The 58,004-nt window shown below is 35.5% G+C and overlaps 2 protein-coding genes across 6 annotated transcripts; one reads left to right on the top strand and one right to left on the bottom strand.

The window, feature by feature from the left end:
• Window positions 1-9,133: 9,133 nt before the first annotated feature.
• Window positions 9,134-38,198, bottom strand: LOC113699931 (xanthine dehydrogenase 1). 5 transcript variants are annotated; one of them, XR_003450472.2, is made up of 14 exons: window positions 37,836-38,198; window positions 35,968-36,067; window positions 33,058-33,166; window positions 31,222-32,727; window positions 29,525-29,767; window positions 28,523-28,837; window positions 24,990-25,229; window positions 23,864-24,148; window positions 23,483-23,704; window positions 22,651-22,812; window positions 19,711-19,845; window positions 13,483-13,625; window positions 10,664-10,837; window positions 9,134-9,498 (listed from the first exon to the last, which is right to left on the bottom strand). XR_003450472.2 is itself a non-coding variant. In XM_027220278.2 (14 exons), the coding sequence occupies exons 1-14, from the start codon at window positions 37,969-37,971 to the stop codon at window positions 9,256-9,258; spliced, it is 4,107 nt and encodes a 1,368-aa protein (XP_027076079.2). In that variant the 5' UTR covers window positions 37,972-38,198; the 3' UTR covers window positions 9,134-9,255. The 5 variants fall into 5 exon arrangements, 3 of the variants coding, with proteins under 3 accessions (XP_027076079.2, XP_027076080.2, XP_071914464.1); XR_003450473.2 differs by having other exon boundaries at window positions 21,537-22,812; XM_027220278.2 differs by having other exon boundaries at window positions 13,483-13,719.
• Window positions 38,199-42,782: 4,584 nt separating this feature from the next.
• On the top strand, window positions 42,783-43,289 carry LOC113699681 (uncharacterized). Its single transcript, XM_027220043.1, has one exon. The coding sequence runs from the start codon at window positions 42,783-42,785 to the stop codon at window positions 43,287-43,289; it is 507 nt and encodes a 168-aa protein (XP_027075844.1).
• The last annotated feature ends 14,715 nt before the right edge of the window (window positions 43,290-58,004 follow it).

Consider the following 58,004-nt stretch of genomic DNA (forward strand, 5'->3'; position numbering starts at 1 on the left):
ATAAGCCTAATTACCAATTTTTTTCCATTGATACTTTATGTCATAGAATTACATATTATTTAATGATTGAATAATAAGAATATAAAAATTTGAACTAAGTACTATAAAAGTTAATAGAAAAACTTAATCCAAAAATTTTGAACCCCTAATATTTTTTCATATATAAATTTAAAATTTCATTATAGAAAGATAAGAAAAGAGGCTAAAACTTATCATAAATTGGTAATGTTGAAAAATGAGCAAGTTAACAAACTAAGAGAAAATAAAATAATAAGATAAACCAACAAATAATAATAATAATGAAACAAAAGTAGTTAACATCATGACAAAATGAAAAATCTGAAAAAAAAAAAAATTGGTGGGGGAAGAGAATTTTAAATGGGTTAATTGGGTTTGATGAGTTACCCAATAATACCCATTTAATAAATGGGTATTATTGGGTAATCCATTTATACCCATATACAAAAATTTAAGATACCCATACTTGAGGGGTACGAGTAAATTTAGTTAAATGGGTTGATTTGCCACCTATACTTGAGGGTAAGCATAGTTTTAACGCTTTGAATTTAAAAAACATACATACCTTGCTCCTCAACTTGGCAATGTTTGTGCTGTTGACACTAATAAAACATGTAGAAAACTTATATGCCAGAAATGCAGCCATTTATGTGAGAACTTAATTATTGCTGCACCTACAAGATATGGTTAGTTTTTTTTTTTCCCCAAACCAAATTTCTCTTCCATTCTATTAATATGAGGTACTACTCAATTCTCTAATCCTAATTCTTTCTAGTGAAAATAGCAAAAAAAAAAAAAAAAGTTTAGTGACCAAATGATTAAATCTTAAATAATTGAGTAACCTTTTCTACCATTTTCTCTTCTTTCCATATTGTGAGGTATTATACTACTTGAAAATATCATGTGCAAACAATATAGATTTCTTATTATAATTTTTTTGAACACTATTTAACTTCTATTAAATCTTTTAAACATTTGACATATTTGGCTTAATATTGTTTAGATAGAGAAACAAGGCAAGATGCCCTGCATGCATGTTTAAGAGATTTTATATTTTAAAATGCATGGCGGCATGTTATGTCCTATTTTTGAGGCAGATTTGGATGAGATCATTGCCCACCTATGTACGTATTAGGGAATTACTTCATCATATTGGCTTTATCAAATCTTGGACAGCTGACTTATGATGTAAAACGAAAAAAAAATAATAATTCAGCTGGAAAAAAAAGAAGAAAGGAAGAAATTTTCCAGACACAAAGAAAAGGAATTTGGACAAGAAAAGGGGAGATATTCGAAGTAGGAAGTCCCTATGGTTCGTTGACTTGGACGAAGCAAGAACGAAAAAGAAACATAGTCTTAAAGGGATTGGAGTTTAAGCTATTTTTCTTTTTACAAAATTCAGAAAAAATGTGAGAAAATGAGAGAAGGTGACGGCTGAGTCCAAGGAGACTTCGAATTTGGTCTTTATTAGCATTCAAGATCTTCCTCGGCTAGGTAGGAGTAGTGTCGATTTGGTCTTCCTTCGATTAGAAAATTTTCACTATCTTTGTAATAGGTTTATTCATATGTTCTAGTTTATTACCTTATGTTCTTTTTAATTATTCATATACTATTGAAGGTAAAGTATAATTAATGTCCCTCTCCATTTTTGTAATTCTTTTATTATTAATAAAATTTGAGTTGGCATCCCACCCTAATGCGCGGAATTCGCCAAAAAATATGTTTAGATAGAGAAATATGAATATAATAATGAAACATAATCCGAGTTTAAGACGTAAACCATAATAAATAATTATAATACAAGATAGCACTCATCATTTTGAGTTTAGATATTTTCTTATAGGTATAAGCATTGCCTAAGATATGACAATAAATGCAAATAATGAACTTATACAAGACTACAACAGAGAGTTTACAATTTTTAGCTAAAAGATATGCAATTTGCCAGGAAATAGTTGATGTATAGCCACAAAATTTTACATTATCTTCTAACTGTATACACCTATAATATTTGATTTATTGTTTTACTCAAATTTTTGAGTCACTCTTAATCTCATTTTATGAATGTAGTTTGTTTATTTTTTCATAAATTTGACAAAAAATTTTAATTTTAATTTTAATTTTTTTTTGTAAATTCGAAGGGCAAACAAATAAAATGGACTGATAATGAGCTACCTTAAGGAAGTTCTAAAATCAAGCGGCTCTAACAATTCAAAGTCCAAATATTGATGTTACCTTCCAAATTAAAAATGACAAGAAAATAATGGTAAAAAGATACTAGTGATTTACTCAAGTGATGTGAAATGGACTTATTACTTCTCAATAAGGTCTCAAAATTAAGGAAAATTGATCATGTAAAAGAGAAGTACAAATAGATTGAAACCAAGTTGCCAATTAAATGGATGCAACTGAAGAGGACCGGCCATTCAAAGTTGAATCAATAAAGATTTTGGATGATGTGCAAATGTTCAGCTATTTGAACCAAATTAAGAAAATCGTGTCAGTTTATTACTAGTTGTCAAATGCAGTAAATAATAATAATAATAATAAAGCTTGACTGTTTGAATGGCCTAAAAACTAGTTTTTTTTTTTTTTTTTTTGTTGCCTGCCATGGTATCCAGGGCTTTGCTCTGACTAATCCGTTGGTCGATTCAGGTCGCACACCTGGCTGTGATGGGTGAATCTTCCAACAAGGGTAGCTGCGTATGCCAGATTTCGAACCTGAGACCTGCTTCAGCGGAACCAAGCTGCTTACCACTTGGCCCAACCCGGTTGGTTAAAAACTAGTTTTCAATGGCTAGTTTTCTAACAGTTAGATATTTAACTGAATTTTGGAAAAAAAAAATTTCAAACTATGAAGTCACTATTCATCTATTTTGAATAGTAAATTGTGTTGATCATATTGAACATACAAGTATAAAAAAATAGTAAGAGAGGTAGTGTATTTGAATGGTAACATGGTACATTTTAGTGTTAATTTTTTTTTTTTCACATGGATCATTTGTAGATTGAAATTTGTTATACTATAATATGGTTTCTTAAGTGTCAACAAAAATCTAGATTCAATTGAAAAAAAGTATTCATAAGAGTGTGGACGGGCCTATTTATACAAGGTTTATCAATCGTATAAGGGTCGCTATCCTGCCTCTTGAGAGAGACGTTTTGCGAAGAGACACCAAGCATGAAGAAACTTAGGAAGTGAGCATAGTCACTAATTAAGAAAGGTGGTCAAACCACTATAAATTGACACTTTGCACAGTTCTTTTTTTTTTTTTTAATCATATAGTTATCATGGATTATTTAGTTGCTTATTTTGTGAAGTATTCATTTGTGAATTTCTTTAGAATCAATCAACATAGGGTTGCCTTAGAGCCAAGACAACATTTTCCCATATTTTTCTGAATTTCCTTTTTTAGTCACACAAAATACAACTCCAAATCTAATCTTCCATCATTGATCAAATTCCATTTGTCCTAGTAAGCCAACCTAGAGAGGGTTGAATAAGTTGATATGCTTTAAGTAACAGGTTTGGGGATTTTTGGACCTTAGCAAAAATCTAGTAAGATAATGCAATTTAAGAACTCCAACCCAAATTGCTTTCAAAATATATGAGTTATCAAATAAAGTTAGAGTTTGCATAAGGAAAGTAATTGTAGTGCTTAAAATAAATAAGCAATATAAAATTCATTGGTAATAAAAATAAGGGTTAACTGCATTTTGCACCTTCAAACTATTACCTAATTGTAGTGTGCACCTTCAAACTCTTCTTTATACAAGTAGTAGATCTCATAGGATATATGACAGTGAAACTAATATAAGGGCGCATGATATGATGATCAAATTCATTAGATTGGTCCATATAGAGAAATTCTCTTAAATGGCAATGAATTATTCTCTAAGTGAAGGCGGTGTAAGTGATCCTTAGATTTAATATTGTTATAGTATCTTGTCTATAGATTATTATGCTTTGACTCTATTTGATTGCTTCCCATAAATGAGATGCTCAAATCATTAGTGATTAGATATAGTATAGAGCATGGAATGATATTAAATTATCTATAAGAATACACTATCTCTTATGATAGAGGAATTATCTTGTTATTGGCCATTTGTAGAAGTTTAGCTCAAGAAATTTTAGCACTAAGTGGAAAGGTATTAGAAGGGTGTTTCGAAGTAACTCTTTATTAGAGTTATATTTTAAGATTCATACTTGAGTAGACTCGATCTTCAAAGACTCAATGACTCAGATTATACTGCACCTCTCTCCAAGTGGTGTGGCACAATCTGGGCCATTGGGTTTATGAAAATTAGGTCTACCCAAGTTTTGGCCATGTTTTAGTACAAGAAAATATTATTAATCTAATTGGAGTAGGCACATATTTTATCCTCTAAGATTAATATGAAATTAGTATGGTGAGGGATATTAATTATACCAAAAACATTCATTGAAAGCCGAAGTAATCTATTTGATGATGTTCATCACTTGAGAAGTCATGGTGTATTGTTAGATAGCAATCTTAATCTATAAGAATAAGTTGATTGATTAGTTAAATCAATAATAAATTGAAGGAATATTAATTTATCTAATTCAAAACAATCTTAATTGTTATGAGACTTATACTTATTGTCAACGAGTATGAGAATCGAATGAATCACATATATTAAGGGTTTCATTAGCAAGATGAAAAAAATAAGGGCAATGAGAACCCCCCCCCTACCCCACCCCCGTCACCCAATAGTTCTTCTCATCCCATGTCTATTCCCTGGCTGTCCTCAGTCCCTCACCCCATCTCGTCCCTCTCCCTGCCTCATTACCCCTACGGGTATCCTCGTTTTGCCGTACTACTATTTTTATTTTTATATTTGATTATATATATATATATATATATATATATATGTATACACACACACACATACATACATACATATAATACTAATAATGAATTTAATAATCATTCTTTTGAATTTTTAGCAAAAAATTTTACGTGAAATATAGGTTAAAAATTATTTTTATTTTGTGAATCCGTTCTCTAGATTTGATATTACATAAAATCAAAGTCATTTACTATTTTTTTTTAATAAACTACATTTCATAACAAAAGATAAAGTAAACTAATGTAACAAGTTTATCATTAAACCACAAAAAATTAACAAGCAAGATTACATTATTTTATCATAAGAAAATATCACATTATCAATTTCATATTGCATGTATATAATTGTATTATATAATGTATAATATATATAATTGTATGATGCATTAAAAAAATTAAGTAGGAGACGAAGTAGGGGAGCCCACCCTCCGCTTTGTTTAAAAAAAGGGGAGAAAAGCTCTTCCTGTCCCACCTTGCATTTTTCCTCGCCTCGCGGGCTTCAAATAACTTTGAATGATAAGTAATAATTTATATTTTAATTTATGAGACAAATTAAAATTGACGGACCTATGGAATAAATAAGATTAAATCTTTTAAAACGAGAGTTGTATTAGAAGATGAAAACTAAATCTTTTTGGAAAACACTTGCCTTTTTTTTTTTTTTTTTAATAATTAGAGAATTTAATTTGCCTATAAATACTATCATAGATTAAATTAGCAAGAAATAACACCAATTCAAGTTGTGTGAGATTCTAGAGAAAATCTAGAATTTTAATTTGTCTAGATTCTATCAACTTGTGTGGTAAGTTCCTAGTGAAAGCTTGCACTTATCTAGTTTGAGCAATTCTAATCTAAAAGGTATCTTGCTAAGGAGCTCATATGGATCATTATTAAAGGCTAAAAGCATGGATAGTTTCAAGTAAATGCAACGATGCATCACGTAGCAACAAGAAGAAGATCGTTATCTTGTTTGAACGCAATTTTCTTAACTAACTCCTCATCTTGTGGAACCAATCAAAGGAATATCTATTTCTAGGAATCAAAATTTAAATTTTTTTCCTGTGCATGTATGCTTGATTCCTTACACAAAAAACCTTTTGTAAGATCCAAAATATGTAGTGTATTGGCTCTAAATAAATACCCCTAGAATCTTTTGGTATGATTTGGGTGATTTGTAGCTTAAAAAAAAAAAAATAAAGACATGAAATAGACTTCAATAAATTGATCAAGCCAAAGTAATCCATTGTGAATTATTTTGATTGATGAATCCACTTTAAATTAGAGGATATTGTGCTATAAATTTAATTTAAGGCCCCCTAGCATTGGCCTAATTTTTGTAAGTCCAAAAATCTTCTGAATAAGTTTTCCACCTATGCGATTTTCATAATAGAAGAGATATTTTTTCATAAACTTACGCTTGTGCTTGTTTGGTGAGATCGTTGTAAATGACTGAAGTATGCTGTTTACAATAAGTAGAATATTTAGTTAGAACTGCTCCCATATAAGGAATGAGATATTATAATGTAGAAAATTACAACGGTGTATCCTGTTGCTCCATTTTCATGGAAAGTAGTTACAAATCACGCCACAAAAACTGCTTTTTTTTTTATTTTTTTAATAAATAGCTACATAAACACATATTATATTTGACCTGATTGATTGAATAATATATATTTGTCGCTATTACTGTTTTACCGATTTGTCTGTGCCCAATAATTAATTTTCATTGCCCCGCCCCATCGGAATGATTAAATTGGTACCAATACTCATAAAGCCCAATTTGAAGAAGCTCAACCACTGGGCCAACGACTCTGTGGCCACCAGGGAGTAGGCTTGTCAACGGACCAGATTCGAGTCGGAAATCATTATTCTAGACCCGTACACTATATCAGATCCGGATCCGACCCGTTTACCCGACGGGATCTTTACTCTATGTTTTGGATCCGGGTCTACCCGAAAAAAAAAACAAAATTTATAATTCCTAACAAAAATGAGAAAAAAACATATATTTATAAACTAATTTCTAATTAATACAAAAAAAATCAAATAAGAAAAGAAATCAAATTAACCTTACTCAAATATATCACCATAATCAAATTATATTGATTAGGATCCGGGTCCAATTATATTGATTACTCAAATACATCATCCTAATCAAATTATATTAATAAATATATATATATTTTAAATTATTAATCCATTTATATCCGGATTCGGGTCCAATACGAGTCGGAATACTATATTCCGTACCCGACCCTTTTTTTTGGTAAAAACGGATTCGGATCCGGGTCCGGGTAACGGAATTAAATCCCTACTCATACCCGGATAAATTTGACGGATCCGGTTCGGGTCCGGGTCTAGACTCGGACCGTTGACAGCCCTGCCAGGGAGGGATTTAAGTCCCTTCTTGGGCTGTAGGTAAGGGTTCAAACCTTTCCTGCATCAAAAAAAATCTAAGAGTTGTGCCAGAGCACTTCCTTGGTCTAGTTGAATCTGTATACTCACTAGCCCCCTACGACAGCTTCCTTAGGCTTCCCCTCCCCCCTAGATTAGGGTAGAGTAAGTTATACAAATGTATCGTTGCTGACAAAAAAAAAAAAAAAAAAAAGAAGAAGCTCAAAGATATTTCAAAAAAAAAAAAAGAAGAAGCTCATATACGAAATGCCACGAAATAATATTGATTGTTCAAAACTCTGTGGACACGAAGAAGAAACATGCTATCCCCGCTCAGAACAAGATAGATTAATTAACCTAACCTTAATTAAATAAAAGAAATTAAAATTTTATTGTCGACACTTGTACAATAAAAACTGGACTCTCGCTTGTTTTCGACAAAAGAGTCGAGCAGTTGCCTAAAGAACAGTGAGAATCAATTGTAAGAACCAAAGATGCATCAAGTGGACTAGTGGAGCGCGAAAGTGGAACTTTTATCATTTTTTTTAAACCTCAAACTCAATTGTTTTCGTTTTTCAAGAACTCATACGCTAAAATTGACCATTTGGAAAAACTCACACAAGGACTTTAAGTATGGTGAATATGAGTTGTAGGAAGTAGTGATCTCAAAATGATTAATGTGAGTCCCAAATTGAAAATTGTAGTCGTGTTTGAGTGCAAATAAATTGAATCGAGTCGAGATTTGACTTAATTAAGTCGAATCTTAACTTAATTTTATGCAACTCGAACTTGAACTTAAACTCGAACTCGATGACATCTTGATGTAAATTTCGAGCTCGACTCAAATTCGAGTCGAGTTTGAGCTTAAAAAAAATAATAAAATAATTTTATTTTTAAAAAATAAATAAAATAATAAATTTTCTTAACAAATAATAATAAAATATTAAGAATATATATGTAATTGTACTATTAAATATAACATAAAAAAAAAAAAAATATATATATATATATATATAATCGGGACGACTTGCTAGTTAACGAGTAGAGTATTTTTAAACTTGACCCCGAGTTCGAGTTTGACTTGGTTAACTCAAACTCGAGTTGTTTTGGATGACAGCAAAGATGTAACGAGACAAAAAAGAGATAAAAGTTGTAGCAAAGAAGTCAATTTCCCGAAAAACAAAAAGGACTTGCATCAATTTTCAAAAGTCAATTTCCTAAAAATATCGACTTTGACATCAAATTATTAAAAGATAACCCAATTGAATGTGCAGCAATATTCATCGAATTAACCTGGTCTCCATAGCAATTGTACATCTTCTTCCCTGATGCAGATAAACCAAATTTTATTTCTCGGTCAGTTGGGATGTTTCGGAGTGCACCTTTTAGCACCTGTACACAATTATCACAAACAAAATGTACTCCTGTACAATAACCCCAAAGAAGGGAGAAAAATAGAAAAAAAAAAAAAACCAAATCTGCATGAAAAATGACTTCAGAAGAGCTAGCACCACCAATGAGTAAATATTATATATAATAGCCACATTAAACCGTACATCTTTCTTGATGTATCCAAATAATAGGTAGGACCATAAACTCAAACATTCTGGAGCTACAAAGATAGTCAAGAAATCATTAGCACCGCATAAATACATTCCTCCTAGAGCAATTCTCAAATTCAGTGCTCAAAACCATATTTGAGCAGCTGATTCACAACAAAGATTTGACATTATTTTCTTCATTGGAATTTCATAGCACAAATAATGAGTAGGAATAGCACAATTATTGATGCCTCGCAACCTCATTACTTAACCAATACCATGATACAACATTTTAAACCAATACCATAATACAACAAATTTTTTTTTTTTAATTGCTTTCACTTTTCAGAGTTGGAATTACATAGCTACAATAGTCACACAAAGATGTACAAGTATGATTCTTACAATAAATACAGGGTAAGTTTTTATCAAATGCTGAGCTTCGGGCGGAAATCCGAGTCTACAAATGCTTTAGTGAATTCATCAGGACAAGCCATCCGGATGCGTTCAGGTGTCGCTGGATTGTCTAGAGGAAACCAGTCACTACAACCTACTTCTGCTCTTGCTGAAACTATAGCATCTTTTATAGCAAAAAGGACTGCTGAGGCAAGAAAGAATGGAGGTTCCCCCACAGCTTTAGATGAATGGATGGCCTTAGCATTTGGAGCACCCTTATATAGCATACAAGAAAAGAGGTAAGCAAATGAAACAGCATTAAAGAGAGAAATATTTCCCCAAGAAAAACTTTGCGCAAAGATATAATCTCTAGACAGAATTCACCTTGACAAAGAACATAGTTACCTGGAAAATGCACATAATACTGTTTACTTTAGTCTACACTACAGACTGCTTATAAATCAGGGAAATGCAACATTTTAGCTGCTTCACTTTACCAGCTCTTATATTTCCAGGTTCCCAAATTTCCTTTTTAGACTTGCTCCTAGGAAATTAGCTGAACTAAATTCTCTTTCACCAAAATCTAGCAATTTCTGTTTAGAAGCTAAGAATATTGCTTCTGGAACAAGAAGACAGAGAATTGAAAGTTGTATAATAAATATGTTCAAAGTTTTCCATACTTCTGATTAGCATCCGGTGCAGCTATTATTAGAGAAATAGTGCTCACCCATAGCATAGAGCTTCACCTCTCCTTAAGAAAATTGATTTAGTTTGCACAAGAAAATGCATTGCTAATGCTCGATTCTGTTCGGCCAAATTAAGATATATTTTGTTGCAAGCACGAAAGTCAATTAGGTACCAACAGATTGCGTGACAATATGTACCACATTCAACTTGTGAACACTCTTTTTTAAGTAGATTGAAATGTAAAATGGATAACGGAATTTATTGTTTCCACCTTTACCAAAAACAGAATGTAAGAATTAAAATCATCCAAACCAAAACCAAAAAAGCAACCAAAAAGGAAAATAAACCATTTTAGAGCCTATGCACAAGCCAAGAAACAAGTATTGATAAGGTTTACCTAACTTTCTAAGGACCTTATATGCTCTTATTAATGATAAAATATTGCCTTCTATGACCATACCGCTATTCAATGACACATTTTTTAACCATAACCCTGCAAAGACTCTACATAAATTTCAATGTAGGTGTGCATGCTGCTACTACGTAAAAGGATGTTATTCGAATTCCAACTAATTGCTGACATATATCATGATAAAAAATCACATTCATCAACTAAAGTGAGTTCAATAAGTGGTAAATATCAATTACTAAATCAGATTATCATCGAACCGACAATATTAGGAATTTGACATCCATCAAATGCATCTTACAAGCGTACAACAATAGATATCAAAAAGATAGTAGCATGATTACCTTCAAAAGAGAAATGTTGAATTTAAGGGGCACATCATTGACAGAGGGAATTTTGTAATTTCCAGGACCACAAGTGTATAAGAAGCCAGCTGGAATCCACCTGTGTGCAGGATCTCCCCATTTCAACTCTTCCAATGCTGCCCATCCAAGACCTTGTATGAATGCTCCTTCAATCTGCATGCTCATATCCAAAATCAGATATTATTTCTTCATGAACGCAAGGAGAGATAGTTTTAGAGATCTTAAGGGAACTAAGGTCATCAGTTTATTTGTCATATAATATTCAGTTGGATACAGGGAATTATTCAGGGATCTCACATTCACCTCTCTTTCACGGATTTTGTTCTTCTTGTACAATCATTATCACTGCTGTCTCAGATCTATATTACAATATCATTATGCACCAAAACTCTCATGGACAGTTAAAAGTCTCAGGTTCTCAGGTAAAAGCTTAATAGCTAACCCTTCACTGGTGCTAGTCTTATACTAAGCTTCTAAAAAGCAATTAACTACAGAAAATCAACTGTCAACAAATAGATCCCTCTCTGGATGAACATCATAATGAATCAAACACAAGTTTACTTCTCGGATTTCAGTGTGGCCCTGGCAAGAGTATGCTAGGGAAATGTATGTTAAAATGTGGATAAAATCAGAACAATGGGAAAAAGGCAGTTCATAAATGTAACGGCAAGCACTCCAAGGATTGATCACGGGATGCCATCCTCCCTTAGGCCCAAGGAAGAAGGAACTTTACACTATTAACTGGAGATTGCAAATATTTGTGGCCACCTCTCAACCCGAATATAACCATAGGCACATACTCTTCCTATTTGTCAAAATGGCTGACTAGTGAACCTAGCTCATCTAATAAGCACTTTGTGTCAATATGCACCACAAAATTACCAAAACCTTGACCAAATTTCTCAATTGAATATACATCAACTTGAACTGCATCAAGTTGGCCAAAGCATCTGAGGCATCCTGAAAATCATTGAAAATTCCACATAAACACAATAATTTGTTAAAAAGATAATTCCTGTAGAAGTATTTGGGAGAACACTAGTTGATTTAAAGTGGCTGACTGCTCCCCTATCAATTAGTTAGATTTACAATTACAGCGATTCTTATATTCTAGTAGCAATGCACTCTAAGTTGAAGGCTGTGCATCATAAGCTCCTTTATTTTGCCCACTAGCTACAGCACCCAAACTGCAATGGCCATGATGCGGAACCCCCCATATTCGCATCTGCTACTTAACCCATTGATGGATATATAAATGCGTTCCTGATTTCCATAATTGACGTAGGAGTTATATTTTACTCTCAACCCCAACAGCAAATATATATCCAAATTGGTCGACACACTATACATGGGTTGTACTGCTTGAGCAATTTCTCTCAAACAAAATCAAAGCCATATCCACAGGCTATTCTTCGTCATTGACAATTCTTGTCTTCTCTTCCATCTAACATACTTCCAAGTCATGAACTCCAATTAAAGATTAACATACAATATTCAAGAAGTTAACAATGAAACAGGAAGACGAATATATTTGTTTTGTCAACAAGAGAAAAATATCTACAAACAGCCAAGCCTTGAACAAGAGATAATTGCTATTTTGTCACATATTGGACAATGGACATTCAGCTTGAGACAATGAAATGTTGAGGCAGTACTGTGAATATTTTAATGACCAAGCATGTCAAAAGTGTGAATGGCATATAAAAGGCAATGCCAAAAAAGACAACAGCAGACGGAATTTTTCTCTTTTGTATAGAACTGATTCCTCCTAAAATTGGTCTAATCTCTGTCAAAATATGATGATGCATCAATTATGAATGAGCTAAAAGTCACATTATAGTGGAACAGCCAATAAAATTTACTAGAAAAGCTGCATATAACATAAGCAACAGCATGAAGCTCATTCAAACCAAAAGCACAGAAAGCAGGTAGAATTCATTAAACCAAAGTCCAATTGACTTGGGGCCTGATCTCAACTGATTCAGATTTTTGTGAAAGCTGATTTTTAGAAGCCAAAATCAGAAACCAAAAAGCAGTTATCTTTTAGCTTCTGCTTGTCCTTTGTCAGATTATAGAAAGCCAAAATCTTTAAAAAACATGTTAAGAACATTACATTATTGATTTTGTAAAATCAGAAGCCAAAAGCAGGTCCAAAAAATCAGTTGAGAACAGGCCCTCATGAGTGAAATATATGAATTTAAATTTCTATTACAGTTCAAAAACATATTCCATGCACTATAGGAAGAAACATTTAAGCAACAGGTAGTTGCTTTAGACTTCCATTCGAGGTTTGGAAAAATGTGGTTTAGATAGACTGCAAGACATAAAGCTCAAAGAAGCAAAGTCTAAACCATCTTTTTTTTTTTTGGCCATGAACCTTGGCAGAATGGCAATGTTTGCAGCTTAAAATTATCATAGGTTGAAAGCTTTGAATTGATGTTTATTTAATCCCCATAGTTAGATTTTGAGATGTTAAAGGTGTTTGTTTTTATTTGTTTATTTATTTTTTTGTATTCAGATCCAGACAATTATTCAACTTTCATGAATTAACTGTTTCCACTTTAAGCGATTCTGGTGAGCCTATCTACAATATCTCTTTACAAACACCACCAAAAGAATAAGAATTAGTACACATACTGAGACACATCAGTGTGGATTTGACACAAAAACATTGGTACCAAGAACAGAAGCTATGACATACCACCATCTGATCACGATTACTCTCTGCAGTTAAAAGTGCACAAAAATCTAGCATTGGATGCAATAAAATATAATAGAGGGGTTGATGAGGGAATAACCTGCCCAACATCAATTGCAGGATTGAGGGAAAACCCCAAATCCAAGGTAACGTCTGCTTTTGTAGTGTGGAAATCTCCTGTCAACGTGTCAATTTCAACTTCAGCAAAAGCAGCTCCATAGGTGAAGTACCTGAATGGAATCCCTTGACCAGTTTTCCAATCAAAGCCAATATCAGGTGTAATAAAAAACCCATGGGCAGACAAGTCAATTCTCTCCATGTAGCAGGCATTTGCAAGCTGATAAAAATTCAGCCCACATAAAGTCAGTCACATATAATATTAGCTGCTCAGTGAAACAAAAACAGTGTTAAAATTCTCATTTTCCCCTTTTTATCCAGCTCCAAAAAGCAGGCAGAAAAGCTAAAGTCACAACCCGAGGAGAAAACCCAAAATCCTCTTAAAGATGGAACTAAAATTACAACTCAAAAAACTTTCTTATTCGAATTCACATGCTGCAATCCAATATGAACATGAAATATATTGCAGCATATTGAAGCAAACTTATATTGGGAAACTATCTCAAAAAGTAAAACAGTGCAGAAAATCCAGACCGAAGCACATTATGGCCTTAGATATGCGCAATACTAATAATATCAGAAAAAAAAACAAAGATCTCTCCAGGTTGTATGTATAAGTGGTAAAATAAAGAGCAGACATAAAACAACTTTTCCTCTGCTATAAACTGCTGAAAATTTTTTTCACAGAATAATGATACTCTATCAGTTCACAGTGCGCCTAGCACTGAAAACTTAAAAAACTGAGAATTAGGACACTCATAACCTTCTTCCTCTGTTGCCCCAGTGCTATTCCACCCCCTTCCTGTTCTGACAATATAACCATTCGCCTAAACCCACTCAGCCTAATGCTGGCAATCCTACTTCTTCTCTCTGCCCCTGCGGCCCTCCCCCAAATTTCTCTGGAGACCTTACTTTCAACTGCAGTCTGCATTGCCTTCTAATTTCTTCACCCACCCCCATTCAGCAATTGTTTCTCGGATCTACTACCCTCCCCTCCTGCTTCTGTCTTTCTTTTCTTTTACTGCTCCTCACCGGTGTGGTACTGATGCTTTGGAATGTTGATAATTGTTGGTTTGGTGGCCATGGTGGTGGGTTGTTGGTGGTGGTGGTCGTTGATGCGATGGCTGTCATCGAAGGTGACAAAGAAGACCAAATAGGGGTGGAAGAGGAAATAGAAAATAAGAAAGGAACACTTTTTTTCTTTGAGCCTCTTATATAGGATAACAACCCTTTTTTTCATATATGCCTTTGATGCTTAGATTTTCTGTGCACATCAGGTTCGTATAGATGACCAAAGGCCTGCAAACAGGAGCTGTTAATGAATATGGACCTTCCAGCAACTGCACATGAGCTCTTTTTTTATGAGGCAAAGTATAAGGAAAATCACTACACATCGAACTTCTTCTGTTTTCCCCTCTGTACATAAGCAGAGAAGTATATCGCATCTGTTAAGAGAATATAAGTATTCTTGTAGATAATAAATTAGTAAGGGTATTCTTGTAAATAGTTTGTTAGATTTGTACTCCTATAAATACTAGTTGATCACTCATAATACGGTGACTAGATGTTTTTCTCTCAAAATACCTGTTAACATGGTATCAGAGCAAAAATCCTAGGGTTAGGGTTAAACATCTAGTCAAAAGTACTGTTCAGCGCACTGTTCATCCCGACACTGTTCACGCGTACTGTTCACGGCGCAGTACTGTTCACGCGTTACTGTTCACGGCGCAGCACTGTTTACGGCTTACTGTTCACACGTCACTGTCATCTCGAGTTTTGACCCTGTCTTTGATTTGACGTGCTATTCGTCATGGTTGAAAGGTTTGTTAATGCGATTACCACTGATCAAATTGAATCGAGTTTTTCAGTACATGGGTCCCAGAAGACTGTTACTATATCTGAGGAAGATTATGTTAAATTCCTACAGTACCAGGTTACAAATCACGCATCTCTTCCCTTTGCTTCTTTAGCACAAAAAGGTAATGACTCATGGATTATTGATTCCGGGGCTACTGATCATATGTCAGGTACCTCTAAAATTTTTTCTAATTTTCAAGAGTTTACTCCCTTTCCTCATGTTATTTTAGCTGATGGATCTACCACTAAAGTTAAAGGACTAGGCACTATAGAAATTAATCCATCACTTCCGCTGTCTTCTGTTCTTTACGTACCCAATTTGCCCTTTAATCTAATGTCTGTTAGTAAGCTCACTAAATTTTTACAGTGTACAGTTACATTTTCTCCTGATTCTGTTGTCATTTAGGATTTGAAGACAAAGAGGACGATTGGTGGAGGGCATGAGCATAATGGTCTTTACTTTCTCAACTTCAATGGTCCGATAGCATGTCCTGCTACTGTTTCTTCTCTTGAAATTCACTGTCGTTTAGGTCATCCGTCTTTACAAAATTTGAAAAAGTTGGTTCCTACTTTGAGTCAATTATCTTCGTTAGAATGTGAGTCTTGTCAGTTAGGAAAGCATCATCGTGTTTCTTTTGCTCCTAGAGTCAATAAACGGGTTTCTAAACCCTTTTTGTTAGTTCATTCTGATGTTTGGGATCCTAGTCAAGTCACTTCAAAGTTAGGTTTTAAATATTTTGTAGTCTTTATTGATGATTTTTCCAGAGTTACATGGCTTTATTTAATGAAAAATCGTTCAGAATTATATTCCATTTTTTGTGCATTTTTTACAGAAATAAAGAATCAATTTGGTGTGCCTGTACGTATACTTCGCAATGATAATGCGAAAGAATATTTTTTCACTCCTTTTAATATCTTTATGACTAAGTCTGGTATTATTCATCAGTCCTCTTGTCCTCACACTCCACAACAGAATGGAGTTGCTGAAAGAAAAATTGGACATTTAATCGAAATTGCTTGAACACTGTTGTTGCACATGAATGTGCCCAAACAATTTTGGAGTGATGCAGTTCTAACTGCATGTTATTTAATTAATCGCATGCCATCTAATATTCTTGGAGATCAATTACCTCACTCTATTCTTTTTCCTCATGAACCTGTGTTTAAATTGCCTCCTCGTATTTTTAGATGTGTGTGTTTTGTTCACCAGCTTGCTCCCGGGGTAGATAAATTAGATTCTCGTGCTATTAAGTGTATTTTCTTAGGATACGCACGAGCGCAAAAAGGGTATAGATGTTATAGTCCAGTTTTAAATCGATTTTTTACTTGTGCTGATGTTACTTTCTTTGAATCCACTCCATATTTTATCAAACAAAGTATGTCTTGTGAGTTAGACCAATGTCCCTCTTTTTCCTCTCCTGTTTTACCAGTCCCTTCCCTTTTATTACCTGAGTTATCTAGTCCACCAGATTCCATAGCTCGATTATCTCGTCCTCATTTTCAAGTTTACTCTCGTCGTTCCATGGTTGAGAAAGTTCCTGATATGCCACGCACTTCACCAATTAACTCTCAATCTTCAAATCCAGTTAGGACGCCCTCCTCTGAGTTAGATCTTCCTATTGCTTTACGCAAAGGTAAGAGACATTGTACTTCCCATCCTATTTCTAATTTTGTTTCTTATTCTCGTCTCTCTATGTCATATTCTTCTTTTGTTGCTTCCCTTGATTCTATCTCCATTCCTAAGTCTATTACCTATACTCTTAATCACCCTGGTTGGAGATTAGCTATGCAAGAAGAGATGTCTGCTTTGGAACAAAATGGTACTTGGGATCTTGTCCCTCGTCCTTCAGGTAAGCCTGTTGTTGGTTGTAAATGGGTGTACACTATAAAAGTGCAGCCTAATGGTTCTATTGATAGATTGAAGGCTCGTCTGGTAGCTAGAGGATTTACTCAGGTGTATGGAGTAGACTACTTAGAAACATTTTCTCCTGTTGCAAAGATTACCTCTGTTCGTCTTCTTATCTCTTTGGCAGCAACTTATAATTGGCCATTGCATCAGTTGGATGTGAAAAATGCATTTCTGCATGGAGATTTGGAAGAAGAGGTGTATATGGAACAACCTCCTGGATTTGTTGTTCAGGGGGAGAATCCGAGGTTGGTTTGTCGTTTGAAAAACCCTTATATGGATTGAAACAGTCTCCGAGGGCTTGGTTTGGCCGGTTTAGTAGTGTTGTCATGGAGTTCGGTCTGACAAAATGTGAAGTAGATCACTCTGTATTTTATCGGCATTCTAATGCGGGTAAAATTTTGTTAGTTGTTTATGTGGATGACATTGTGATTACAGGTGATGATGTTGTGGGGATCCAGAAACTTAAATCCAATCTGCAGGCAAACTTTCAGACAAAGGATTTAGGTCATCTACAATATTTTCTGGGTATTGAGGTAGGTTGGTCTAAATATGGGATTTATTTATGTCAAAGAAAATATGTACTCGATATGTTGAGTGAAGTTGGGATATTAGGTTGCCGACCTGTGGATACTCCTATGGATCCCAATGTGAAATTAGCAGGAGATCAAGGTGCATTACTTGATGATCCTAAGCAATATCGAAGACTTATGGGTAAATTAAATTATCTCACTGTAACGAGACCTGACATTTCGTTTGTAGTGAGTGTTGTGAGTCAATTTCTTGATACCCCTCGTACTAGTCATTGGGATGCTGTTATACGGATTCTCAGGTATCTTAAGAATGCTCCTGGAAAAGGGTTGATTTATCAAAATCATGGACACACTGATATTGAAGGATATAGTGATGCAGATTGGACTGGTTCTGCCTCAAATCGAAGATCGACTACAAGATATTGTGTGTTTGTTGGTGGTAATTTAGTGTCGTGGAAGAGTAAGAAGCAAACAGTTGTATCCAGATCAAGTGCAGAATCTGAATACCGCGCTATGCCTCACACTGTGTGTGAGTTGGTTTGGTTGAAGAACATGTTACTGGAACTTGGGTTTGAGCATAAACAGCCTATGAATTTAGTGTGCGATAATCAGGCGCCTGTTCATATTGCGTCTAATCCAGTGTTTCATGAAAGGACAAAACATATTGAAGTTGATTGTCATTTCATTCGAGAGAAATTGCTTGACGGGGTCATCAAGACATCTCATGTACCGTCTGTAGATCAATTGGCTGATGTGTTTACCAAGAGTTTAGGGGGCTCTAGGGTGAAATACATTTGTAACAAGTTAGGTGCTTATGATATATATGCTCCAACTTGAGGGGAAGTGTTAAGAGAATATAAGTATTCTTGTAGATAATAAATTAGTAAGGGTATTCTTGTAAATAGTTTGTTAGGTTTGTACTCCTATAAATACTAGTTGGTCACTCATAATACGGGAACTAGATGCTTTTCTCCCAAAATACCTGTTAACAGCATCAAAATATAAAACGGCATATTGTATTCTGGGCATTCGTCTCTTAATGGGGAAACTTCAACAAGATTTATCATTTGAGTCTCCTAACATTGGAGAGCCAGAGAGAATAAGATGAGCACCAGCAATTTTTGATTGACAGACAGAAATTTAACGAGGCACTAGCAAATTAAAATTTCTGGAAGGGTATCTAAGTCTCACCACAACCACTCTTTTTGTACCACTAGGGGTGCTTATGGACCTGAATCAGTTAGTGTGGAACATTTTCTTTTCCCAGGAGTTCTGCTTTATTTTGAAGATTCAGACTAATAACTGCTCTTACACTATTTGGGTTGCTTGTCATCCAAAAATTGTATATGAAACTGTTATGAAAGTCTATTTGGCATAAAATTTCTTTTCCACCAGTAATGATATATGAAAGTCTTTGAAACTGTTTAGACATGAGTTTGTTTGGATAGGAGTTTATTTGAATGATTTATTTGAGATAATTACTGTAGCACTTTTTATGATGTGATGTATGTGAGATAAATAGGTGATTGAAATTTGTGAAGCAAATTATTTTTTTTCAAATCATCTGAATCCAAACACACTTAATGTTCCGCCAGTAATGGTATATGAAAGGCTTTGAAACTGTTTAGATATGATCTTATTTGCCAAAATATTTTTTGCTTGCATCATAAACACGTTTTTCAAACACCTTTTTATCTTCCCAACCATCTTTTTATCTCACATACATCACATTACAAGAAGTGCTAGAGTGCTATTTCAAATAATTTTTCCAAACAATTTCCTATCCAAACATGCTCTTTATCTTTTTGTTATAAAGAATATTATGACCCACCGAACAGAGATCAGCAAGCAGAATAAGCCAAATACAATGAAAGCAGAGTGCACAAATAAAAATGTTTCATAGTGTAGCAAGTACCTCAGCAAAAGAGCTATAGTTACGTGTTGATGCAATGGGCTTCATCCTAACATTTATTTGTTCACAAGCATCCAGAACTGCAGCACCATACATATCAGAACTTGCAGAAGCTGCTGTTGGAGTTGCATTTGGAACCTAGTAATATATAGCCATCAATGAAATCAGCAATCAGATTCAACAATACATGCACATGCCAAAGTGAAACAAAAGAAACTGGATAAGTTCAATCAGTCTAAAGAACTGATGATACAAAATTATAATTCAACCCAATGAACATGACTTCCTATTGGCTTTGATGTCAATCAATTTTGAGCCTTAAGACTAATATATAACATGTCTACAGCAGCTGCAAATGGAGATGAAAATGGATATCTGCTGGCAATTCATAAGTTCAATCTCCAGTTTTGTTTTCATTGTAACCTAAGTTCTTCAAGGCCCAAGTCCAAGAGTTTTGTCTTTTGGGGCCCAGGCTCATAGTTTAGTTGCTCGATCAATCTTAATACTTCCAGCTTTTCTTTTGCAAGACCAGTCTTCTAGCCAAATGCTTAGGAGTAAAGCACTTTTATTTAAACGGCAAACTGAAGTACACAGGAAATTACTTCATTGTGATGTAAAATCAACTAGTAGCTGCATACAATATACACCACCTCTACAACAGGAGATAAAAATCAGTGAAGAAGGAACTTTTGGCAGAAATGAAACATTGGTTTCCATATTTTGTATGATACCAGTCTCTTATGAGGGACTCATTACGTTTACCAAAAGTCATTCCCAAGGTTACCTAGATTCTGAGCTGTTCCAGAACGAGGAATAATTGGGTATCATAGAATTCTACGCAATCTAAATGCAGAAGGCTGGGCGTAAGGTTCTTTGGGTACTTAGAAGTGACAAAGTTCAATACTCATGAAATGGTTCTCTAGATCATATCAGAAAAATCACTTTTGATGCAATTTTCTAGATAAACTATTCAAAAAATCAACATTTAGATAAATAATTATGTGAAATTGTCTGATAAGGCACTAAAAAAAAAAAGCATGTATTCTAGGAGCATAACTTGACTCCAACTTTCGAACTCCAAAAGTGGAATTCCAAGTCGTCAATAATACTTATTAGAATTGCACTTATCAAATTCAAAGTTCATCAGGACTCAAGCAATTAATGGTAACACAGTAGTAAAACCTAGATGTGATTCCTACATTTCTTTTATTCCGTTTCTATTTATTTTTAAGTCGGATTTGGTCTTCAAACTCATTAAGAAAAACTGCATCATTTTTTATATCATGGCTATCATAAAAGCAGATAAAACAAAACTTAAACAAATAGATTTGGACTTGTCTCAACTTTTGAGACAACATAATGTTTTGGAGCAAGGAAACATATTAGTTATTGATTATGTGCTTAAGTTTCTTGAGCTGTTTGTTCAACATTCAGTTGTTGCAAGTCCTCAAAAAACAATTAATACATAAAAAGCTGGTCTGTAGCATGAAATTATGAAGCAGTTGCAGGAAAAGAAGCTTTTATCAACTAAAGGATGCTTTTTGAGCAAAGCTGTCAAGGTAAATCAGTACTTGAGTCATGGAACGTTGGAAATGAAGAAATTCAAGTAAAAAAAAAGAGCACTTAATGGACTTCATACTGAATAACCCAATCCAACTACAGCTATTTTAAGGTTATCCACACAAATAAAAACATTAGTTATGCCAGAATGAGATGTATGGATGTCCTTGGCCACAGCCCAGGGAAGCTGATGTTACATTAAGAACAACAAAGCCATCATGTTATACTAGGACAACCAAGCCATCTTACGAGGCTGAAGAAATCCAAACCTTAAATTCATCCTTGCCAGAGCAGGAAGAAATCAACCATGCTTTTAAAGATGGATCAGAGAAGCATGATAAACTTTTGATGCTTCAAGAATCCTCATCATTCATTTAACAAGAGCTGGAAAAACAGGATCTGATACTAATACTGCCACTAGAGTCAGAAAATCAGGTATATCTGTTGCTGATGTTGAATCTAAAGCTCCAACAAGGGTAATCCAGTTCTCAGCAATTTCTAATGAGATAGTTGAAGTTTGTGAAGCTTCAGCAAAACTGTTCTTCAGCAATTTACACAGAATATTATCATATAATCTCAAGACACTGCTCTTCATGAAAACTCAGTGAAGATTATACTTGAATGAAAGATCTTCTGATGAAAGTAGAGGTTGAAAAAGCAACTTTTGAAGGCAATACAGTAAGGGAAAACCTAAAAGATGCCATTGCAAAATCAAGCAATATTAATTTGGTGTTGTTCATTGACTTTTGGAATGAGATCTAAAGAAGTCCCTATTATTTGTTCCAACTACTCACTTTTTCATTGAAGTCTTGGGAAAAGATTGAGAAGCCAGATTTCAATGACCCTATCTTGGTGATAGAAGCACAGACCACTCATATCCAAGATGTCCATAATCAGATGCAACAGACAGGTAAAGATCATTAATTGTGATACTCCCGCACTATAGATGTTGACTTCAAGTATTCACCAAACAGGGGAGAACAATGCAGAATTAGGAAACCATGTTGGAATTTTCATTGGATGTAAGCTTTTTAGTACTCAGACCATAAGCACTACTAAGGCCCAAAGCCAAGAGTTCTATCATTTTTGGGGACCACAAACATAGTTTATTTGTTCAATTTTGCTACTTAAGCTTTGTTTTGTCAGTAGCTCCATATAAGACATGTTTTTGAAGTTTACTGACTGAACAAATTGGAGGCAGAAGTAGTGTTGCTTCAATCTTGATTGCCAGACTTGAAGTTAACAACCAAATAAAGACCACTGTCAATTCAAATTAGTCAAACACCTTGGTAAGAACTGGAGGCAACAGTAAATCAATATGGCAACAGTTCTTTAAAAGCATATGAGAGTATCCAAATGTAGAAGTAATTAGTATGGCAATACCTTGTCAGTACTCGTCTCTGAGATGAACACTGAACTCAGAGGAATATTAAAGGAAGAAGCTGCAATTTGAGCAACCTTTGTATGCAACCCTTGCCCCATTTCAACGCCCCCATGCGTTACTAAAACAGTTCCGTCAGTATAGACTTGAACAAGGGCACCAGCCTGTAGCCATTTAGGAGAACCTCATATCAAGTACTCATGTAGTATTTTTTCAGAAAGAAAATCATTTTGAAATAAGCTGAACCAAGGCAACTCCAGTTACACGACAGACCCAAAAAAATTGACAACAAAAGATCTCATTTCCAGTTCAAAGTTTCAGAAGAAACAGGAATGATTGTGCTAAAGAAAAAACATCTAAGGTGTCCCAGAATCAAATTCTTTTATATGATTATACAGCCTTCAAGCCCTTCTCAGAATTCTTAGATAAAGGTGCAAGGCAGCTCCATATGAGCCTGTTCTCAACTGATTCTGATTTTTGTAAAAGCTGACATTTGAAAGGACAAAATCAGAATCCAAAATGCAGGTATCTTGTAGCTTCTACTTTTGGCTTTTTTTTAGCTTTACAAAAGCCAAAGGTTGATAGAAAAAGCAACTGAGAACATCACATAACTGATATTGTAAAATCAGAAGCTAAAAGCAGGTTCAAAAAATCAGTTGAGAACAGGCCCTATAAGTCTGGACAATAACGTTCACTTTTAGCAGCAAATAACAAGGAGAAATAAGACTGCTAATAAGGCCACAATTAAATTATCTGGACAGAAGGCTGGTCTGCATGTCCGATTGTAAATACTAAGAAGGCTGCAACCAGATTAAAGTCCAATGCAACACCAACCTGGTTCATAAACTTTGTAGTGAAAGAAATGCCAAACTTCGTAGGAATTAGAGCAATTCCACGTTTCTTCCATCGATTATTACTATTGAACTGATCAACTTCTTTGCGAGCGTTATAAAGATCACAAGATGTCTTCAACTCATTCCAGATACGGTCCAAGGTGAAGTGCTCTATCTTTTGTCCATAATGCAATACTGATCCTTCTCTCTGAAAATTTATTTCCTAAAAGAAGAAAAAATAGACACACGTAAGTTTTGTATGACGTTCAATACGTAGAAAAGTTCATTGATAAATGCCTTTCCATTCCCAATAATGACATCTTCACTCAAAGCTGCAATAATCATTACTAAGCATCTAAATTCGTGAAATCGGAAGGTATACCCTGATTTCTTCTGGGCTTTTCTTCAATTCCATAGCAATTCTCTGAACCCAGTTTTCAGTAATCAGCATGCCTTGTGGGCCACCAAATCCTCTGAAAGCCGTGTTACTAGGAAAATTAGTATAGCAGACCCTTCCATTAATTCTGACATTTGGTATCTCATAGACATTGTCTGAATGGAACATAGCACGCTCAAGTATAGCAAGTGACAGATCAAGTGAATTTCCACCATTATTGTATATTTCAAGATCCAATGCGAGGACCTTCCCATTGTTTGTAAAGCCAACCTACACCATATTATTCCAGGAAAATAAGAAGAAAAAATGAAGTTAACTCAGTCAAAAAAATAAAAAAGAAATAAAAGAAAACTGTAATAAAAAGTTTATCAATTACATCCAAAAGAATTTGGTTTGATATACGTCTCCTTTGAGAAAGAATTACATGAACTCAGGATAGAGTTCCAAAATGAGACAAGAAGGAACTAGGCACCACTTTGGCCTACTTCATTGACACATTCATCATCCACCAAATAATCCACAATGTACCATATAGTCCAACAAAATTTTTTCAGACATTGGAGGAGACCTCATTTCTCTGTAATTTATCACCCATACTTCTTTTGATAAGACTCAATTGATGACGTATTAAGAGTTTTCTACCCAAATTTCGGAAAATTTTATAGTGATCAGTGGTGAAGAAATGGAGAGTAATCAACAGCACCATCTCACTGAACAATCTAGGTCATTTATGAAAGTTTAAACTCAATTATTCACTCCTTGCTCAGTGTTTATATTAGTCATAGTCAAATCTAAAGATACCTTATAAATGTACGGACTCTTCAAATGTTTTGAAATTCCAATTTAATGGATAAGTCCCACTTATCACCACAATAGTGTTCTTATTAGACTTTCTTATTAAGTCAAAAGCTCTACAGTCTCATCTTCTATAAATTTCCAGTAGAACTACATTCCATGATCAAAAGAAGAAAAAGATGCAAACAAGAAAGATTTCTCTGACATCATGGTAATCCTTGGACCCCATATACTGGTGAGTTAATATAAAATCGAAATACAAAAACTTTATGGCATAGAATGAAGCTTGTGGTTGATTCTGAAAGATAATTAGTACCTTATACTTTCCAAGAAAGCTGTGCCGCTGACCAGTAATCATCATGTCAATGTCACGGTCCAAAGTAAGTTTTACTGGCCGATTTAACAAATAGGATGCAATTGCAGCACTAGCAGCAAGGAAAGCTGATCTTGTTTCTTTTCCACCAAACCCACCACCAATTCTCTTTGTCTTGCAAACAACTTTTGACATTGGAAGTCCAAGAACGTGAGACACATACTTCTGGTGCTTTTGTGGAGCCTAAAAATGAAAATTTTATGTCACAACTATCTGCCAGAAAGAGCACTGACAAACAAATTTTATGAAAATACAAAACAAATTTAGAGAGAGAGAGAGTGCTATAGTCATTAAACTTTGCTTTCCATCATTTAAAGGCTTTCTTTACCAATTTCCTCCTGTGTTTTTATACTCCAAAAATTTTCTGCCTAAAAATGGTCACAGAAACAAAAATGAGGTGATTTTATTAGTCCCATTAGAGAATGAACAAGACTTCTCTGATGGTTACTGCAATGGTCGTTCAATTGTACAAGTGTCATCTTTCTCCTACATGCTTTTCATCTCAACTACTTTACCTTCATATATAAAGCAGAGGGAAGCAGAACAGGAATGATATTTGAGTGCACAAGAACATCGGTAAGTCAATTTTCTTTTATATGAGCATCATGCAAGCCAAAACGAGCCAATCACAGTACACTCCCAAACATACATATTCATCACTTTTCAACATCCTCCCCATCACATAACCAAATGAGCTGTTGTAAAGGTGTAGAACTGTCATCTTCCAAAACCACCAGCCAAGAGCAAAACAAAATGCAAGTTGCAACTAACTTTATAATGTATCTGTGGCTTTCCAAAGTGTATCGTAATGGTATGATATAATCACCAAACATTATCATTTGTTAATGAAGTGCACTGCATTGAAGAACCAACTAAATACATTCCAAGTACTTAAATCCCTTGCATATGCAAGAAATTTACAACCTGTTATGTTATGCTTTTATTAGTCCCATTAGAGAACGAACGAGACTTCTCTGATGGTTACTGCAATGGTCGTTCAATTGTACAAGTGTCATCTTTCTCCTACATGCTTTTCATCTCAACTACTTTACCTTCATATATAAAGCAGAGTGAAGCAGAACAGGAATGATATTTGAATGCACAAGAACATCGGTAAGTCAATTTTCTTTTATATGAGCATCATGCAAGCCAAAACGAGCCAATCACAGTACACTCCCAAACATACATATTCATCACTTTCACTTTTCAACATCCTCCCCATCACATAACCAAATGAGCTGCTGTAAAGGTGTAGAACTGCCATCTTCCAAACCACCAGCCAAGAGCAAAACAAAATGCAAGTTGCAACAAACTTTATAACGTATCTGCGGCTTTCCAAAGTGTATCGTAATGGAATGATATAATCACCAAACATTGTCATTTGTTAATGAAGTGCACTGCATTGAAGAACCAACTAAATGCATTCCAAGTACTTAAATCCCTTGCATATGCAAGAAATTTACAACCAGTTATGTTATGATACCCCAGAAATACACTGGACAAGTTCATTTCCATTAATAACTAAAGCCTGTGTCCTCAACAATGTCTCCTTTTCTTGTCTACCATGCAGTCGCGTTAGTAAATGCAAACCCCACACCATCTGAAGGACAACTACATTCACTTCAATAATTTACTATTGGAGAAACAAGAGTTAACAATTAAGGGGGAATGGTACATTCTGCTTCTAAAAGTGATAAAAGCAGAAGAACAAGACATTGAAGCAGTAGGCAATTTGCAAGGTAGGGCTGAAATAAGCAGAAAGCAAGGCGGTTGCCCATTTTTAGATCCATCAAAAATAAATAAATCACACAACTGGAGCAGGTGAGAGACACATGACACCATAGATTGTTAACAGAAAGATCACAATCATCATCTTGATTTATCAGAAGCTCCAAGTTCTACCCCACTCTGAAGCAATATCACATTTTCTACTTTGTTTTAACTGACAAGATAATGAATGGAGAAATAGTTTATAAACTGACACTAAAGCAAAGGCTGTAGAGATTAGAGAACACACATCCATGTGCTTCATTCAAGGCATAACAAGCAATGATACCTTTATCTGATTATGATGATGAAATGATAAAACTCAACAAGATCACTGCTTATACTGAGACCAGGAAAAAAATGACTGCAATGTCAGTTCATTAAAAGTGGGAAAGACAAAGAAGAAGAACAGAACAAAATAACAGATCTTTGGACTCGTGAAATCTTGTTATTGCCACGTTCTGCCAACTTTACATCTATGAACTCTAAAAAGACAGAATCATATGTGGCCTTGGAAAAATCTTCTCGATAATTTAGCATCAGTGAGGCATGGGACTCGAAAATCCAGCACAATAATTTCATTAAAGCTGGGAAAGAAGAAGAAGAACGGAATACAAAAAAAAAAAGATTATCTTTGGACTTGTGAAATCTTGTTATTGCCACATTCTGCCAACTTTATATTAATGAACTCTAAAAAGCCAGAATCATATGTGGTCTTGGCAAAATCTTCTCGATACTTTATCGCCAGTATGAGGCATGCGACTCCCAAAACCAGCACAATAATGATAAAGCTAGATAAGAATTTTAATGTTTATGTTACAGGAACAAGGAGACAGAGAGGCTACTTTGATTTCATTCAAGTGAAAAGAAAAGATCTTGGTGAAATCTTGCTATTGGCACATTCTGGTCAGTTTGCATGTATTAACTCTAAAATGCAAAAATTACATGTACTTTCTGCAGGATCGTCTATCTACTTTAGTGCCCGTATAAAGAATGGGATTCTTAAATCCAGCACTAGTATGCTTGTTAAAATTCTGCAAGTGCTTGCATGAAGCCATAGACAGGAGGGAGAGGTGGCAGGGGGGCGAAGAAACCACTTCTTTGTGTCCATTATTGAAAATCTTCCATGCTGTTCTTACACAAATAATTAACACATTCAAACATTGTGTTCCTCTAATTTTGCGGGTTTCCATTTGTTTTTCTCACTCAAAAAAATTCTTCAAAGTGTCTAAAAAAACTATCTGCAGCTATTAATCTTTCCTTTGGATTGGCGCATACAATAAATGTTACTATACACAAACATCTACTGGCATACGAAATTCAGATGCATACGAAGTTAGATGTTAACAGCTAAATTGTTCAAAATGTATTCATGCACCTTTATGCAGGTAGGGCTCTTCATCATTCTCATTCTCATTATAGAAAACCGTCAACAACAAAAGTTACCTAACTAATCCATGTATCATTCTCAACTGTAATGATGTTGTGTGAAAACAACATTAGATATTAAAAGTCACAAAAGAACCCCCAAAGGAACTCCACTAATGAAATATAGATGAAGAAAAAAATCAAAGCATTTGTACCTTGATGCCTTCCTTCCTCAGCTATTGCAGAGGAATTTATAGATACTAACTAGTGTTTAGAATCTATACTCATATAGAACTTGGAAATTAAGGTAAGATCATATAAAGGAGGTGAGAGTTTTGTACTTGGGTGGATGAGACCATATGAACCTCGTTGCCATTATCCACTGTCCATACTAAGCTGCTATTCGGCTCCAAGTAGAAATGTTCCTGACCACCGACCTGGACTTCCCCTTCCATGATTTTATCACACTGATCTGATTGAAAACACAGATCTACATCACCTTTCCTCAAACACTTTTCTGTATTAGGATGGAAACTGTTACAGTGAATGGCATCTTTCATAGATAAAATAGCTGGCAGTTCATCATACTCAATATGAACCCTTCTTGCAGCATTTTTTGCATTTTCATGTGTATCAGCAACAACTACTCCTATTACCTGAAGTGATAAGAACACAATTGAGACACTAGCAAATATACCAAAATTAATTTTGAGACTGGCATCCTTTTGAGTCCATAACTCAATTAACATATTTTTAAAAGGTGCAAATAACAGATGAATGATCACGAGTTTGTAATTTATGATAACAAGTATCTGGAGTTCTTTGCATATTCATAGCAAGACTTCCCAAGCTAGTTATGAGACCTCAATTAATAATCTTCTTCAATTTTTTCATCAGGTTTCTTGAACAAATACATCTGCATATTCTTCACCTGGACAGGTATCTTTGTTAAAAGGTTTTAATAGTTATCACCTGTTCATATTTTTCCAGCTAATAATGGTCTATCTTCACCTTTATTCAGTATTGCTGTGATTGTTCTAGTTATTTACAGCTAGTAAAATTCAGGGATTTGCATTGCTCAGTCTAACCAAGGTACAAAGGCTTGACTCTGCTTTGGGTATGTCTCCAAAAGCACTTAGTGACTTAGGCAAGAAGTGTCAGAGTTTATCGTGCATTAATGAAACTCTAACTGTGCAACAACTTGTAGATTTGTCAGTGACGTGACCATTCAGATATTTTAACAAGAGTCCAACTATTTGGTAAAACACAATTATGTCTCGCTGATTACCAAAACTTTAATCCATCTACAACAGAAAAAAGAAACTTCAAAACATAATATCTACCTGACCAACACAAGTGACAAATTCCGAGGCAAAAAGTTCCTCATCTGCAATGACAGGCCCAATATTATTGTTACCAGGAATATCTTTAGCAAAAAAGATTCCAGCAAACCCAGGTGAAGACTTGGCTCCAGAATCGTCAATAGACAGTATACGTGCATGAGGCTTTTTACTTAGCACCAAAGCAGCATACAAACTGTTGGGAGGCACTGGGGTATCATCAGTATATTCTGCCTCTCCTGAAACCTGTAAACAATTAAAGTATCACCTAAGACCTCAGAATATTCATTTCTTCAAAAATCCCATACTCAAGCATAAGAATCTAACCTAACTACCGCCAAAAATTTCTAATTAGTTCAAAACATCAAAATAGAGCAAATATAAGCAAGTATTGCCAAAAAGGAACTGCAGTGGATTCACATAATTCAAATGACTGAGGCAAAACTTTTAACAGCAAAGAAATGAAACAACCAAACAAATCAAGAAGATTCTTTGTGCTTGCAGATAGAAAACATGACATTATGCATGAAACAATTAAACCAGTGTACACTGGTGTAGCAACCAAAACCCCATGCCCTAAAGGAAGCCTCTGCTTGTGTAGCATATGGCACTTCAGTAAAGACAACAGGTATCAGGGACGGATAGAGCTAGATAAACTATGTGAACCATCCCAACTAAACTTTACATGATCGCATGAGGTAATAAAACTAGCTAGACAATTGCTCTCTTTACAGGGTATGGCACAAAATGTTTAAGTCACAATTTGTCCATTTAGCTGGCTCTTTCTCTAACATGCATGCAGAGGAATAAATACAAAAGAGCTGTTAAAAATCATAGTTACTGTTATCGAGCATTTCCCTTCATATCAAACTTACACAAATTCAAAATTGTGTGGACAGTAATTTTTGTGATTTGTCATCTACAACTTTAACAAGTTCATTACTTCATAGAGGTTCATATGACACCAACAAGCTCATGGCAGTTGAAATCCATGTTAATAGAAAAACATATGTCACAATCTACAAGACAAAAGATTAAATGCCTTTAAAACAAAAGACAGATTAAAGATTAACTAAAATCAGGAGTATGAAAAAGAAAGTTATGCTGTCATATCAAAAGCAGAGTACAGATAGTTATTCCATTCACCAAGTGTTAACACCAGTGATGAACGAAAGCTAAAGAGCAGACAGCAACAACAAAATTAGCTGTTCCATGTGTTCACATGGTCAAATTAGCTGAAACCTGTAAATTTGAAGCATCGAATTATATGCTGAAGTAAAGAAAGCCAAACAACATGAAAACCAACAAATGCTAGCATCTAATCGCAAACCAATAATAAGGCTAACAAATTCTGTCAATGACCTAGTAATATATTATGCAACTTTGTCTTCTCACAAAGATATCGGACTTGACCATAGTTGCTGATACAATATATAGCTCTTGTTTGATGCATGATTCTTTTTTTTTTTTTGGTAAGTGAGAGGTCTTGAACCCAAGACCTCTTCCTTACAACCCCTCCCACCTTACTGCCCACCCCAACCATCCCCCCCTGATGCATGAAATTTGGCAACTGTCTATCAGGCAAGTAGTAAATGCAAGAAATTAACAATTAAAACATCAACCATCCGATTTCTCCTCTACTCTTACTTTTTGCTTTCCTTTTTTTAATTTTTTTTGGTGCAGGTTGAGAAAATTCTTGCCTGAAGTTTCGAGGAAAGATGGACTTCAGGAGACCCTACAGCAGTTCCATGTTTTGTTATGTCAAAGTCCTGACTTCCAGTTACAGATGTTCGATGAAATGGTTGTATGGCTGAGAGATGGGATGATGGAATGCCTGAAGGACAGGATGTTTGTCCATCAATGTGGTGACATACCCACAAGAAAAATTTGAAGAAGAAACTAAGTGTTAAAGATTTTCTGAACTCAACCATTCCGCCAGGAGCATTTTCTTTCAACACAATGTCCTCCTGTAGAACTTCCAAAGCATCCTGCATTAGCTCCTTGCTCCAAGTCTTTCCAATCAGAAATAGTTTTGTTTTATATGCAAAAAGGGGAACAGGAGCTACACCACCATAAACAATTGAAGCATCAGAAATTACCCACTTTGTATCCCTCTGTTCAAAAAGAACCCTCATTCCAGCATTAACAATTGCAATATCATCATCCCTCCGGTGAGCTTGCTTAAATTCCTTGACAAACTCATATTGCTTATTCCAAGGTAAAAACACTGAGTGCAGGATTTCACTACTAGCCATATCCACCTTGCGATAACCTAGGAAAAACTTTTCAGCCAGGCATGTTCTAATGTTCCCTTTGCCATCAATGATGCAGAACTTTGCTCCTGCAGCCATCCAAAGAGGATTCAAGTCTGATATTGGACTGGCAGTACAGATATTTCCACCAATAGATGCAGCATTCCTTATTTGTGTTCCGGCAAACCATTTGATCTGCTCAATGAGAGCTCTACATGATGAAGTCTCATAGAGAGGACGCTTGCCTGAAACAGTTTGCAGTACTTTCATGAGCTCTGAAAGTTTAACAGCAGCACCTATTTCCATACCTTCATCATTGAGACTCAACTGGTTAAGTTCAGGGATGTGTGCAATATATATCAAAGCCCGATATTCCATCCTTTTGAGCCTCATTTCAATACCTACCTCAGTGTTACCTACAACTAATTTTGCATCTGGATGTCTTGCTTTTAGGTCTAATACATGCTGAAGCTTCAAAGGCCTATACCAATTCAGGCCATTTAGTCCAGTTAGACATAAATAAGTTAGTTTTCTCAATAAAAGCTCAGGGGGGAATATAAGCTCTTTGTTGGTGAATATCGTTCCATCAGTATCACTATAGGAGACTGGACTATAATCATCAACAGAGCACCTATCTGTTTTTAGCTTCTCATCTTCATTTCCTGGTTTCAACCCACAAGAACATGGCTTTCCAGTTGAAGGGCATATAAACTGACCACTATGGCCTTCCAAGGCTCCATTAACATATAAGCTGTCATTAGTCTTGGCAAACACTCGAAATGCATCAACAATGGGTCTATAACCTGTACATCGACAAAGATTTCCAGCAAGGCTTTCTTCAATCTGCTCTAGTGTTGGTGGTTCTTGAGACGACCGTAGCAATGCGTAAATGGACATAATGAAACCAGGAGTGCAAAATCCACACTGTGAGCCATGAGAACATGCTAAGGATTCCTGCAAAATAATCAAAGAAGAAACAACACCAAATTCACAATCAAGTAAAGCATCCAAGGGTTTCTGACTTATAATTGACCTCCAAATAATCAATACCACGTCAAACCAAAAGGTGTTAATGGAAACCTACCACTCTCATATCTCAAATTACTGATCCTGTCACCTCTGGAATTACTGATCCATTTTTCCTTTTCTTTTTCTTTATGGTTGCACAAGTATACTTAAAAAAAGTTTGTCTCCATTATAGTTCAATAATTCTCTAGACAAGAAAAAAAAAAATCACACGCATGACTGGTTGCAAATCATGCATGCATAAATTAGGCAACCAACCTGGACAGGATGTAGGCCACGCCTGCAATTCCCAACACCCTCCACTGTTATTACATGCATCCCTTCAACAGAATATAGAGGAGCCAGACACGCATTAATTGCTTGGTGCCTAGAAATTTAATGAGGATCAAAAACAATGATGTCAGATGATGTCAATCTATGAAACATTTGCATCAAATGAATTTAAATTATTAGCTAGTCCAACAAGAGAAATAAGATTAAATAACAAATAGAGCACCACACATCGTAACACACAAATCATGTAGAAAATAAATTCATAGTGGGAAAAGGCGGACAAAAAAGTTGAAGCAAAACCTTGTAAATAGGGTGTAACCCAAGAGTTCTAATGGAAAACGAATATAATGAATTTCATGTGATTTCATGCACAGGCAATGCCCTAGGCCTCTGTACTTATATTTTGCTTTTAGAAGTTAAACTGTTTTCACAGGTATGAAATGCATATTCAACCAAAAGAAATACAATTCTTGCAGCTCATCACACACCGCTATTTATTTTTTGGCTTATCACAAAAATTATAACATAATCCACATAAAAAAATCAAATGTTGGAAAAGAGCATAATCAATTCCTTGCTTGTAAGGTATGTGTAAAAGCCATACACGGTTACAAAGAGAGAATATAACATTATGGAAAGATATGGTCGTATCACATTTAAGTCATGAATTTCTGCTCCTATCTAACAAGCCACACATCAGCAAAGGTAGAATTATGAGGAATAGAATCTGTATACAACTACCACAGGATGATAGCATTTCTTCTGAATGAGACACTGACAGAAACGTGAAAAGAATAAGTAATGTATTGGTCAATGACCAAACTCTGGGTTTTTATGCAAATTCATGAAAAACCTTAATCAGGAGCTAATCTTGCTTGAAACCTGAAATTCAATGAGATGGACTCAAAGAAGAAGAAAATAGTAATTTAAACGTCAAAAGATAATGAATGAAATACATGCTAAACATGAATATGAATAGAAATCAGCTATATGATGGGATCCTTTGATTCAATAAAATCCTTCCTCCATGTCATCATATCCAGAGCATATGAAAGTTTTCTAGATGTAATTTAATTTCTTGAAGCTCTCCACAAATCAAGAATACAAGAGAACTATCTCTCAAGCTAATAGAGTTTTGATAACCTCGTGTTAGGCTGCATACATAATTTTAGTTGCTCTAGAGTCATATCACTCGCAAAGTATCTCACTGAACTCTTGCTCTTCTATTTACATTGAAGTGGAAATATGAGTAATCATTGGGTAAAGAGGAAGAAAATCCTATAATGTGAGAATAACCAGAAAATATCGCAGACTGGTGGAGAATGCCAATCTATTTTGTACGGTCATGTTGTGGACTGCATTTACATCTGATGTCAAATGGAAGTTCGACAAACGAGTGAGAAAAAAGTGTTTGTTTTTTTTTGTTTTGTTTGGGGGGGGGGGGGGGGGGGGGCGCTGCTCTGATCCATGATCACAATATGTGGTTTTTTGGCAAATCCATGGAACTCGTTTTGTTTCAAACCTCAATCTCTATGAAATGAACCCAAAGAAGAAGAAAACAGTCACTTAAATGGCAAAAGACACCGAACCAAAATATAAGCTACACCCAAATAGTTATAAAAGTCATTAAATCTTTGTATTCCTAATTTAATGCCTTGCTTATCCTTATCTCCTAGTCAAAACTTATAGTAGAATTTCTTCTGGTGACAAGTTGGAAGTCCAAAAAGTGGAACATGAAATACATGATGTCCACTCAAGGAGGGCTTGCACAAAATTGATGGAACCTAAGCATGAAATATTGATGATCAAATAGCACATTTTTTCCTCAGAGGGTGAAGGGGAAATCATTCATGCAACACCGTGCACCAAACCCCCAAAAGAGCAATATACCTTTCAAGACAATTTTTTTGCCAAAAACATTTTATGGGGTGAAGCACAAAGTCAAACTCTATTTGATGCTTAAAGCTTAAAATAACAATGCTAGTTGCTCATGCTTACACTGTAAAACAATAGCAGATTTTAAAATATGTCAGGTTGCTTTACAAACATCACATGGTACACTGCTAAGAATTTCAGAAATAAGGACACAACCAGTCAAGGACCACAGTCAATCACATCTAGTATACATTAATAGACACTCATGTAACACATGCATGGTAAACTTACTCATTACTGAATTTTGTGAACAAGGTTTAAACATTTATGTCTTACTATACATGAGGAGGAGGTTGTACGAAATGCATTATCCTTTTACATTTTAACAATCATAGAAAAGCTTACATGTTAACATTTGGATGGAAAAAATATATTTTGCATTACACAATCATCAATGAAAGTAACTAGCAGTATTTTATATGTAGCTACAGTTTTAGCACCTGACTTGGAAATGCCTTTGCCTACCATCATGCAGTCCACTTGAGCTTTTGTTGTTAGAGAGTAATTCATAGTCAGTACTACTTAATTATCTACAATTCCAAAATGGTAAAGTGTCTATAATTAATAGTTGAAATTAAAACTCTATTAAGAAAAATATTATCGCAAACTTGTGCCAGATTGTAATATGTAGCTGCTCACGAAATAGTTCAGATGAAAATCAAATATTTGTGCTTGAATTTTGACTTAGAAACTTAAGCTCAGTCATGTATCAAAGACGCATCCGGAGCCATCCTTTAGCGTTCATCACACATTCAAGGTGATCACAAAAAACAAGCAGAAACGTTTACATTACTTTTCTTTCCGTATCTATCTCAATTTAGTAGCTTAAGCGAACATCAAGCAATGAAAAGGAGAAAAACAAAGCAAGAAGAGTCTCTGGAACAATATCTACACTGTCAGCAAGTGCCCAGAGCGGGTATGTGGTCTTTTTGTGGGAGAGAGAGAGAGAGAGAGACTCACACACATTTCTTTTTGTTTTGATCAAAAAAAGAAACCATGACAGTGCATGCCCCACAACCACCTTCACCGCATCCTAGCTTGGTACCAGTCAAACCTATACCTAGATTACCATTCAGAAAGCAAGACAGATATAATAGTTAGTTATAAGAAACACCCAAAATGTTTAAGTACAGACAAAATTTAAAGGAGATAGGGAGCTGGGAAGTCGCATTGCATAAAGTCTAATAAAAACACAAAAAACCAAGCAACTTCAACCCTTGCACCCAAATCCATGTTACTGTAAGTGTTTAGGAATGACCAGGTCCTATATCAAGAAATTAGAGTTTTTTTAATTACAGAAATGTTAGCATAAGTTCACGATCTGTGCATCTTAACAACCATAATGATGTCTAACAAAGAACACAAAACAGCCTACCTCAGGTCTTTACCAAGTTATGAGCAGAAATACCTAAACAATGACAAAGAGAATCAAGCACGTGAAAGAATGATGGAGATAAATTTAAAAAAGCTAAATAACCTGAATGTGTCACATTTGTTAAATGTTCCTAAAATGAACTTCGTCCTCTATAAAATGTTTAAGAGTGTATAATGAAATACAAGTAGTCAACATATCACTATATTGAGCTGACCAATATCCCAAGATCCAAAAACGTACTAATAGTCTAGCAAGGAAAGAATAATCAAATGTCCAGATACATGATAACGCATCTCGAATAGTAAGTATTCCTTGTCGATCTGAGACATTTATCATTCATAGATATGACTTGCTTTATTCCATTCCCAAGGTCTATGTATACTAGCAGAGAAGCACCCCTTTTTGGCAGGGAAAATTAGCATAAACGAGAAAGAAACTCTAAGACAAGAATACTTGCTCAGTGGTTGCCTCTCCATTAGTCAGTATATGATGTTATCTAAGCCAAAGAGAACTATAAACATTATCAACTTATTTCCATTTCCTTAATGTTCATCAGAACAAAACCCTTGGGTACATCCAGCAAGAAAATGGACATCTTCAAGCAACAAAATTACCACAGCAAAAAATAATTAAAAAAACAAACACGATTGCTTAATACAACAGCCAACAATACATCTATCAACCTCTGGTGACAGCTTAACAATACAGGACTTCCTGTCATCCCAAACTGGCTAACTATATCTCATGTTACATACCCACCTTATTTAATTATCTTCTTCCTATTGTCATATCTAATCCACCTTTTTTTTTTATAATTTTCTCCATTATGAACACATTTGGAATCAGAAGAAATTAGGATCTTGGACATTCATAATCCACAAAGAAACTAAAATTCAATCAGTAAGTATGAGCATAATTGAATGGCCATATTTAAACAATTTCAGAATTAAGCCACAGTATCAGACACACAAAACCATTGCTTCACCAGTGAATTCCTACTCAATCAGTCAACATAAGCAATTCTCGCAGCCATCTTTTGTCAACTTGAAACTATACTTTTTGCTTGAGAAAACTTTCAAGAACTAAACTACAGTAGCAGACACACAAGACCATTGTTTCACCTGTGCCCAGCCATCTTATCGCCTACTTAAAAACTACTCTCCTTGCTTAAGAAACTTCCAGCAAGTCAAAATTTAAATTCTAAAGAATTTTTCAATTTGGGCATGGCCTCAAACCTTTTTCCCATAATTACCATTATCTTACCCATGATTCAAATTACTCATCATAATCCCCTATGAATGATGGAACACAATAGCAGACAATACATATTTATTGTTGATAGAATTTAAACTTATGAGCATTTTAAACGGAAAAATAAACCAAAGAAAAAATCAACAACAACAACAACGAATCAAGCAAGGAAGATTTCCCATAAATTAGCCTTCCAAATTACCTCTGAGATACTCAAGAAGAGTCAAATGAGCCAATCCATCAGGCAAAACTCGACGGACACCATTAACATATAAGATTGCTTCCTTTGACTCCTCTACTTCCATCCTCACCATTTCAGTGTCCTCCAAAGACCCCATTTAGTCTCTGTGCACAAGACTCTTTTGAGTACGATCAAATTGGAAATTTTCTGCCGCTATATCTGTACTGTACTGTATCGGTCGAAATAATTAGCCAGATGAGAAATTCTACAAGTCGAAGACGACAACAAACGGAACTTCCTGTTTTGGAGGAATCACAGCCACACAAGTTTTCAAGAAGCCAGACAGATGTCTAAATATTAAGCACATGTTGTCAAGGTGAATGTAACCGGAGAGACTCTTTGAGATTCGTCATAAAGCAGACTGTAATGAAGTCAGTAGCTTAAGAAGGAGAAGGCGTGGTACGTAGATAAAAGGGAAGGCGTGGAAATGGTGGAACGGAGTCAAGCAAAGACGTGGACTGACAGAGTCAACAATTAGCAATACATAGAGGAGGAAAGGCCTGAGGTCCAGGAAAGGAAAGACGTGGGAACAAAGAGCGAAGGCGTGACCAAGAAATCACGCCTTTGCTGGCCTTTGCTGGGTTCATGCTATTCTTGCAGTAACTGAGGACTAGACGGGCTTGAAGATTCCCTTTACACGTGTTAATCACTCATTCGTGATTGGAAGAAGTTAGTTAGAGTAGTTTACTATAAATATTACGATCATGTAATCGTTAGGGAGCCTTTTGTCAAGATTTGTTTCTGCAATCAGAGAGAAAATATTCCCTCTGCCTGTCTTTTCCCTCAAGTTTCTTGCATTCTTTTTTCCCCTTCTCCTCTTTCCCGCCAAATCTGATTCTGTATCCAAATTTGAAGTTCATCAATAAAATTGGTGTTGTTCGTTTAATTCATATTCCATTTGAGTGTTAGCAAAAGTTCTGATTACTTCAATATCTCCATTCCCAGTTGCGTTGTTGGTTCTGTACTACAACAGTGGTATCAGAGCTGTGTTCACGAGCCATAGGGATGACAAAGAATTAGGATGAAACACTGAGAAGAGAGGTAGTAGAATTGGGTAGTGTGGTCAGAACCTTCACTAACAAGAATGAGGGAATGGAGCAAGCCATCAGATCAATGGAATACAGGCAGGATGCTACTGAAAAGCTACTGAAGGGAATTGATCAAAAGTACGAAGGAATGATGAACATGATGGCTCAGCTAATGTCTAAAGTGAATGATCGGGGAAAGGAGTTGGAAGGTAGCAGCAGCTCAAAGGAGATAGCTCAACCAGAGAGATCTAGATTGGATTCACAGAAGGAAAGGGCTGGAAGAAGAGAATTCAGGAACATCAACAAGTTACCTAAAATGGATCTCCCAATCTTTGATGGGGATAACCCTAGGGAGTGGATCAGGAAGGCCAGCAAATATTTCAAAATTCATGAAATAGCAGATGATATGAAGTCAGAAGTGGCAGAACTCTATTTTAGGGATAGAGCAGATATCTGGTTCCATGGAGTCTTCCATGGAAAGGAAGTAATACCTTGGGAAGAGCTGACTACTGCTTTGTGCATTAGATTTGGGGAAGGGAAACCCGAGGAGGCCATAGAGGAGTTCAACAAGCTAACACAAACTGGATTAGTAGCTGAGTACCTGAAGAAATTCAAAATGCTAAAGGCCCTGGTAATGCCATCCCTACCTCATTTGTCAGATTCCTATTATAAAGCATGCTTCATGAGAGGATTGAAAGAGGAAATTGTCAATATGGTGAAAATATCTAAATCTGAATCCTTAGCTGATGCCATTGAGATAGCTAAATTGCAAGAGAAGAACTTAAAAGCTATACAGAGAATACACAAATCTGTTCCTGCTAGCTTTAGTGGCCAGAAGAGTCAATCGAGGGCACCTTCCCAACCTAGATGGAACCAGGGCAGCCCCAAGCACCCCCTTAGGACTCATAATCAGAACTTTTCCAACCAAAACCAGTTCAAAAGGATCTCCCCTGAAGAATTTAACCTGAGGAGGGAAAAAGAACTGTGCTATAAATGTGCTAAGCCCTATACTATGAGACATGTATACAAACAGTCCCATGTTCACTACTTATTGGCTGATAGAGAGGAGAATGCAGAAGGAAACAAAGAGCAGGAGGATGAGGTATATTGTGACTGTATTAATGGGAACCGGCAGACGAACACATAGAGGTGTCAGTACATGCATTGGCTGGGGGGGTAGGGCACAAAACCATAAAGTTGAGAGGCATAATCAAGGGAAGACAGGTTATTGCACTAATAGACAGTGGCAGTACCCACTGTTTCCTGGATGAACAATTGGCAAAGGAGTTGAAACTTGGTACCAAGGGGCCTATTTTGATAGTGAATGTGGCAAATGGGGACAAGGTGGATTCTAAGGGATTAGATAGACCCCTGCAATGGGAAATGCAAGGTCACCAATTCCAACATGCCTTCAATACTCTGAAGTTAGGAGGCTGTGACATGATCCTTGGAGTAGACTAGTTGGCCAAACACAGTCCCATAGAGTTCAATTTCAAGGAGCTCAGCATGAGAGTTCACCAAGGGAAGCAGGAAATAATACTAAAAGGAGGGGATAACAGTACTAGATTAAAGAAACTCAAAGGAAACAGACTGGAGAGGTGGCTGAAGAAACAGGCATATGGGGTGGTAGCACAGCTAGTGGCAGTAGAGGAGGTGGATGATCCAGAACAGACTCCAGCTGAAATCATTCAAGTGCTTGATCAGTACAAAGATGTCTTTGAGGAATCCAAGGGAATGCCTCCAACTAGAAGTCATGACCACCACATTGTCTTGAAAGAGGGGGCCAAGCCTTTCCAAATAAGGCCATATAGATGCCCCTACATTCAGAAGGCAGAAATTGAGAGACTGGTAAAAGAAATGCTGGAAATAGGCATCATTCAGCCCAGCAGCAGTCCCTTTGCCTCACCAGTATTGTTGGTTAAGAAAAAGGATGGATCATGGAGGTTCTGTGTGGATTACAGGCACTTGAACGAGTTAACAGTGAAGAACAAATTCCCTATGCCCCTAATTGAAGAACTAATAGATGAGCTACATGGAGCTAGGTACTTCACCAAGATTGACTTGAGAGCTGGATACTTCCAAATCAGGGTCAAGGTGGAGGACATTCCAAAAACAGCTCTCAGAACTCACCAAGGGCTCTATGAGTTCAAAGTCATGCCATTTGGCTTGACCAATGCACCAGTGACCTTTCAAAGCTTGATGAACCAAGTCTTCCAAGAACAGATGAGGAAGCATGTACTGGTGTTCTTTAACGATATCCTGGTTTACAGCCCAACAATGGAGATGCATGTGAAGCATGTGACTGAGGTAATGGACATTCTGAGAAAGCAACAATTATATGCCAAGATAAGCATATGCACTTTTGCACAGCAGCAGGTGGAGTACTTGAGCCACATAATATCAGCAGAAGGAGTTCAAGCTGATTCTAAGAAGATAGAGTGCATGGAGAATTGGCCAAAACCAACTAATATCAAACAACTGAGGGGATTTCGTTGACAGGCTGCTACAGAAGATTTGTCAAAGGTTATGGGGCCATAGCAAGACCCCTGACCAACCTGCTGAAGAATGACAGATTTCTTTGGAATGAAGACTCAGAAAAGGCTTTTCAGGAGCTAAAAAGGGCCATGTGCAATACCCCTGTACTAGCAGTACCTGACTTCGCTCAACCCTTCACCATTGAGACAGATGCCTGCTATACTGGCATAGGAGCTGTGCTGATACAGAACAAGAGACCTATTTCCTACCTTAGCCAGGCCTTGGGACAGAAGAATATGGGGCTATCGATTTATGAGAAAGAGTTACTAGCATTGGTAATTGCTGTGACCAGATGGAGACATTACTTGGAGGGGCACCACTTCATCATACATACTGACCACCAAAGTTTAAAGTATCTGCTGGAGCAGAGGATCACTACTCCTCTCCAACAGAAGTGGCTCACCAAGCTGCTTGGACTGAGCTACGAAATTCACTACAAAAAGGGGAAGGACAATGTGGCTGCTGATGCACTTTCTAGATAGGGTAGAGAGGAATTAGGGGAGTGCACAACCATATCCTGTGTAGTACCTACTTGGATCAGGGAGGTGATTGATAGTTATGAAGGGGATGAGTGGGTCCAGGAGTTCATATCACAGGTGCTGCTGACTCCCACACAAGTACCTGATTACACATACTACACATACCAGGATGGTATACTCAGGTACAAGAAGAGGTTAGTAGTAGGAAGTCAAGGTGGCATCAGAGGAAAGATCATCACTGCACTGCATGATTCCCAAATAGGTGGACACTCAGGCATTCAAGCCAGTTACTTGAGAGAAAAACAACTATTCTATTGGCCAGGAATGTACAAGGAGATCAGGAGGATGGTTCTGGAATGTGACACCTGCAAGAAATGTAAGGATGAGCATGTAGCGTACCCAGGCTTACTACAACCATTACCTACACCCCAACATTCATGGAGTCATGTCACCATGGATTTCATTGAGGGTCTGCGACAATCTGAAGGGAAAAACACCATCATGGTGGTGGTGGATAGGTTTACCAAATATGCTCATTTCATCAGTATATCACATTCATTTGATGCCCCAAAAATAGCTAGACTTTTCATCGATCATGTTAGTAAACTACATGGGATCCCTCAGAGCATGCTGTCTGACAGGGATAGGCTATTTGTTAGTCAATTTTGTGGAGAGTTATTCAGTATGCTGGGAGCTAAACTGAACTACAGCACAGCCTATCACCCTCAAACTGATGGCCAGACCAAGAGAGTAAACCAAGTGCTGGAAATGTACCTCAGGTGCCTGACGCATTCAGAACCAAATGGAACCAGTGGTTATCTATGGCGGAGTGGTGGTACAACACCTCATACCACACTGCCATTCAGATGACTCCATTTGAAGCATTATACGGCCTTTCCCCTCCTCAGCTAGCTCTGGGACCCTACCTGCAATCCAGAGTAGCTGCTGTTGGCGAGTACGTCCAAGAAAGGCAGCAAATAGACAACATCCTGAAGCAGAATTTGAAGCAAGCGCAGGAAAGGATGAAGAGATATGCTGATGAAAAGAGAAGTGAAAGGGAGTTCAATGAAGGTGATTGGGTGTACCTACGGTTGCAACCGTATAGACAAAGCTCAAAATCCTTGAGGGGAAACACCAAACTCTCAACAAAGTATTTTGGTTCCTACAAGATTGAGGAAAGAATTGGGAATGTCGCTTACAGACTGAATCTGCCAGCCGCTTCAAAGGTCCACCCCGTTTTTCATGTATCCCTGCTCAAGAAGAAGATAGGGGATAAGATCACACCTACACTACAATTGCCAGAAACAAATGAAAAGGGGCACTGGAGGGTGGAGCCAGTAGCAATACTGGGTAGGAGGCTAGTAAAGAAATGAAATGCTGCTGCAACCCAATGGTTAATCCACTGGTGAGGCACAGATCCTGCGGAAGCCACATGGGAGGATGCTGAGGAGATTAGAAAACAGTTCCCCACCTTCCAATCTTGGGGACAAGATTTGCTGCAAGGGGGGGTATTGTAATGAAGTCAGTAGCTTAAGAAAGAGAAGGCGTGGTACGTAGATAAAAGGGAAGGCGTGGAAATAGTGGAACGGAGTCAAGCAAAGACGTGGACTGACAGAGTCAACAATTAGCAATACATAGAGGAGGAAAGGCGTGAGGTCCAGGAAAGGAAAGACGTGGGAACAAAGAGCGAAGGCGTGACCAAGAAATCACGCCTTTGCTGGGTTCATGCTGTTCTTGCGGTAACTGGGGACCAGACGGGCCTGAAGATTCCCTTTACACGTGTTAATCACTCATTCGTGATTGGAAGAAGTTAGTTAGAGTAGTTTACTATAAATATTACGATCATGTAATCGTTAGGGAGCCTTTTGTCAAGATTTGTTTATGCAATCAGAGATAAAATATTCCCTCTGCCTGTCTTTTCCCTCAAGTTTCCTGCATTCTTTTTTCTCCTTCTCCTCTTTCCCGCCAAATCTGATTCTGTATCCAAATTTGAAGTTCATCAATAAAATTGGTGTTGTTCGTTTAATTCATATTCCATTTGAGTGTTAACAAAAGTTCTGATTACTTCAATATCTCCATTCCCAGTTGCGTTGTTGGTTCTGTACCACAACACAGACAGAGATGCCCGGACAAGAAGAAAAAAAATAGTTATTTTATTTTGGACTCACAACTCTTTTGCAATTTCAATTTAACCTCAGTGTAATTTGCTTTAAAACAGAATTGTTCGAAGGAAAATGTTATTTGCACTTTTACTATTTATTTTGTTATATATTCTAATAAATAAAAATTACACGATTAGAATGATAGTGGAGCATAATTAACAAAAAAGGGAGTGCAAATATCATTTTTCTTTCTAAATTTTTGAATTGGGTCGGGGTGGTTTAGTGGTTAATCATTTAGCCCCTTCACATTTAATTGTGGTTAGGCCATGGCCTAGCTTTAGGCTAAAACATGGCTAGAATTAGAAGATTTTGGTTAAAATAGATTTGTTTTGTGAGGGACGTAAAATTAGTATTTTAAATGTCAAGGGTGTAAATTTTCTTTTGGTAAAATATGAGGAATGTTTGTGTAATTTTTCATTCTTTTATTACAACAAACTCCTTCAGTTATTTTCATGATTGCTTTGCTTCCTTATTTTCATGATTATTGATTAACCAACAAAGGTAAGCGATTCTTGTTTTGGATGTAGGAACTTTATGACTAAATATGTCAATGGGTACGATCTGGTTTGATCCCTTTAATCCAAATCCAAACCCATTTAATTTAGTTAGATCTAGATCCAAATCTAGACCCTTTTGGGTCTGAAAAAGTAAGTCTATACCCAGACCCTTATGAATTTGAGTATCCAATGAGCATCCATGGGTATTTTCTGAACATACTAAAGTAAAAATGTATTTAAAATATATAGAGTTCATAAATAATATAAATACCATCCAATTTTTGTTTTCAAATAATAAAATTAACATTCGACAAGTTGAATGCAATATTGTGAACTCAAAAAAAGAATTATTATTGACTACTTCTATATATTTTCAAAGATTCAACTTCATCCATTCCAATATTTCATTTGTTTGCCTTTACCTTTTCTCATTTTCTTGAAAAAGTTTGTACTAATTGCAATGACAACTAGGATTAGTTTTTAAAAAAGAAAACAACCATAACATATATAAATATTTAATCTTATTAAAAAAATGTAATTTTGTACCTTTGTTCTGATTTAAACCTCAATATTGGTAGATGTCTCGCAATCTAACACTAAAATAGTGAATGGCATAAAAGTCAATTGACTAAGGACTGATGGTAAATAAATAATAGAATAAGAAGCTTTACAAACACTTATTCATTTTTTATTTGATTCAATCTAATCATTAATAGTCACTAATGTTTCAACCATATCTAAAAGCAATTTGGCACGAGTCTCATCAATCACCCAACTACTAACACTAAATGCAGATTCTGATGCCATAAAATCTTACTATATTCGATCCAATAGCCACAAAATATTAGATTATTTTATAAATTTACTAATATATATTATTTAATTGAATATATATCGGATGGAGTAAAATCTGGTATAGGTTTAGATTTGAATATGGATTCTAGAAAACCAAACCCTACCTAGACACACGATTCTCTCACTGGGTCTGGATTTGAGAAATTAAATCCAAACCCTACTCAAATATAGTGGGTCTGGATTGAATTTGGGTAAAACCCGATCCATTGACATGCCTATTTATGACACATTGTATTTATTTGTTATATAGGTACATAAATGTCAGATTTGGCTAATTTTAGATACTAATTTTTGAGTAAAAATAAATTATGGTACTTGTACATTTTCTTTCAAGAATATTTAAGTGATTTGCACAATAGAATTTTGGGTAAAAAACAAAAAAAACCCCTGTGGTAAACCTAATATACAGAAAAGCCCCCCATGATTTCAAAATATACAACACGACCCCTCATACTTTGAACTAAATTGTAAAGGTGACGAAATCCGTTAAACTTAACGGAAATGGACGAAATGATCAAAATGCCCTAATATAATTAAGCAAAAGACATATCAAAAAAATTATTTGTTTTATTCTCTAAATAGAGATAGAATTGAGGGTTAAGGGATAGAATAGGTATATTTGATAAAAATTAGGTATAAAATTTTTTTTTAGATTCCAATAAGTCATTTCTGTTAAATTTAACGGATTCTGTCACCTTTATAATTTAGTTCAAAGCATGAGGTGTCGTATTATATATTTTGCAACTATAAGGGATTTTTCTGTGTATTAGACTTACCACATGGGGCTTTTTTATTTTTTACCCTAGAATTTTTATACGTCATTTGGGAGTTGTCTTCTTGAAATTAAAATAAGAGTAATGTAGCTATTACTTAATTAGTTATAAAAAAAAAGTTAGACAAAGTTTTAAGAATTAATTACTAATGGGAACTAATGTTAGTAACATAGTGAGTATGATTTAAGTACTAAAGATTGGATAAATATAAGACAAGTCTTGATAAGTTTCTTTTGTAATTGATATGCTACACATTAAGAAGGTTTCGATAATTAAGTGATAAGAAAGAATGAGTTCTAGAATATTTAATTGATGATCAGTTGAGTTAATAAGCAAAATGATTGGTTCACTTCATAATAAACATAGAAGAGTCATCTATAAGGACTAGTGTGCAGCTACGTAGGTATTTGTTCATTGGTTTATCTACGAATGATATTCAATAGTCACTCGTTAAGATGTGCTTCAAGTGTTAAAATATTGAAAAAAATAAAATTAATTAGAAAAAAGTATATAAATGAAAAAGAGGTTAATAAGTATTAGTGTATACATAAACATGGTAGGTTGACTGTGATTTAATGTGTCAAGAGTATTTATTGAACACTATTAGAAAAACCCTTTGATCTTTCTTGTGACTGATAACTTAAAAGTTCAGCATCAAAAGGGCTTTAAACTAAGTGACCAGTTGGCTAGGCTTATAGAAGGTTTTTTCCTAGTGAATTGATGATAAACTTATCAATAAAACAAGAAGGAACTTTTGGAAAGCTTGAGAATTGTATCTGATATGCTTAATGACTGCAAATAATTAAGGGAGTTGCAAATCACTCTATTAAGTGCATGAAGATTGGTACTACCATATAAAGGTGCATGCGAGTGATTTAACCTTCATGAGAGAAAGCAAAAGCAAGTTTAGGAAAGAGAAAAAGAGGGTGCTGTATGTTCGTGGCTCATGGAATAGGAATTTGAATATAAAGGAGAGAATCATGCATTTTTGTTTGTTCTATATTTTTTAGCATGTTATGAAATTATAGAAATAGGACTCTAGATTTGATCATTTCCAAGTTTTCTTATGGAAGTTTCTAGCTTGCTAGACTCTAACTTGCTTACGTTCCAATTGCACGTGTATGTAATTGTAGATCTAAACTTATATGATCAAGTTTTTTCTTTTTAATTTTTGTTTAGCGGGGGAAGGAAGGAATGTAAAAAGAAGGGAGGAGAACAGAGATCTTTACTCATTTGGATTACTAATTTTAGAAAATTTTATAGAAAAATGTACTGTAGCAATTTGATATATGTAAAGTAAAAAGATGATCTAAAAATATGTTCACGAAAAGCATAATAATTTTTCTACAGAAAATCACGGGCCTGTTTGGAACCTAATTTTTTGGGAGTTTGTCTAAAACTTTACTGTAGTGCACTGTAGAAATTTTTGAAAAAATTTTGTAGAAATTTTTTGTAAGGAGAAAAATTTTGTAGAAGTTTTTGTAGGGTTAAAAACTTTTTTCTCTTTTCTTTTTTTTTTCTTTCTTTTTCTCTTTCTCTTTTCTTTCTTCTTCTTCTTCTTCTTCTTCTTCCCCCTTCCCCGTTACCTCTGCCTCTAGCAGTGCCACCTCCCGCCACCCCCTGCTTTGTTTCTCCCCATCTGCCCCGCCACCCCCTCCGCCCACCTTCCCCCTCCCCCCGCCATCCCCTCACCACGCTTCCCCCTGCTTTCCGCCATCCCCTCTTCCCCCGCCACCCCCTCCCCCCGCCTTCCCCCTGCTTTGCTTCTCCCCCTCCCCCCGCCACCCCCTTACCCAGCTTCCCTCTGCCCTCCCCTCTGCCCTTCCTCTGCCACCCCCTCCCCCGCAACTTCCAAACAAGCTCACCTTCCCCCTCTACCCCCGCCACCCTCACTGCCCCGCCACCCCCTCGCCACCTTCCCCCTCCCCCCGTCACTCCTTTGGCCCCTTCCCCCTCCCCTATTCCCCTTTCCGTTTACCACCCTCGAATCCCGCCACCCGTCAATTTTTTTTTTGGGCAAATCCCCCCTCTCCCTCTGTCCTCCCCTTTCCCCACCACCCTTACCCTCCCTCGATGCGATCTAGTCTCGCGACCAGATCGGCCAGAGGGGAAGGGGAAGGGTGGTGGGGGAGGAGGGGGGAGACGCAAAGAGAAAAAAAAAACTTGCGAGGGAAGAGGGAAAAAGGAAAAAAAAAAAGGGGAGAGAGAAAAAGGAAAAAAAAAATCGGCACCGGAAAAGGTGATCAACACCGGAACCGGCGGCGGAGGTGGTGGCCAGTGACGGAGGTAGTAGTGGGGGAGAAAGAAGATGAAAAGGGGAAGGGAGTTTTTTTTTATGTTTTGGATATTTTAAGTGTGTAGGTTAAAAAATTTTGATAAGTTTTTGGGATTCCTGTAACACAAGTTGTTAAAAAACTAGTATAATAAAAACTTGGTAAAAACTTGGACTTCCAAACAAGCCCCACAATCCAAACAGGCTAGCTAATCTAAATATTGAGACCTCAACCTTATCAAGTGTTAGCTTAGGCCTTGAGAAAGGAGTGGACTGATGGATAATCCAAATCTACCTTGGCGTGTATACCCCTACGCAAAGTTAGCAGGTTCGTTTTGATTATTTTGGGTATTTTGAGAGAATCTGGAATTATTCTGCGCTGCCTTAAGCCTATTGGTGTATTGAGTTTGAACAAGTCATGTACACAAATTTGTCAAGGAGAGATAAGGATAGCACATCAATTTATTTGGCTCAATTTATCTGATTTAAGTTTGGATTATTGTGGAGCTTTTTTTTTTTGTTTAAATTTGAGTAAATATCATGAAAACTCTTGTAGTACTTGTGACGGCCCCACCTCCCCCTAGGGCGTACCCCAGGGTTCGGCGGATCGCCTGCCCATCTCTCGCTGGGACTTAGTCGATCACTTCAGTTCTCAATTAAAATCGAAAAAAAAACCACAAGAATAACTAGGCAACGATCCAAAACTTAAAGCGGAACTTATATACATTGCCATCCCAAAAGAGAGTATAAACATCGAATATACAAAGGTTCTCAATTCACCAAGCAACCAGCCCGTGCCAAGCACTAGGACGAGAACCATTACAAAAAAAAAAAAAAAAAAAAAAACAAGAGCTAGACCAAGCTAGTTTATATGGGCTCTCGTCCTTGCTCACCTTTCCCTGCTAAGGAAAACAAAACTAAAAGGGTGAGTTAAAAGTTCAGTGAGATTCTATACACAAAAACAAGTAATTAATCAGGGACATTAATCATGTAATAACAAATAATCCAGAAAACATGTCCAATATAAAGCAATGATAATACATTCATTAAAAGGATACAGGCTCACAAGAAGCAATTCGTTCGTTCGTTCCCTATTCATTCCCTTATTCCTCCAATTATTAAAAAAATGCATCTTTGTAAGTAAAACCCCTCGTTTTTTACGTTCATTTGTTCATTCTCATTCACCTCCTCCTGGACGTTGGCTAGGCTTTCCCCCCCATCCGGACGTTGGCCGGACTCCACCTGATAACAAGGTAATATTCGAGTATACCAAATGTTCACCCAGATCACCATATCGCCCGACCGAATCCGCTTCTGGTTCGAGTCGATCGGTAACAAGGGCAAGGGCCCAGTTCAGCCAAAAGGCTTACATTCATGCGCAACTAATATTTCAACATTCAATCACCGAAAATTTTATATTTATTTAGGTCGAGTGCGATAAAGTACACACTCACCTAGCAAAAGTTCATTTTAGAAATCATATAAAACAATTAACATTTAATCAAATATTCACAAATAATCATATAGTCACAACAATCCACATAGTCATAGAAACAAAACGTATATAGAACACTCACCTATTTAAGCAAAATAATGTCCAAAGTATCCTCCCGGATAACACTCTCAATCGCCAAGAAACCCTAATAATAGCCAAGAGAAAATATTACAGTTAAACCCCTCCAAAGTTTAAGTGAATCAAAGAAAATTCGAATAACTACTGGTACAAAGTATAAGTATAGTTTTGGAAGTGAAAAGAATACATTTAAATCAAAGGCTATGAGTAAAATATTTGTAAAACTTATGTTTGCTCGTAAAACTTTGAAATCTCCATTTAAGTCGAAGCGACAAAGAAAACGTACTCCGAGCAATCATTATTTTATTCCTCCAGGGTATAAGTTCGGTCAAGTCCTTACTTATATACCTCGGTAAAGAAGATGCAAATATCCTAGATGGTTCAAGTAATATTCACTCTTAACCCTTACTCAAGTTGCAAGTATAGTTCTCTAATTCTCGAGCGTAAATTTGGGCAGCATGCCCTTTGTGTTTACCTAATTTTCCAGCCATTTTGGCTTCATTATTTTTTTCATTCAAACCCAAAGGTACACACACAACAATCTAACTTCAATAGCCGTCCAATAGGCTCAAGACAATATAAGGACAAAATTCAAATTAATAACAAGTGCGGAAATGAGCCTTAGCAAAAAACAGATTTGATAGGGTTTTACGGAAAGGACACATTCGAGGCTACGCTTATCAGATCGAAGTGCAACTTATACCGTTTCGAACATAAGACATATGGCTACAATGTTCATGAAGATCACTTAGTCCAATTTCCAGTGTAACCTAGGCAATTTCCCACCTTACAGAACCAAAATCCAACTAGTCGGCTAATCAACCGTACTACATTGAAATGGTCATATTTCAGGCTACCAAAGTCCGTTTAAGGTGTTCTTGGATGCGTTGAAAAGCTAAGACAGAGTACGAAAACTTTCATGTTTTGGTAAATGGCTAAATCAGCACGGATCATAGGGAACAGATGCAGTCAACTAGATGAACTGCCTAAAACGGATCACTGGAAATATCCTAGGGCAGCGAGGGTATTTTGGTCTTTTCACAGGTTACATTGTTCCGATTGAGTTGAAATTTTGTAGGCACCTATAAAATATCATTCTCTACAACTTTCATGTTTTATACTAAGCCTAATTCGGCCTCTAATATGATGCAATAAAACCGGACAGAACAAGGCTGAAATTTTCTAGAAATCTGGAAATTTTGGGATTCAATGAAACTTTCTTCATTTCTTGCCTCAATCCACCACCACAACCTCCTATATAAGCTTAGATACAACATATATCATCCATATAACAAGTATAGGCAGAAATCATCAAACCCTAACTTCCATATATCACCTTAAAATCGTCACAACAACTTGTATCACAACTAATCTAACCAAAACATAAATTATATAACATCTTAATCAAAAATAAAAGAACCAAAGCCATGGGTTAGACCTTATACCTCAACAAAAGAAGCTTGCAAGAGTAATACTTCACTTCCTCTTGAAATTTTTGGTTCTCCTAGCTTCCCAAGTTCATAACTCACAAGTTAATCGGTTTAGAATCTTGTTTCTTTCACTCAAATGGTGCAAATCAAGATGAAAGAAGGTTGTTTCTCTTGCTCTCTCTCTCTCCCTTGCTCAGCCAAAAACCAGAAAGAAATGAAGGAAATTAAGCTGAAATGAAGGATAAAAGGCAAGAAAAAAAATTAATCAAAGAGCTATAGGGTGGTGACACTTGTCACCACCAAAGCCATACAAATTTTTCTCCCTTTCCCTTGCATTTTTGGCCACAAATTTCAGCCATGTGGATGAGTATGAGGGGAGATATTTTGCAAAAATATCAAGGGTATGTGGTGGTAAGGAAATGGTGGTCCAGTGGTGGGTTCAATTGGTAGTGATCGATACCCGTCGGTATAAGCCGATTTTTCTTAAATCGCATATACTAGGGTTTTTACCTTCTAATCACTAACTTATTATTATCACTTCTAATCACACACTTAATATCATCTAAAACTCACTTTTAATCCCCAAATTTGATCCACACTTCGTACCGGATAGTTACACTACGGATACACGTGAAAACCCTAACTTGCTCCAAGTTGAAAACGAAAAGTGAAACCCTACTTTCTAGGTTCATTTGAACTCATTGTGGAATGATTGGGTAGTAGGGCTATAATAAATGAATAATCCCCAAATAAAATGCATTTTTAAGAAAAATGTAAGGAATTTTACAATTCCAGTAATTAAAATTAGGGTTTCAATTAAAATATGAGGGATCTAAGAAAACCGGTTGGTCACAAGTAAATTAGGGTTTTTGATTAAATTTTTAGCGTTTCTAGTCTTTTAAAACAAAATAAGGTTTTAAATCAAACCCATAGAAATACACTTTAGTATTTTCTTTACAAACAACCTCCTTATTTTCGGGGTATCACAGTACTTGTACATATTTAATTCAAATAAATGACTTGTTATTGAATAGAAAATAATAATTTGAAACTACAAGTGCACACATGATTCTCATTGGATTTATTTGTTCACACATTATTTTTCTTTTCTTTTTAAAGAAAATAACAATTTCAGATGTACAGATGACTGAGTTCAACTGATTCAATTTGGTTTGCCCAGCGTCCAGAAAGTTGTTAGAAGCTATAATTAACTGACTAAAAATGTCAAAATTTTGTGTTTTTATTTTGTGTTAGTAATCAAGTTCTTGTTTTGGAAATGTATTCCTAGGTTTGATTTTAGAAATAAATTTAAGATTTCTAAGGTGTCAATTTTAAGATTTTAGTTTTACAACCATGGTGAGAACCTGTAAGTGGCCAATTTATCTCTTATTCTCCAAGGTCGGGTTGAGTCGTTGCAAGTTTGATCCTAATTATCCTCCTGAGCCAGATGTTTGTTTACTAAAATTTTTAGTTTTAAAATTACAATTTGTTAAATGGCTATGGATTCATGTTAACAAAATTTATTAATGAGGTGGCACTATATATGAGACATTGGTGTAAAAATAGTTTACACAATTTGATATAAGAAAGATTTATTCTTATTATATATTGCAAGAATACAATTGTATTAGATTTTAGTAATCATTATAACTTAATTAAAATAGATATTCATTCTCCGGTACAAGAGAATGAATAATACAATAAAGATTTGAAATTGTTTTTAATTTACTAATCATAATGTTATCAAGCATGAAGTTCCAACCATGTCAAAAAAAAAATCAACATTAATTTTGTTTTTTGGTAAGTGTTGGTTCAGTCTTTGGTAAATCTTCTTCTTTTTTAATACTTATTTTAGTTTTTCTACTTTTAGTACACGAGAAAGAAAAAGGAAATTAGAAATAATCCAAATATTTTCATATGTATACATCACCCATCAAAATTATTCCTAAAAGTTGCATGATATTTGTACAAGTGTGTCGAAATGGGTAGATACGGGTTCACAACTTTTTGACCTAAATTATATCAATATTTTACGGATATTGGTCCCAATAAAAACACAGCCAAACGAATGAGAAGGTAACATGCAAGAAACAAAGGAAATGAGAAGGGTTTTTGTTGAGAGAAGTGTTTTTTTTTTGAGACAAGTGTTGAATGGAAGTTGAATAAAACACACTTATATGAGCATGATACTACAAGAAAAGTGAATACGTACTAGATAAGTATGCGAATAAAGAAGATAACAACAAAATTAAAAAGAATAATGAACGATAGATAGGCATTGTTTCCTATAGAAATATATAAAATAATAAATTTTACATTTATCTTGATATTAGAATGTGCATTCAAAAAAATTCTAGGTGTGAGAAAATGTAGAATTGCGTATATTTTATAAACTATATGATGAGAACCCAATTTTGGCAACAGGATATACTAAAAAAAACTAAAATCTTAAATTGGTAACAATAATAATGAGATCAAAATGGAGAATATAAACCAATATTTGGTCAAGAAAATTTATATGAACAAAGTTATTAATTGGAAATATTGAGAGTAATCACTTAAATATGTAAACAAAACGGAAAAAGCAAAAGTGGCTTTAAATAGAATATAGCATGATGCATGCTAAACAATGTAAACTTAGTGAAGTATAACATTGGTATTATTTCATACATTACATGGAGTATTGAGCGACCATATAATAAAGTTATTAGAAATAATGTGATTTAGGTGATTAATGAATGTGAGTTTATAGAACAATTCTTAATTAATATCTATTAATAGGAAAATGTAATGCTTTAATAATTTTGCAACTTAACATGCATAATGTAACAAATGCAACTTTTTGGTTATAAAACATTTAGCACACGTGCACTGTTTTTGGCATGCATGAAAAGCAAGTAGATGTCAAATACTTATGCAACACTTTTGTACTCCTACATATTCTTATCCTCAAATAATTTATCAATATGCACAAACAAATAGATATAGTAATAGCTTTGTAGAAAACAAACATATATTTTACGAAAATACAGCAATATATTTGTGCCCTATTTCTTACAAAATTAAGAAAAATTTTCTTCGAAAATGTTCTTAGGCCATTACCAAAAGATTGCATAGTAAGAAAAGTTTTCGTGCCAACTTTCTTCGAAGGTTTTTCTTAAAAAAAATTAGATGTTATAAACACATTAAAAGATTGCATTATAAGGAAAGTGTGGGATATAGAGCTTTCGTAGTATAGATTGGGACTTGGTGGAGGTCGTAATAGAAAATAGAAAAAAAAAAATGAGTAGAAAGGAGGGCCAAGAAAATCAATCCCAACTAGTTTTCTCTACGGAATTTTCTCAAACGCTCAATACGAATGTTGGGACGGTATTTACCACTTATAGCCACGTAGGAATCTGCATCTATATGTATTGCAGGGAGGTTTTAGTGGAGGCCCCGTGGATGGCTTCCAATAAAAATAGGGAGATTTTAGGGCCACAATAAAAATACTCAAAAAATAGGGGCCAAATTGCAAATCATTTCTGATTTCACCAGAAAAATGGCATTGGGCTGTATCTATTTTTATTTCTTTTGGGCCATAAACCCGTCGGTCCAAGGCAAAAATAACCGGATTATTTCTGTTAAAAAATGGATCAGCCTACTTATTTTAATAAACTAAATCTGACAAAAATGATGGGTTTGAATATCTAAAACCCATGCACAAACCCAACATGAAATCAAATTCTTTAGTTCACAAACATATTTCATTAAACATTTACAATCCAAATGGATCTAACAGAACAAAACAAAACGAAACAAAAATACTAGGAGCATAAATGGAGAGAAAATCATTAAGAAATTTTCGGCAGGTCGATCTGCCAAAATTTGAAAAAATTCTTGCTAATATGGTTGGAATTTTGCCGGAATCCATTTTTACAGGCTTTTAAAGCCGAATTTCAACATAAACGAGTTTTCTACAATCTTGTGAACCAATTTAGATATCAAACAAATGCTTTAACATCATAAATCATGAGGAAAAGTGAGATCTAATGTTCATGGACTTGGAACTATCAAATGGTCCATTTAAATCTCACATAAACTTTAAAACCTTAAAGAAAAAGGGTTAGAGATTACCTCTGATGATTGAGGACTTGAACTAATGTGGAGAAACTCGAGAAAAACACTCTGAAACACTGAAAATGAAGCAACAGGTTGCAGTAGCAGAGGTTCAAGTGCTGACGAAGCTGAAATTTCAAGCTTGAATTTGAGATGTTTAATGATATTTTTTCAGGAAGTTTGCAAAACAAAAGTTGTTCCCCTACAACTAGAGATAGTGCAGAAAAAATAATCTCCTCAAAATAAAGTCGGAATTGGTTGGAATCAGGTGACGAACAGGGCTGTTCGGTCAACCCTGGCTCAGTTTTTTGCAGAAAAATTTTCAAGGAGCGAAGTTTGGGCTGTGATTTGATGAATTTCTGATGGTTTTTTAACAAAACACTTCAACATGAAAGTTATTCCCCTCTGTCTGACGAAAATCAGCTAATATTGATTGCAAAGCTAATATTGATTAATTAATACCTCTCTAAATTAATTGAATTTATACGATCCCACTGTTATTAATTTATGGAGGTTTTACTGTATAAGCAAGTATTGATCAGGCTCTTGATAATTGAATGATAGTACAATGAAAATGTAACCATTTGAAAGAAATGACAGCACCTTGATAGATTTAAGTTTTTTGACTCAATTAGATTGGGCTCGATATATCTTCGTCACCATCAAGCAAAACCTTGAAATCCTCGGATGCATCAACTAGCAGTGGAGTTGGACTAGGATCACCATATGATGTATCGAGATTAATATCACCCTGGGATTTGATGGCTTGGATATCATCATCTCTATTGGTGCAACATTGACAACTTATCGGCAGCATTCATTTGAAACTGATCAATAATCGGCATGATGACTGATGATCATGCACCTACCGATATGTACAAAGACATGCTGATATGTGCAGGTATGAAAGCAAGAAAGCAAGCCAATTACGCTAGCAAATCTAGTCGGAGCCAATGGTTCATCAATAATCACCATGGAGATCATCGACCGTATCACAAGGAGCTCATCAATTATGATAGATGAAGGTCACATAAGATATTGATTGGTAACTTGTTTTCGAAAATCGCTAGTCAGGAGGAATGTACACCTTTAAACTATAGTATTGGAACATTGGAATTTAATAGGTAAGAAAGACAATAAAAATTAAAAGAAAGCATTTGCTAAAATTCCTAAAAGCACTTTATATACTGATTTTTATAATTGCAGTGACTAACGACAAGAATTCAAAACCTGCGTGTACAAGACATACAAGCCAACATAAAGTGTTTTTTTTTTTTGTGAAATTTTATAGAAATTTAGGAACACATTTTTTAATATATTTAATTTAATTCACATAGCATTTCATTTTAAAAACCCTACCTGTAACTACTTTAAAACACAAGGGACCAAATTATTCGACACTTCAAATATTGGACTAAAAATACAAATTCAAAAGTGCTTTTGACTAGCACCACATTAATTGTTCTAAATATATTTAAAATCAGAAATTCTAAAGAATAGGTTTGTTTTGACTAGAACATTAGAAATCAATTTAGCAAATAGGCCAAACATTCAGGACCAAAACTATATTTTTTACTAAAATCAACACCGTCTTCTATGTTAGTATACGAGTACTTTTGAACTTGCTATTGCAAGTTTAGTCTCCATCCCATTGCACCAATCAGCATATCCGTTACCAAGTAGGCAAAGTCGTTTTTCAAAGAAGTCGACAAATTATTTTTTTTTAAGCTATCCCTTTAAAACAAATGCTAACATATTGGTAGTTTATAACTCTATTTAAATTACCTAACACTAAATTCATATGCCTCCATGGGATGTTGCTTTTATACCAGATGATTTGACCAATGACACTCATCATTTTATTAATAAAGTTATTAGGGCACTTCAATTTTTCACTCGTCTTAAACTACGTTTGCACCACTTGTTACCAAATTGAATTTATTTTTCACGTGGTATACTTATAGTATGGAATTCAGTAACGAGTGCCTATCAATCTATTTTACATACATTTTAGAAACTTGTTATCAAATTGAATTTATTTTTCACGTGGTATACTTATAGTATGGAATTCAGTAACGAGTGTCTATCAATCTATTTTACAAACATTTTAGAAACTATAAATACTTTACCAATCTGGGGTATACATGTAACTCTAGAGAAAAATAGGATATAGTATCATAATATTTCCAAAATATTTCATTTCGTAGGAGATTTGGCCTAATTAAGAGAGAGCTTCAAAAAACTTTGTTTATGTACAATCTAAGAATCGTAATGTGTTCCTATCCATTTAGCTGCAAACGAGAGGGAGAGAATCCAGGTTAAGTCTCTTGGTTTATCTCTAATGATCAATTTGGTTTGGGTATAAAGATTGAGAATTTGAGAGCTTAAATGAGATACCTTTTAAATAAAGGTTGGTGAGAGTATTTGT

Source organism: Coffea arabica, chromosome 7c (assembly GCF_036785885.1).
Source record: "Coffea arabica cultivar ET-39 chromosome 7c, Coffea Arabica ET-39 HiFi, whole genome shotgun sequence".
Classification (NCBI taxonomy): Eukaryota; Viridiplantae; Streptophyta; class Magnoliopsida; order Gentianales; family Rubiaceae; genus Coffea; species Coffea arabica.

Coding starts and splice junctions, on each gene's coding strand:
- LOC113699931 (XM_027220278.2), bottom strand. CDS start 37,971: ATGGGGTCTTTGGAGGACACTGAAATGGTGAGGATGGAAGTAGAGGAG. Junction 29,768..31,221: donor ATCTTTCCTCGAAACTTCAG/GCAAGAATTTTC, acceptor AATTGTTTACAG/GTTTCAGGAGAGGCAGAATA. Junction 19,846..22,650: donor CAGAGACGAGTACTGACAAG/GTATTGCCATAC, acceptor ATATATTACTAG/GTTCCAAATGCAACTCCAAC.
- LOC113699681 (XM_027220043.1), top strand. CDS start 42,783: ATGACTCCATTTGAAGCATTATACGGCCTTTCCCCTCCTCAGCTAGCT.